The 72089-nt window shown below is 44.6% G+C and overlaps 1 protein-coding gene across 2 annotated transcripts; it reads right to left on the bottom strand.

The window, feature by feature from the left end:
* Positions 1-21629: 21629 nt before the first annotated feature.
* Positions 21630-64623, bottom strand: loxl1 (lysyl oxidase-like 1). 2 transcript variants are annotated; one of them, XM_088333505.1, is made up of 7 exons: positions 63405-64623; positions 47270-47378; positions 42825-42962; positions 30162-30318; positions 28484-28579; positions 28298-28413; positions 21630-23593 (listed from the first exon to the last, which is right to left on the bottom strand). In XM_088333505.1, the coding sequence occupies exons 1-7, from the start codon at positions 64420-64422 to the stop codon at positions 23587-23589; spliced, it is 1641 nt and encodes a 546-aa protein (XP_088189631.1). In that variant the 5' UTR covers positions 64423-64623; the 3' UTR covers positions 21630-23586. The 2 variants fall into 2 exon arrangements, with proteins under 2 accessions (XP_088189631.1, XP_088189632.1); XM_088333506.1 differs by lacking the exon at positions 21630-23593 and having other exon boundaries at positions 28294-28413.
* Between the last annotated feature and the right edge of the window lie 7466 nt (positions 64624-72089).

Raw genomic sequence — 72089 nt, 5'->3', positions numbered from 1 at the left:
GTGTGGGTTCAAATCCAGCTACCGGACTTCCTGTGCGGAGTTTGTATGTTCTCCCCGTGCTTGCGTGGGTTTCTTCCGGGCACTCCGGTTTCCTCCCACATTCCAAAGACATGCATTTCAGGTGGATTGGCCGGTCCAAATTGTCCCTAGGTGTGAATGAGCGAGCAAGTTGCCTGTCCCTGTGTGCCCTGCGATTGGCTGGCGACCAGTTCAGGGTGTCCCCTGCCCACTGCCCGATGATTGCTGGGATGGGCTCCAGCACCCCCCGCGACCCTACTGAGGATAAGCGGTGCAGCTGATGAGATTAGCTGAGATATTCACTGACTGGGAAGTGGTGCGAGGTCAGGGCACCCTGGTGGAAAATGTTGTTTATAGGAACGGCGAGAACGGGACGTATTGCTGATAAGATAATCAGCACATCCAGACGCTGGTGACCCTGATGACGCAGAAACGCTCGGTGTTGTATCGAGTACCCCAGACATCGGGACTCTTCTACGAGATGGTGAAGCCCAGGGGGCTTCCTTGGCACGCCCATGGGAGGAGTCGGCACGCCATTATGTGGGGAGAAGATGGCCAATAGGAGAAAGCTAAAGGACTTTTACGATGAAGTTCACTTAGTTCTTTGGTTAGGGAAATTAAATCTGCCCCGTGTGAAAATGTTGGCTTCCTGTTCATCTTTTCCCTCAAGAAACGAGTGTGCATAAATTGTTAGGTGAATGTAGGTTGTGTTTTGTTAATGGAGTCAGATAACTCATTCGAACAAATTGGTAAACGGTACATTTTGATGATTAATTCCCAACAAAATGAATGTTAATATTTGGTACAGTAGCCTTTGGTTGCTATTACAGATGTCAAACGTTTCCTGTAGTCTTTCACCAGGTTTGCACACACTGCAGGAGGGATTTTGGCCCATTCCTCCACACAGATCTTCTCAGATCAGTCAGGTTTTTGGGCTTGAGAAACACAGAGTTTGACCTCCCACCAAAGATTTTCGATTGGATTCTGGTCCGGAGACTGGCTGGGCCATGCCAGACCCTTGATATGCTTCTTACGGAGCAAAATACCAGGGTGTTCAAAGACTAATTTTCTTTACTGTAAGTGTCTTGCATGTTAGGCTCTTTCACCAAAACAGCAACTACCATAATTTGGGTGTATAATTATCCCAAGATGATTTAGACCACTGACAAGTTGGCCGTTTTGGATGTAAATCTCTCAGAATTCAGTCTAATGAAAATAATTAGTTTTTATATTCCTAAATACAAAAACAATCTTTCTCACACACACACACATAAAACAACGTTTCAATAATCAGTCTAATTATATCTCTTGTACGTTTATCAATCTTATATTCTTTTATTGTGAAGTCGTGCTCATGTGTGTACTGTTTTCACTGACGTATAATAAACCACGCCCGCCGTTTGGGCTCCCTCTTTCCTTCTTTTCAAGCAACTTGGAGCCTCGTGAGTACCTTGCAGATGCTATCACGATGTAGTTTTTAACAATATATGTATTTTATCTGTGTAAATACAGCCACCAAAGAGTCTTAATAATAACTATCTTTGACAACCACAAAAATTGACACGCAGACCTTGATTTCTACAATGTAGCGTCATCAATTTGGTTGGCTTCTTTTGAATATTTCTTTTGGGGCTGAGGTTTTGGCTTGAATCCTAACCACTTATCCGTTTTTTTCTGTGGAAAATTATATGCAAATGTATGACCTTATAAGGCATATATAGGGCAGCACGGCGGCGCAGTGGTTAGCGCGTGTGCGGCACAGTTCTGAGGTTGTGCGTGGGTTCAAATCCAGCTTCCGGCCTTACTGTGCGGAGTTTGTATGTTCTCCCCGTGCTTGCGTGGGTTTCCTCCCACATTCCAAAAACATGCATTTCAGGTGAATTGGCCGGTCCAAATTGCCCCTAGGTGTGAATGAGCGAGTTTTCTGTACCTGTGTGCCCTGCGATTGGCTGGCAACCAGTTCAGGGTGTCCCCTGTCCACTGCCCGAAGATAGCTGGGATGGGCTCCAGCACCCTCACGACCCTACTGAGGATAAGCGGTGCAGCTAATGGATGGATGGATGGATGGATGGATGTATGACCTTATAAGGCTCGGGAAAATCCGGAAGGTTATTCGATGCAGGCTTCTCATTGGCTGCAGATTATGCGAATTGCCAAACGAACCGAAATTTCCAAAGCGAACGAAGATTTCGAAATCAGAGTAAACAAGTTAGCGTTCCACCCTGCTTAAAAAACAAAAACAAAAACCCGACCAGACGTTTAGTAAGTCTTACGCCCGACTTAAAAATGCACGCCCCGGGCGTCCGGGCAGACGTTATTTCAGACACTGATACTGCATCCTTTTTTGCATTCATGGTTAGATTGAGTGTGCATATGAAGTGATTTATTTAATAAGCAGTGTTCTGGTTTGCCCGCGTCCCTGCGTCCTACACGCATTATTTTTGCTGGGGACGCATCGTCTCAAATAAACGTGCGTCCCCGGGACGCAACTTTTTTGACACGAAATTGTCATAATCATTTTTTAAAAAAGATTTACCGTACTCCAAACTTTTCGTGAGGCAGATCCGCCATTGTTGTTTTGGTCTCACAGTTCGAGTTGTGTAGTGAAAGTCCGTTTCTTTTTAGAGAACCGGCTTTTTCGGCTCAACTCATTAAAGAGAGCCGGTTCTCAAACGGCTCACTTGCTTTGATGCGTTATATGATGAAGATTATGTTGTATAATGAAGTGAAGAAAAAAAAGAAGTATAAAAGGAGAAAATAAAAAATGACAGGTTTGTGGGGATCACTTTAAATCAGTATATTACCAACAATAATTTAATGCAGAAAATCAATTCATAATTTGAATAAGAAAATGTATTATTCTACTTCAGGGGTGTCAAACTAATTTTAACTCAGGGGCCACACGATAGAACAAACATTCTGTCGGGGGCCGGACTAGTAGATTAAAGAGAAAGAAAAAGAGAGATAAAGAAATAAGAGAAAGAGGGAGGGAAAAGAAGAGAGAGAGGGAGAGAGCGTGACAAACAAGAGATAAAAAGAGAAGTCGTGAGAGAGGGGGAAAGAAAGGGAGCGGAAAAAAGAAATCCAAAGTGAAATAGAATGACAGAAGAAGAGAAAAGAGAAATGAAAGCACGAATGGTAGGAAGAGAGAAAGAGAAAAGAGAGAAAAGGGAAAAAGGAAGTTAGAACAAAAGAAGTTAAAAAGATACAGAGAGAGAAAGAGACAAAGAGCAACAAAGGAAGAGAAAAAGAGAGACACAGAGAGTGAAAGAGAAAGAGACAGAGAGTGGGAGAAATGGCGTGGAAGAGAGAGAGAGAGAGAGAGAGAGAGAGAGAGAGAGAGAGAGAGAGAGAGAGAGAGAGAGAGAGAAATACAAGTACAGTGTCTTTGTGAGAGGCACCTGGCTTTGGCAACATCAAGTTGACATATTTCAACCTGCAGCTTGTTTTTCTCTTGCGCTTCTCCGAGTCTCTTCTCGCGGGCCGGATTCAATCCCTTAGCGGGCCTGATCTGGCCCGCGGGCCGCCTGTTTGACACCTGTGTTCTACTTAAATGTATTTGCATGTATTTTTCCCTTCTACAGTGAACTTCATTTTTGAACTTTTTTTTCTAATAAACCTCATTCATGTCGAGCAACTCAGTGTCTCACAACAAAATGTTCATTAACAATATATATGATATAAGGAAACACATGTAGAATATAACATGATAAACTACATAAATAAACATGTTTGAAAAAAAAGAGATGTTATTGGTATTTTGTAAGGGAAAATTGAGTGACTTGGCAGTTAAATTACTGGAGTCTGCCCAAAAAAATCAACCGCGGTTGTCAAACACGCTCTTAATCGTGTTTCCGTGCTAGTTCTGGGATTAGATCATCCTAGACATTCTACAATTCCACAAATCTCTCAAAGGTCTGTGCCAGAGTGTCTTTAGTGTGGAGCAGGGGTGTCAAATATGCGGCCCCGGGGGCCAGATCGGGCCCGCTAAGGGATTGAATCCGGCCCACGAGACAACGCTCAGAGAAGCGCAAGAGAAAAACGAGCTGCAGGTCTAAATGTGTCCACTTAATGTTGCCAAAGCCAGGTGGCTCTTACAAAGAAGGTCTCTCTCTCTCTCTCTCTGTCGATCTCTCTCTCTCTCTCTCTCTCTCTCTCTCTCTCTCTCTCTCTCTCTCTCTCTCTCTCTCTCTCTCTCTCTCTCTCTCTCTCTCTCTCTCTCTCTCTCTTTCTCTCTCATTCTTTTTCAACCTCTTTTTCTCTTCCTTTGTTGCTCTTTGTCTCTTTCTCTGTCTGTGTCTTTTAACCTCCTTTCACTCTAACCTTTTTTCCTTTTCTCTCTTTTCTCCTTTTCTCTTCATACCCTTCGTGCTTTCTTTTCTCTTTTCTCTCCTTCTGTCTTTCTATATCCCTTTGGATTTCTTTTTTCCTCTCCCTTAGCGGGCCAGATCGGGCCCGCTAAGGGATTGAATCCGGCCTGCGAGACAACATACAGAGAAGCGCAAGAGAAAAACAAGCTGGAGGTTGAAATATGTCAACTTGATGTTTCCAAAGCCAGGTGCATCTCACAAAGACACTGTACTTGTATTTCTCTCTCTCTCTCTCTCTCTCTCTCTCTCTCTCTCTCTCTCTCTCTCTCTCTCTCTCTCTCTCTCTCTCTCTCTCTCTCTCTCTCTCTCTCTCCTTCTTTTCCTCCTTTTTTCTCTCACTCTCTGTGTCTCTCTCTCTTTCACTTTCTGTGTCTCTTTCTCTTTGTCTCTTTCCCTCTCTGTGTCTTTTTACCTTCTTTTGCTCTCTCTTCCACTTTTCCTTTTCTCTCTTTTGCTCTCTCCTGCTTTCCCCTTCTCTCCTTCTCCCATTCTCTTTTTCTCTCCTTGTCTTTTCTCTCCTTCCCTCTTTCTCTCTTTCTATTTCTCTTTGGATATGAAATTTTCTCTTTCTTTCCCCCTCTCTCACTATTTGTCTTTATATATTTTTTGTTTCTGACATTCTCTCTCCCTCTCTCTTCTCTCTCTCTCTTTCTCCTTTTCTCTCTTTCATCGTCCCACCCTCTCTCTTGTTCTCTCCTTCGCTTCGTCTTATTTCTTTCTCTCTTTTTATTTCTCTTTAATCTACTAGTCCGGCCCTCGAGAGAATGTTTGTTGTACCGTGTGGCCCCCGAGGTAAAAGGAGTTTGACACCCCTGCTGCGGAGTATCAATGGTGGGGGGGATCTCTGCACGCCGACTGATGCTGAAGAAGGGCTGACCCGGTGGTCTGGAAGGAGGCCATCTTCGTCAGGGGTGCCGCCGTCACCCTGTGTAATCACCGATATCGCGATGAGAGTCATACGCCTTTGACAGCAAATGGTGCTTGTGAAATAGTGGATGTCACTGCCAGAGGGAGAGCTCGGGGTTGGGGGTAATGCTCCCCGTGAATGACTCCATCATCGGCATCCCCCTGAGGACCTGTGGGTTGCAGTTCATGGTTTTGCCCTCTAAGGATCAGTGCAACCTGGTCATCCTTGAATTACCACTAGGGTGCAGGGCGAAGACTAGGAACCTTCCCGTGGTGTCCTGCGATGATGGGCTCTCTCCCGGGGGAGCCTTACGAATCCAACTCAATCCACTCAGACTCGCTCTCTCTTTCTTTCTTGGTCCTCTCTCCTTCTTTGTCTCTCCTTTTCTCTCTTCCCCCTTTACACTCTTGTCTCTCATTTTCTCTATCCCTCTCTTTCCTACTCTCTCCTGATAGGGTGGTCGTTTTGGTTGTAACATTTCTCAGAATTCACTGTGTGAATATAACTTGTTTTTATATTCCTAAATATAAAAACAATCTTTCTCACACACACACACACACACACACACACACACACACACACACACACACACACACACACACCCACACACACACACACACACACACACACATGAAGTAACGTTTCAATAATCAGTCTAATTGCATCTCTTGTACGTTTATCAGTTTTGTACTCTTTTATTTTGAAGTTGTATTTCTGGTGTATATCTGTTTCCTGTGTGACTAAAGTTAACTAGACACACGGGGGCGCGCAGTGTGTGGCCAGGAGCCCAGCCAGGGCGAGTGGCGTTTGGGCCATCACCAATGCTAATACATTTTATTTACCTTAATGCTTGTTTTTATTTGTTTAATTCTGCCAACATAGAGTTCATATAAGTTTTAACTTTAACACTCCCCAGCTCTCTCACTCTCTGTTCCCCCTTCTTGCGTTTTACTCTGTCTGTCTTTCTCTCTTTCTATCTGTCCCTCTTTCTCTCTCTTCTACTCTCCTCTCTCTGTTCTTCTTAGGGCGGGCGACTTTGAGAGCAACCCTGGCCCCCAGTTCAAATGCCATAGGTGCTTTCGAACCATTCTCTGCGACCACACCCCAATCACCTGTACTACCTGCCCACGGGGCTTCCATAAATCATGCACCGGCTTGTCCGAACGTACTAAGGACTTTAGAGGCTTCGTCTGCTTGGTTTGCTTGGGTCACACCCCGTCAGGCCTGGCGGCACAGGACAGTCGCAGCCCCCTCTCCTTCGGAGAACTTTGTAGCCTCCCACGAGCGAGTCTGGCTACTATGGATTACCTTAGGCGCCTTGAGTGACTCAACGACGACGACGACCACTAGGGTGGCGCCTTCTCAATGTCACGATTACCAATTGGAATCACCTGTGCCCGATCATTTGACGCCAACCGTCGCAGGTTCTGATTGGCTCCCTGTCACGATTTGAACCCAGTCCTGTCAATCCCCTGTTGACAGTCCGTCAGCGAATCTCTGTTCTCGTTAGGAAAGCCTTTTTCAACCCTGACTCCCGCCTGTCCCGTTCTTGCTCCCGTTTGTCCCTGGCTACAACCTGTTTTGATCCCGACCACGTCTGCTCTCCCATCCCGACTTACGACCCGTTTTTGATCTCGACCACGCCTGCTCCCCCGTCCCGGCTTACGCCCCGTTTCCCACCCCAACCACGTTTTTGCTCTCCCAGTCCCGGCTACCGACCAGTTTATCCGTCCCTGACACCGCCATCGCTCGCTAAAGAAGATCCACTTCCGTGTTTGGATCACAATCCGAGTACGAGAGCGACTTTCTACCCGCGCCCATCGGATCGCGGGCGCTGCCCTTCCTCTTTCTTTCAAAAAAAATTTGGGAAATCGTTACGCGATTGGGTCTCCCCTGTGTGCTGGTCTTGACACTCAACATTTTTTACTTTCCTCATGCTGAAGTTTTTTTGAGTTTTCCTTGCCTGCATGTCTGTTTCAGATCAGGGGATGCTTTTTGTGGCTTGTGCAATCCCTTGAGACATTTTATGACTCAGGGCTATGCAAACAAATGTGAATTGACTTGATCAAGCAGGGCATTATCACCATCTACTGTTAAGGAGTGGAATCAACCCTTCATTGTTTTCTTCTTCTTGAATTATAATGCCAAGGCAAATTCCTGCAACCCACTGACCCATATGTTGGTCCCAACCCACTACTTGAGAAATACTAAACTCAGTGTTCTCGTTTGCCCGCCTTCCTAGGTCCTAGACACATCATTTTTGCTGGGGACGCAACCTTTTTGACACAAAATTTTCATTATTATTTTTTTTAACAAAGATTTACCGCACTCCAAACTTTTCGTCGGGCAGATCCGCCATTGTTGTTTTGGTCTCGCTGTTCGAGTTTTCGTCTGCACCCCGGTCTCGGCCAACGAGATCTCGTTGCTCCGAGATGACGTCATTGTTGTGGTGGTTGTCGTCGAGCGAAGGTTAAGTATGCCTCCAAAAAAACAGTTAGTATTAGGTGAAAATCTACACAAAATTTATGATTTCTTCAGTGTCAGTAATAAGTCGAAACATAATGCAGAAAGTGATAACAACGCCAATAATTCCGGCTTGAAAAAACTGCGGAGAAATTCTTCGGAAGAACGCGGAGGCAAGGAAAACACTTGTGTTGAAGCGAACGATTCGACGAAAGAAAATAAACAAAAGAACGTGCGCAAGGCAATCCGTGATTCATTTTATACACCGTTACCACGCACAATTCCGCAAGTGAGCACAATCATTGAATTGACTTCTTGAACAAGAGGTCAAACATTTACAACTGTTTCACAATGTTGGAAAAAAATGGCCGATGTAAAATACACATTTGCAAAGGTTTTAGTTTTGTAAACTGTGAGTCTTTTGGATATGCCTAACGTACCCTTGGAAAAATATGAAAAACGTTTACTTTTTCAGATTGTGATCAAATTTGACAGAGTACCAGGTCAGGTTTAAAGCTATCACTGGTTTCCCATCTAAGATACCCCTGCTACACTCATTTAACTGCAAAAACCTTCCATTTCTGTTTGTTCCAACACAGATAATTCAAATTTAGTCGCACTACTTTTTAGAGTGATACCTTTCAAAAGAGACTAAAACTGTCCATATTCTCCAAATGGTTCAATGACAGCCTTCATTTTACTCTGGGTACGTCTTGGATTGGGATATTAGGTGAATGCTACTCCGGACTAAATGGTCTTTTGCACGTGACCCTTCAGGTTTATAGCTAAAGGAATAATTTAAAAGTTTCCCGGAAGCACAATGAAACAAACAGGCGTCATATTGTGTTGTGGTGCCGTACTAAATATTTTTTAAAAAGTGAAGGTTTGTAAACAAACCTAAATTTCCAGCTTGATCAGGTGTCTGGATACCTCAAGCCTGGATGACAGGGAAAACTGATATCCAAATACATTTTTATGAGTTTGTAAAGCTGAGACATTGACAACTAATGTTATAGGACAGTCAAATAGTGTCAAGACCAGAACAGAGACAGGACCCACTTGCGTATGTTTCTCTCAGTTTTATTGGGAAGAAGGGAAAGGATTGCACAAACGATCCGGTGATCGCTGGTCGCGGGGAGCAGGTTGCCCTGAACACGTAAGCGGTGTTTCCGTGACGAGCGATGGCGGTGTTGGGAGCGGAAAAACAGGTCAGTAGCCAGGACAGGGGAGCAAAAACGTGGTCGAGATCAGAAAACGGGTCGAACCCGGGAAACAGAAGCTTGCCTAGCGTAAACTGAGGTTCTAAGACTGCCAGAGATATACAGGATATAAACTCTCTGTTGGCAGAATTATTCAGATTAAAACACTTATTGAGGTTTTAAATCTGCATCGTGGATATCCCAGCCCAGCCTGACCGGCCATGCTCGCTGGCCGCCCAGGCTAAAACTGGAAACATCCGGTCAGTAGGCGTGGTTTATTGACGTCTCACATAAACAGGAAATGAAGTCACACATGAGTGCGACTTCACGAGAAAAGGAAATAAAATTAAAAAACGTATTTACAAATAATGGAATTAGACTGATCTTTAAAACGTGACTGTGTGTGTGCGTATGTGTGATGATCGATTTTATATTTAGGAATATAAAAACAGGTTAATGGGCAGCACGGCGGCGCAGTGGTTAGCGCTTGTGCGGCACAGTTCATGTCATGGGAACCTCCTGCGTGGGTTCAAATCCAGCTCCAGACTTCCTGTGCGGAGTTTGTATGTTCTCCCCGTGCTTGCGTGGGTTTCCTCCGGGCACTCCGGTTTCCTCCCACATTCCAAAAACATGCATTTCAGGTGAATTGGCCGGTTCAAATTGTCCCTAGGTGCGAATGAGCGAGTGAGTTGTCTGTCCCCGTGTGCCCTGCGATTGGCTGGCAACCAGTTCAGGGTGTCCCCTGCCCACTGCCCGGAGATGGCTGGGATGGGCTCCAGCCTCCCCCCGCGACCCTAATGAGGATAAGCGGTACGGCTGATGAGATGAGATGAGAAACAGGTTAATTTCATAGCATGGAAGTCTGAGAAATACACAACCAAAAACAGCCAACTTTACAGAAGACGGACTGACAACAGGTGACAGGAAGACGGGGGTTTGAATAGTGACAGGGAGCCGAGACAGTTGGCGCCAAAGGAGCAGGCACAGGGGCCTCGCATCAGTAATCTTGACAATGAATGATTCAGTGGTCACGATATTAAGAAACAAAGGGATTTCAGTACACTGAATATAACATGAAACACAGTGAAAAGAAAATACAAGACCCATAATGCATAGTAACTGCCTTAAAGAAATAGTCTTAAATTCCTAGAATTTATGGCATCAGGAGGATATAGTCAATAAAACTGGCGAAGGAGCTACAAATGAGGGAATTTTTTGTTGTTATGAGGCCCACCGACTGTCTGGCTGAAGGCAGACATACGCTAAGGGTTGGGTAGGGTTACTTTAACTGGATTACTTTCAATTACTTTTGGATTACTCCAATACCTAATATGCTAATAAAAGACAAAATAAACTAAATATGAATACAATTACTAACTTTTGTGCAGGCTTGGGGAGTAACGGAATACATGGAACGGCAAAAATGATGTTAGCAAGCTGTTTGGATTTATTTTCATTTTGTTTCTGTCGCATTTGATGTTAGTTTTGCCGGAGATCAGAGAGATCAAAGCCAGGAGTGAAAGCTTACCACGTGTTGTGAGTCATCATTTTATTCATATTTAGTTTCTTTTGTCTTTAATTAAAGATTAATTACCGGTACTTGCGGCCTTGGTGCATTCTTGCCGCCTATAAGTGCTAAAGTAGCCTTTATGTTGCTATGTGGATTTTGGGCAACGTCGAACAGAAACCATAGTTCCCTGTAGAACTGGTAAATTTAGCACTGATATGTTTCTAGTCTTTCTCCATGATCTGCTCCCTTACAATAGTGGATGAGTTTGTGTGTCCTGTTGGGAATTAAATATCAAAATGCACCGTTCACCAAATTGTTCGAATTAGCTGTCCGACTCCATTTCTTGAGGGAAAAGATGAACAGGAAAGCTGACATTTCCACACGGGGGCAGATTTAATATCTTTAACAATTCAACTAAGTGTAATCCATCAAAAACGGCCAAATTAGTGTCGTTGGAGTCTCTGGGAAGCCCTCTTCTGAAGTCCGTTAGCTCTCTCCTATTGGCCATCTTCTCCCCGCACAATGGTGTGCTGACTCCTCCCATGGGCGTGCCAACAAAGCCCCCCTGGGCTTCACCATCAAGAGTGTCGCGATGTCTGGAATGCTCAAAACAACACAGAGCGTTTTTACGTCATCAGGACCTTGTTCTCAAAACAACGCCTGCCATCCTCCGTCAGGATGTGGTGATTGTCTTATCAGCAGTACATCCCGTTCTGTAAACAACATCTTCCACCACTCATGCCTGCCCTGAACTTTCACTGCTCATTGAATAAAGGCACAGTCAGTAATTAACTACAGCATTAAACTTAATAGATGTAACTTGTATTCAATCATACAAAATCCTTTATGGTCAAATGTATAAAATCCTTCAGTCCCAATAATCGTAGGAACTCACCCATGATGAACAGTTTCGAGGTGAGGGGCCAAACAAGACGCAGGTCAAAAGACCTCTTACAATGACACTAAGCGTTGGTCCATGATTTCCCTCGCCTGGACGTGGGTTACCGGGAACCCTCTGGGTAATGGCCAAAGGGGTTATTGGCGCACCGATCCCTGGCTATAGAAACTGTTTTTTGGGACACGGAATGTTACCTCTCTGGCGGGGAAGGAGCCTGTGTTGGTGTGTGAGGTTAAGCAGTTCCGACTAGATATAGTCAGACTCACCTCCCTACATAGCTTGAGCTCTGGTCTCAGTCCTCTTGAGAGGGGTTGGACTCTCTTCCACTCTGGAGTTGCCCATGGTGAGAGTTTCAGAGTCGGTGTGGGCATATAAATTGGGCCACGGCTCAGTGCCTGTATGTTGGGGTTCAACCCAATAGACAAGAGGGTAGCCTCCCTCTGCCATCGGGTGAGGGAACAGGTCCTGACTGTTGTTTGTGCTTATGCACCAAATAGCAGTACCCACCCTTCTTGGAGTCTTTGGAGAGAGTGCTTGAGAGCACGCCCCGAGTGGTGTATCATTGTACTCACGGGAGGTGTTCCGGGCATGTCACACCGGCAGGAGGCCCCAGGGATGATCCAGGACATGCTGGAGAGACTACGTCTCCAGGCTGGCCTGGGAACATCTAGATGCTAGATGGCAGCGTGTTGAACAACAAACTTGTACAACTGTACCCGTTCAACCATCCATCTATTCATCATCTTCACCGCTTATCCTCAGTAGGGTCACGGGGGTGCTGGAGTCCATTTCATCTGTCCTAGAGGGAGTGGGCACGGGGACACCCTGGACTGGTTGCCAGTCAGTCGCAGGGCACACAGAGACAAGTTACTTGCTCATTCACACCTAGAGACAATTTGGAACAGCCTATTAACCTGAAATGCATGTTTTTGGAAAAAGGAGGAAGCTGGAGTGCCCGGAGCAAACCCACACAAGCACGGGGAGAACATGCAAACTCCACACAGGAAGGTTTGATCCCATGAGCTCAGAACTACTCATCCGCCGTGCCACCTACATACCCGTTTTATATTGCCTCGGACTCTGATTGGCTCACTGTCCCTATTTGAACCCACTCCTATCCGTCCCCTGTTGTCAGTCCGTCTGCCAACCTCAGTTTACTCTAGGCAAGCTTTTCGACCCTGCTCCTGTCTGTTTCCCGGCTTCAACCCGTTTTTGATCTAGACCACGTCTACTCTCCTCTCCTGGCTTTCGACTCTTTGCTGATCCCGACCAGGTTTGTTGCTCTCCTGTCTCGGCTACTGACCCGTTTTGTGCGTCCTGTCTCCGTTCTGGTCCTTATAACCGCCCCAAAAAATCGATGATCCTTACAAATTGCAAAATTCACATTATTTCTAATGGGCATTGTATGTTATCTTTGTATATTTTCTTTTAGATTCTGTTCGCTCACAAACATTAGCTACAAGAATGGAGTACCCAACTCTTGAGGCTTCATCTAATCTGCATCTTCTCGTGGGCCACTTGATACGTATGAGCATCTGTTCCACTTCTGCTTTATTACGCTATTGAAGACCGAAACAGATGCAGCGTGCCAAATGTTAGGTTACTGATGGCAATCGCATGAAAATAGTCAGCTGTTTCCAAACAGTTGAACAAAAAATGAGGATTGCACCTGGAAAAGTCTCTCAATCAGACACCAAAGCCATTGCAACGCGGCAACACGATTCTAGGTCACCGAATTGATTGACAGGCTAGAGTTGTAAGTAAAAGGTGCTCCCTCGTTTCTACGTTTTTCTTTGTATTCCCTCGCTAACACAATTCCCCGGCAGTTTGCGTCTTCTGTGACATACTTTTGCTGGCGAGATTTAATCATCATCGCTTCGCCGCTTCTGATCGTCTTTTGGAATAACGGTTGCAGCTTCGAACACTTCTGACTTTCTATAGGTTGTGGTGGGAATTATATATTAAAATGTATAGTTTACCAAATTGTTCGAATTAGTTATTAACCAAACACTACATACATTCACCCAACAATGCGAGCTCGTTTTTGATGGAAAAGATGAACAAGAATTGCCGACATTTTCACACGAGGGCAGATTTAATTTCATTAACAATTTAACTTAGTGTACTTCACCGAAAATGGCAGAATTAGTCGAATTAGTGTCGTTGGAGTCTCTGGGAAGCCTTCTCTCTCAAGTTCTCTCGCTTCTCCTCTCGGCCCACGTCTTTCCGCAAGATAGAATAGAATAGAATATACCTTTATTGTCATTTTACAGTGAGGATAAGGAAAACAAAGAGATAAAGGAACAAAGATGTTTGTACTGTCCTTGTTGTATAGGCTTTGTTTTCTTCCGGAGGGGGGTATGAGGGGGTGAGGGACAGACAGAGCTGGGCGGATCCAACTAGATGTTTGATCTTACTGTACACACGGTCCAGTTTTTTTTCCCCTAATTGCTCAGTCCACGTATTGAATGGATTTTGGAAGTACAGTCCTTAAACATGCCTTATTAAAGTCGCCGGCGACGATGAAAGCTCCGTCAGGGTGCGTAAGCTGCTGGTGTGTCGGCTCCTACCATGGGCGTGCCAATGAAGCCCAACCAACGTGAGCTCCACCACCTCGCCGCGATGTCCGGAAAACTCAAAACAACAGACCGTTTCTCAAAACATTGCCTGCCGTCTTCCGTCATACGGGCCCCTCCCTGTCTGGATGCGCGGATTATCTTTTCAGCCTCACTTCCCGTTCCCGCCATTCCTGTAAACAATATTTTCCACTATGTTGCACTGACCTCGCACCACAGCCCCGCCAGTGAATATCCTTTGCACTAAATGTAATTTGTATTCGATCGTACAAACTCCTTTATAGTCAAATGAATAAAATGTATAAAATCCTTCAGTTGTCAGTTTTTTTAACCAAAGCCAAGATTATCAAAGTTTGGATTTTTGTACTAGGGCAGGAATCGGCAACCGAAAATAAAAGCCATGCTGGACTAAAAAAACAAAAATCTAATTTGTCTGGAGTCGCAAAAAGCCTTTGTTGGATTATCAAAAGAGTTCCCTGAGTATGTTGTCACCATAACTGTCAGGCCCAGAACGGAAACAGGACCCAATTGTGTTACGTTTCTCACAAGTTTTATTGAAGAGAAGAGGAAGGGCTGCCCCCACGATCCGGTGTTCGCTGGACGCGTGAAGGAAGTCGCTCTCGTACTCGGATTGTGATCCGAACATGGAAATGGATCTTCCGTAGCAAGCGATGGCGGTGTCAGGGACGGAAAAACTGGTCGATAGCTGTAAGACTTGTAAGAGCAAGGCGTGGTCGGGGTTGTAAACGAGTCCTAAGCCAAAACGGGAGAGTAGACGTAGTCGGGGAACAAAAAGAGGTCGTAAGCCGGGGCGGGAGAACAGACGTGGTCAGGAGCAAAACAGGTCGTAGCCGGAGACTGACGGGAGCAAAAACGGGACAGGTGGGAGTTATTGTCGATAAAGGCTTGCCTAGTGTTCACTGAGGTTAGCAGACGGACTGACACCAGGTGACACACAGGACTGGGTTCAAATATTGACAGGTAGCCATTCAGAACCCACGGCAGTTGGCGCCAAAAGAGCAGGCACAGCTGAGTCACACCAGTAATCATGACAACGTTTTTGCCTGTGTTTTGCTCCTGTTTTGTTCTTGCCCCGATCTGATTGATTTTGACCACTTCCTCGTTCCGATCAATCTACATCCGCGACCAACTATCCCCAGATCGAGTGTGCGCTCATTCCTCTTCTCCCCAATAAACAGTGAATAAAGTTACGCAAATAGGTTCTGCTTCCTGTTCCCTGTCCTGGTCCTGAGAAGACTGGTTAAAGAAGCATCGTATTTTGTCAAGTTTCACTCAGGGGCAAAAATTTGACTTAAAATCGGAAAGGAAATGGAAATCAATGGTCTGCCCCCCACAAAACATGATATTTATAGCGATAATTATTGACATTTTGTCATATAGTCCTGATCTGGATTCACGTACTTTTCTGTCACGGACCAGGAACGGAGACGGGACCCAATTGCGGTCGTTTTACTCAGCTTTATTTAAAAATGAAGAAGGGACTTGCATCCACGATTCGATGATCGTCGGAAGTGGCGCCTCCTTGTCGAGCGAAGTTGTTGAAAGCGAGAAGAACCGGTCGAGGGCCGGGGCGGAGGAGCAAAACATAAACGTGTCCAGTATAGAAGTCGGCAAAGGGAATCAGACAGAACGCAGGACAGATTAGAGTCGGATAAACAGGTCCAGAAAAGAGGTCGGCAACGGGAATCAGACAGAACTGTCAAGAACCGGGTCGGGAAACAGAAAGTAGGAACTCATTTGCGTAGACGTCCTCACACTTTAATTGAGAAAGAAAAGTTGTCCAAAACACAAGCGGACCAGACCAAAAACCAAAACGGGTCAAACACAGGCAAAACTACAAACTCGGCATTTCCAGAATTAAACAGAACTTGCAGGAATCTCTCAGAATGTTTTTCAACAACGATCTGGCAAAGCGCAGTTCAAAAGAGTACCGTATTTTCCGCACTATAAGGCGCACCTAAAAGCCTTTATTTTTTTCAAAAGCTGACCATGCGCCTTATAATACAGTGCGCCTTATATATGGATCAATATTAAATCGCAAAGTTTTCCAACTAACTTGCACCCGCCGACTAGATTTTCCCCGAACGCCAAGTAGTACGCGGTGTAGGCTGGGATTTATTTACCGGCGTTTCATTGGCTAACCAATGTGTCAATCATCATTTGAATCGATTGGCTTAAGTTATTCGGAGGTCAAGGGGCGGATCCTTTTTATCATTTACAGGCTGGCATTGGCTTAAACGGCAAAACAAAGCCTGCAATTGGCCGAAAAAGATGAATGTGTATAGCACGTGGCTGACGGGATAGAGAAAGCATTTTTTTCTATTCTGTATTTGTAAATATTTTATTCTCCTGGATTTACTACCCTCACGGATATGAGAGGACATTGGCTGCACATTATTATGAACACAACGACTTCGGTGAGCTACTCCGGGTTTTATATTGTCCCTGTATCTTGTTTCAGACTGAACTCGATGTTTCTGTGATGAGCGGTGCAGATAATGAATGGAATGGAGTGTCTATTTTTAAATTAAACTCAATTCCAAGTGTTTATTGTCATATGCACAGTAAAGTTGCGAGCGAAAAAGAAAATAGAAACTAAGGAATGGTTGGAATTTCTTGAATCCCAAGACTTTAACCTTCCGAATGATGGAACGATGCATTTGAGTGACATCGTACGGACACGTATTTGCGTCTTTGCAAGCTTGTAGCGCCTTATAATCCGGTGCGTCTTATGTATGTCAAAAATAGGACCAAAAACTATTTTTTCGGGGTGCGCCCTATAACCCGGTGCGCCTTATAGTGCGGAAAATACGGTACCCACAGGAGTACCGTATTTTCCGCACTATAAGGCGCACCGTGTTATAAGGCGCACCTTCAATGAATGATATATTTTTAAACTTTTTCCATACACAAGGCGCACCGCATTTTAACGCGCTAGAGTAGAGGCTGTAGTTACGTTGTGCAACCATTAGATGGAGCCGCGCTAAAGGGAATTTCAACAAAACAGTCAGATAGGTCAGTCAAACTTTATTAATAGATAACAAACAAGCTTTCCACAACTCCATTCACTCCCAAAATGAATAAACAGCTGTTTTATTATTTTCTCTGAGGTAAAGCATTTTCGTGACACATTTTTAACATCTTTGAACAACAGCAAGGCATAACATTTTACTTTTCCTCCATTTAGTCAACACGCAAAAAAACGTCTGATACTGTCATGGTAAATTAAACGTTAGTGCAATCGCAATATAGTGACACTCGTAATGTGCAAAAACAATAACAAGTGCAAAACAATAACCATAAAGCAATAACATAAGAACTGTAAAATGTAAAACGTAAACACACAAAAGAAAAACATAAAGCTCACTCTGTCAGCTCATCATCTACGAATCCCTCAAATTCTTCTTCTGCAGTGTCCGAATTGACCATCTCAGTGAATGGGCCATCCAACACGTCCGGCTCCGTCTCACCAGGGTCGTCATTAATCGAGTCAGTGTCGCTGTTGTTGTCTGGCAGTTCGGGGACAATTCCCGTCTTCCTGAAAGCTCGGACCACAGTTAGGACTGATATATCAGCCCAGGGATTTATGAGCCACTGACAGATGATGGCCTATGAAATGAAATGATCTGCAGTTATATAGCGCTTTTCAAGTCAAGACTTCCCAAAGCGCTTTACAGTGTGCTTCACATTTCCCAATAGCGGCCGTGCAGCCATGTAAGGCACTAACCTGCATATTGGGGGTATTAGGGGTTCAGTGTCTTACCCAAGGACACTTCGACATGTAACACGGAGGAGCCGGGATTCGAACTGCGATCTCTTGATCCCAAGACGAGCGCTCTACCTCCTGAGCCAATGCCGTATGTCATCCGCACATATAAAAGAGAATCGTTGTTTAATATTTCCCAGTATGCACAGCGCACTTCTTCTTCTACGCGAAAAATGTCGGTGGCTGCTTACCGTAAGTTGCGAGACCTGTCAATTCAATATTTATCCATATATAAGGCGCACAGGATTATAAGGCGCAGAGTCAGATTTAAAAAAAAAATCAACAGATTTCAGGTGCGCCTTATAGTGCGGAAAATACGGTAATCAGAAAATGCGAGTGGCAGCACGGCAGCGCAGTGGTTAGCGCATGTGCGGCACAGTTCATGTCATGGGAACCTCCTGTGTGGGTTCAAATCCAGCTCCAGACTTCCTGTGCGGAGTTTGTATGTTCTCCCCGTGCTTGCGTGGGTTTTCCTCCGGGCACTCCGGTTTCCTCCCACATTCCAAAAACATGCATTTAAGGTGAATTGGCCGGTCCAAATTGTCCCTAGGTGTGAATGAGCGAGCGAGTTGTCTGTCCCCGTGTGCCCTGCGATTGGCTGGCAACCAGTTCAGGGTGTCCCCTGCCCACTGCCCGATGATTGCTGGGATGGGCTCCAGCACCCCCGCGACCCTACTGAGGATAAGCGGTGCAGCTGATGAGATGAGATGAGAAAATGCGAGTCAGCCGGTGTCAAGGGGCGGTGCCAGCTGGGCGCCATGGCAACCGTTCAGAACCTGACAAGAACATAGGGCAGGATAGAGTCGGAGAGTCACAAAAGCTTGCCTAGCGGGTAGCATTGGTTCGCAGACGATCCGACGAGTGTTTTTAGGAAGGCGGGAGTTTAAAAAGACTCGAACGGGGCAGACTCAGGTGCCCCGCATCAGTAATCACGACACTTTTCAATGTCAACATGTTGCTCTGTCCTAAATCCAGGCTTCAAATGCTGGTTGAAGGAAGCCGATATGAAAAGGTCCTCTGCGTAATCCTCTGGTCCGTCACAGATTGCGATAGTGATTCCTACTTCAAGTCTCCCGCTGCTGCACTTTTCCCAGAGAGCAAGCTGGCGCTAGCATTCCTCGGCAGAATGCATAATGTATATCGCGTCTCTTTGTAACACAGCGGGGGTCTGCTGGGTTTTGGCTCTGTACACGCCCGGGGCAAATTTCTCTTTTGCGCTTTGCTAAAACACATGCTGTCCCCCCCCTTACTCTGGGCTTTTGTTGCAGGAGTTCATTTTGATATATTTTTTGTATGTTTCAAACCTAAAGGAGATACAGCGGAACCTCGGTTCTCGACCATAATCCGTTCCAGAACCCTGTTCGAAAACCGATTTGCTCGATCACCGAAATCGTTTTTCCCATTAAAAATAATGCGAATCGTTTTAATCCGTTCCAACACCCTGAATGTTTACCTCGAATGTTTAACGTAAACAAAGCTAACCCAGGCTAATCGTATGTTTGCGTTATCGTAATTTTCCGTACGAAAGATTACGCTAACATGAACGTATAAAAATAAAAAAATCAGGTCGTTTACGAGTCATTTAGCACCCGGGTCTCCACAACAAGTGGTGAGCGGTTCATTGGAAAGGGAGCTCCGTTCCAACATCCTGAAAGTTGGGCTCCGTTCCAACACCCTGAATGTTTACCTTGAATGTTTAACGTAAACATAAAGCTAACCCAGGCTAATCGTACATTCGCATTATCGTAATCTTCCGTATGAAAGATTACGCAAACCTGAACGTGCTAAAATAAAAAAAAAGGATAAAGAAAAGAATTATGAATAGGATTTTTTTACCTTTGTGGCGGTCAGCAGAAGGCGCTCGCACAACACCTTCATATTTCGCTATTAATTCTTTCTTAAATGCAATAGTTGTACGCACTACTTTTCTTTTTTCACCTGTAGCAACCTTTCTGCTTGCACTGACTTTCTTCGGAGGCATAATAAGGGGCTAAAACACCCGTACGCCGCTCAGCATCGCACCCTAGCGTACGCACTCACGCATTACCGACGTACGAACTCCGATTTTTTTGACCGAACAGCGAAGCAAGAATTTTTCGAAATTTTTGGTCGGACTCCGATTTGTTCGAACTGAGAGGCATTCGAAAACCGAGGTTCCACTGTATGTTATTCAAAAGAGTTAGCAGATAAAATTGATTTTATTTAAAAAGTAAAACACTCAAAATGTCACGATTGCTAATACAGTACCCAGTGTTCATGGTTAGCAAAACTATGCTTTAAATCGGGCGTGTCAAACTCATTTTAACCCGGGGGCCACGCGATAGAACAAACATTCTGTCGGGGGCTGGACTAGTAGATTAAAGGGAAAGAAATAAGATAAAGAGGGAGGGAATGGAGAAAGGGCGGGACAAAGAAAGAAAAAGAGAGAGAAGGAGGGGGAAAAGAAAGGGAGAGGAAGAAAGAAATCCAAAGAGAAATGGAAAGACAGAAGGAGAGAAAAGAGAAAATAAAGCGTGAAGGGTATGAAGAGAGAAAGAGAAAAGAGAGAATAGGAAAAAAGGAAGTTAGAGCAAAAGAGGTTAAAAGACACAGAGAGAGAAAGAGACAAAGAGCAACAAAGGAAGAGGAAAAGAGAGACACAGAGAGTGAGAGACAGAGACAAAGTGGGAGAAAAGGGGTGGAAAAGAAAGAAAGAGAGAGAGATAGAGAGAAAGAGAGAGAAAGAGAGAGATAGAGAGAGAGAGAGAGAGAGAGAGAGAGAGAGAGAGAGAGAGAAATATATACAAGTACAGTGTGTTCGAGGCACCTGGCTTTGGCAACATCAAGTTGACAAATTACCACCTGCAGCTTGTTTTTCTCTTGCGCTTCTCTGAGTGTTGTCTCGCGGGCCGGATATAGCCCGCGGGCCGCCTGTTTGGCACCTGTGGTTTAAGGTCTTTGTCTGAATTTTGGTACTACTCTTGCATGTCTATGCATTTGAATAATTTGATCTGGTTGTTAGCCCGCAGTTTCCCTTTCTGGGATATTCTTATGCCGCAAAGCATTGTGGGACTAATAGCACAGAGAGGAATGATTGTAGGAGTTTTTCATGTACAACCTTTTGTCACAGAACACCCTCCTAGTATAAAAGTGATTGTCAGCCATTTTGACTGACCATAAAATCTTGCTCTAACATATTCTGGAATATTCTGTTCCTGTTTTTATCAAAATCTTAGTGTAACTGCTCAACTCCTTGTTTTACCCAACTCACAACCTGGATGTTAATTGAGCCAAGGGAAGGGAAAAACAGTCATTCTTCACCAAGTAGTCACAATTTTTTTATTACATTTAACTTACTAGTATAGAAACTTAACTTGAGGACCTTGGAATTGTTTGGGAATGCTGCAATGCCAGTTGAGGTCATACCCAAAACAGAATTTATTGTCATGATTACCGATTTAAATCACCTTTGCCCCCTCATTTGATTGGCTCCTTCTCCCTATTTAAACCCAGTCCTGTCACTCTCCTGTTGTCAGTCCGTCTGCAAACCTCTGTTTATACAAGGCAAGCCTTTTTCAACCCTGAAACCCGCCTTTCCCGTTTTTGCTCCAGTCTGTCTCCGGCTACGACCTGATTTTTCCCCGACCACGTCTGCTCTCCCGTCCCAGCTTATGACCCATTTTTGATCCCGGCTAAGTCTACTCTCCCGTCCTGGCTTACGACTCGTTTCCGACAAGTTTTTCTGTCCCTGACACCGCCATCGCTCGCAATCTGAGAGCAAGAACGACTTGGCTCCCGCGTCCAGCTTTCAGTAAAAACTTGTGGTAAACGTTACGTGATTGGGTCCTGATTCCGTTCTGGTCCTGACTTTTATATCTAAATATGATAAAGAAAAAAGAAGAATAACTCCAACACATGTATCTCAATTAATCCCAAATCCAAGGTTGTAGCATTTTATTTCACCCCACTGTAGCACAATTTTTTAATAATGCATCGACTGAACAAATGTCAGTGGAATATTTTCTTATACATTCTTCCAAAAAAAACAAAGAAACAAAAGAGGGAAAGGCGTAGATGACCGTATGTGCCATCTGACCAGTGTTGGGAATTAAGTATGACAGTGTAAACATACAACTTACATACAATAAGCACGGGCCTTGCTTTTGAGAGAGCACCTTCTTCAAATTGAAAAGCAGGAAAAAAAACAACAATAACAAATTAATACAGTACTCACAAAGGTTCCACATTCGAACAATAGCATGCTTGTACTAAAGGAATACTTTCTTTCAAGTATAACACATCCGTCAAATTATAGTCTATATTTTGAAGGATATGTTTTGATCTTTCACTTTTTCTGAAATTGGATATTTTTACTATGTCGATTGAAGTTATATACTATTTTATCTTACGTAAGGTCAAATATACTTGTTCTAAAATATGACTCCAGTGTTTGAGGGCAAACTATGAGAGAAGGTTTGTCGTGAACCACCTTGAAATGTGACTTTCCTTCTATTCTGTGCAGATGGCGGTGATTTGTCACTTCCTAGGGGGGTTAGAATGTTTGTGTCATGCCTCATGATGACCTATCACCCCTCCTCTCATTCTTCAACCATGGGATATTTGCATCGACGACGGCGCGGACCAATCAGCCAGAGGCTTGGTCATTGGGCGTGAACAGTGGGCAACCCGGGAGCCCCCGCCGTCGCTCTCTCCTACACACGTTTGTAATTGGCAAGGAAGAAAAATGCGTTCAACTCTTTGATTCGGCTAAATAAATTAATATGTGGACTATACTCGGCTCAATAACTTTTGGGCATGCTCCAACTGTAAGGGTTTGGACAAGACACGTGAAGTGTCTTCGGAGTCAGAGTTCAGTTTAGGAAATATTAAAACCTTACACATAGGATAGAACAAATCTCTGCATTGACACTGATGAGCGAAATCAAGTCCTGCCACAAATTGAGGCCAGTTTTATTCTAACGCTCTCTTTATGTTTCAGTCAACAATTTTTCACATCATTGTTATTTTCCGTCACTCGCGCTATTCATTTTTTTTTCATAGTTCCAAAAGAAACTCTGTAGGGAGTGTGACCTGACGGCACACACCATTTAAAATCAATACAACAAGCTTCTACAGAGTCTGAAAGCAAAATGCCGGGATGATATTGGTAGGAGGAGTCTCCTGGGATGTGGAAGTTGATATATAGCATACAGTAATAGAAAATAACCAATAGACGATATTGTCATGTCCTGCATGGTTGTCATGGCGCCCAGCTGGCCCCGCCCCTTGACACCGGCTAAGACGCATTGGACTGATTGCTTGTGGAGTACTTAAACGTTGCCAGACCATTGCTTTACCTTGTTGAAGACCTGTTCATACCTGTTTGATCTGAGTAATGCCTAGTTTGTAATTTTGATTGCCTTTAAACCTGTTTTGTTTTGTCTTTGGTCCGTTTGAGTGTTGGACAACTTTTATTTCCTAATTAAAGTGACAGATCGTCTACGCATATGAGTTCCGACTTCCTGCTTCCTGGTCCGCTTCCTGACAGATATAAACACTTGGAACAAGGGTGATGGCCCTGTTATTTGTTGTTTTCCATGGTATACCCACTATACTACTGTGAAAATGTCCTTTTTTATTCAATTTAATCCAAGATGGGGTCCAAAAATCCACACCCACTAATTGAATAAGTGCCAAAAAACGGATGTCTTCTGCCACATGGGTCGGCCAAAAGCTAAGACAGCGCAAAAACACACAAACTAAAGACACCAGAAAAAACTAAACAACTAAAGCGAGCCCACGAGTGCCATTCACATTCCAATAGATGAGCAGTCAGGGTCGCTTGAGTGCGGTGGGTCATTTGGTGTTCCAGTGCCTGATCAAGACCTGAAACGCAGCAGCAAGACAGTGGTTAACCTCAATTCTGGGATGGGGACTCATTTGATAAAAACAGAAAACAATATAAATAGATATATAGATAGATAGGGATCTGATTGGCTCCCTGTCCCTATTTAAACCCAGTCCTGTCAATCCCCTGTTGTCAGTCCGTCTGCGAACTTCTGTCTAAACAAGGCAAGCCTTTTTTCAACACTGACTCCCGCCTGTCCTGTTTCTGCTCCCGTTGACCTGTTTTGATCCCGACCACGTCTGCTCTCCCGTCCTGACTAACGACCCATTTTTGATCCCGACAACGTCAACTCTCCTGTCCCGGCTTACGACTCGTTTCCGACCACGACCACGCTTTGCTCTCCCAGTCCCGGCTACTGACCAGTTTTTCCTTCCCTGACACCGCCATAGCTCGCTACGGAAGATCCATTTCCGTGTTCGGATCACAGCCTGAGCGCGAGAGCGACTTGCTTTCCGCCTCCAGCGAACACCGGATCGTGGCCGCAGCCCAGCCCTTCTACTTTCTTTCAATAAAACTTTACGTTACGCAATTGGGTCCTGTTTCCGTTCTGCTCCTGACATTTATAGTCCATACAAATGCAAGTCAAAGACTTTTGTGGTAAAAACAGACATTTTTCTGTAACATTAATGAGAATGACTGTAGATAGGATGAATACAGGGATGAGATCAATTTAAACGTGTCATGGTTGCCATGGGGCCCAATTGGCCACGCCCGTGCGGCCTCAGCTGTGGCTCATTGACAGATTGGCTTTCCGTCTGTTTAAGCTCAGCACTGTCACTCTTCCTTTGTCAGGGGCGGCAGTAGCTCACGAGGTAGAGCGATCGTTTTAGGATTAAGGGATCCCAGTTCGAATCCCGGCTTGTCCATGTTACATGTCGAAGTGTCCTTGGGTAAGACACTGAACCCCCAATACCCCCAATAAGCAGGTTAGCGCCTTACATGGCTGCACAGATCACGGCCGCTATTGGGAAATGTGGAGCACAATGTAAAGCGCTTTGGGAAGTCATTGACTTGAAAAGCGCTATATAAATGCAGATCATTTCATTTCATTTCATTTCATTGTCAGTCCGTCAACGAACCTCTGCCCCCGCAAGACGTGGGTTCTGACTCGGTCCTGTTTTCCTGTTGGTATTCCCTGTCCGGTATTGTTCCTGTTTATTTTATCCTGTTAAATATCAGTTTCCTGTTTTGATCCCTTCTATTATTGTCCTGTATATTATTCTCTCAAGTTTTCATTCCCGTCTAGTTTCTCCTGTTTATTTTCGATATCCTGATTCGTTATCTATCTTGTCTGTCCCGTCCTGTCGACTCCATCTGTCCGGTATCACCTCGGGCAATTGGAATCGATCTCGTCGGTCTCTTGCTTCCTGTCTTTCCACACCAGACTGGCTGCCTAACGTGCATGACTCCCCATTTCCCGCAAAATAAAGGCTTGAGTGAGAACGTCACGCTTTTGGGTCCTCTTCCTGTTCCGGATCTTGACAAAATGAACTTATTTCCATGAAGAAACCATCTTTCGTTTCCATATAATGAAGGTCACACTTCCCACATCTGCTTCATTTTCGGTACAAAGTCAACCATTACCTCGACTTTTCTTTCATCAAAGACGGGAAATGCTTTTGTGAGCGTATTTCTAAGTTTGCCACTTTACGCATCTTCTGTACTGCTAATTGAGCCGGAAAATGGTTCGCCACCCCGGTATCTTTTCTTCCAAGTAAGAAAAGAACGTGAAAAGTTTCAGAGCCCATTAATCTTAATTGAAGAATGAGAACATCATTTGTTAAATCATCAAATAGTTTGGCCGGGGAGGCCATTAAGTCCACTAATAAGTCGTAAGTAATTTGATACACTTTGATGCTCCTCATTGAGCTGCTGGAAAGGCTTATTATACAGTCAATTCTACGAGGACAAAACATTAGGTACACCTGGATGAGTTATTATATAGGTAATGACAAAGCAGAGTAATCCATTTACCGTATTTTCCGCACTATAAGGCGCACCTAAAAGCCTTTGTTTTTTTCAAAAGCTGACCATGCGCCTTATAATACAGTGCGCCTTATATGTGGATCAATATTAAGTCTTGCAACTAAGGCAAGCAGCCGCCGACGAGATTTTCCCCCGAAGGCGAAGTAGTCCGCGGTGTATGCTGGGATTTATATACCGGCGTTTTATTTCCTAACCAAGGTGTCAATCATCATTTGAATCAGTCACTATTGGCTAAAGTTATTCGGAGGTAAAGGGGGCGGATCCTTTTTATCATTTACAGGCTCGCATAGGCTAAAGGGGCGAAACAAAGCCTGCAATTGGCCGAAAAAGATGAATGTGAATCACACGTTGGGTTGCACTACGGCATAGAGAAAACATTTTTTACTAGTCTGTATTTGTAAATATTTTACTCTCCCTGATTTACTACACTCACGGTTGTAAAAGGACCATGGTTACGTATCATTATTGAACGTGATGGCTGCAAGAGAACTTAGGTGAGTTATGCGGCTTTATATTTTCCCGGTATCTTGTTTTAGAACCATCTTGATGTTTCTGTGATGAATCTATTTTTAAACTAAATTCAATTCAAAGTGTTTATTGTCATATGCAGAGTAAAGAACCCCGTTTCCCTGCACAATAAAATTCTTACTTTGCTGTCCACACAGTGGCCAGCAAAAAATAAAATGGAAACTAAGAAATGTTTGGCATTTGTTGAATCCCAAGACTTTAACCTTCCAATGATATTTGGAACGATGCATTTGAGTGATTGGTGACAACGTACTGACACTGTTTCCGTACGTGTCTGAGACACGTATTTGCTTCTTTGCGAGCTTTCGGAATGTTAAGGGGGTAATAAGTTGGACTGAACTATCTGACTGTTTTGTCGACGTTCCCATTGTAGCGCCTTATAATCCGGTGCGCCTTATGTATGGAAAATATACGACCAAAAACTATTTTTGGGGGGTGCGCCCTATAACACAATGCGCCTTATAGTGTGGAAAATACGGTAATGGTATTCCTTTTGACTTTGCTTTCTTTGGGTACTTGCTGTCATGATTGACAAAATGAAGACACCTTGGGCAATCGTTTGGCGTGCAGGAGCGCGCACTCTGATTGGCTGGCACTCTCTTAAGCTGTCAGCGCCCAGAGAAGAGTGTCAGACCGTACCTGTGTCTCACTGTGTGTTTCGCCAGATTACCAGTCCCAAAGACTTCTCCTGCTTGATTCCTGTCTGCCTTCTGTTTTTGATCTGTTCCTGCCCCACGTTTACGACCTGCTCTCCTGCCCTGGCCATCGACCTACCCGCTCAGCTGTACCGATTCTGCCTACCTGTCAGCGGCTGGTGACCGACAAACGCCGGCGTCCAAAACAAACTCTGACAACTCATTCCAATAAAGGTTCCTTTAAAACAAACGCAATTGGGTCCGAGATTCCGTCCTGGTTCACGATACTTGCATCAGTCCTGTTGTTTTTTCAGGGACAGATATTGCTATTTTTTTCGTCAAGATGAAAATTTAGGTCTCAAATATGACTTCTCAAATCAAACTACCATGTGTTTTCGAGTACAGTGCGTAATAGTTGTTATAATTCAGAAAAATTATATATTTTTCTAAATTTTGTCCATGTTACATTATTATTGGGAATATATCCAACCAAAACTAGTCTGCTTTTCTTTTTTTCTTCTTCTTTTCTTGCTTTGTTTTCGCTTTTCTCTTTTGCCCCTTTTTTATTAATTTTTTCTTCTTTTGTTTCTGTTCTTTAAGCTTTAAACTTATTTTTTTTCTTGCCTGTCAGGCCCAGAACGGAAACAGGACCCAATTGTGTTACGTTTCTCACAAGTTTTATTAAAGGAAACACGGAAGTGGATCCTCCGTAGCAAGCAATGGCGGTGTCAAGGACAGAAAAAACGGTCGATTGCTGGGAAAGGAGAGCAAAAACATGGTCGGGATCAGAAACGGGTCGTAAGCCAGGACGGGAAGGCGGATGTGGTTGGGATCAAAAATTGGTCGTAAGTCGGGACGGGAGAGCAGACGTGGTCAGGATCAAAAACAGGTTGTAGCCGGAGACAGACGGGAGCAAAAACGGGACAGGTGGGAGTCAGGGTCGAAAATAGGCTTGCCTAGTATACACTGATGTTCGCAGACGGACTGACAACATGGAACAGACAGGACTGGGTTCAAATAGTGACAGGGAGCCAATCAGAACCCACGGTTGTTGGCGCCAAATGAGCGGGCACAGCTGAGTCACATCAGTAATCATGACATTGCTCTCTATTTCAATAAAACTGAGTTTAACGAACGCTACTGGGACCCGTCTCCGTTTCTGGATCGTGACAATAGCACTGAAGCAATTTACGAACAACTTCAACTTACAAACTAAATACAAACTAACTACAAACTCTCGTTCGTAAGTAGGGCAGCGTCTGTAATTTGTTTTTTGCCCCCTTGTTCGTTTTCTACTTTGTTCCTGGTTTTGTTTATAAATACCAAGCTTATTTTAAGCGCCCCTGTCTCAGTTCTTGCCTCACCCTTCCAGAGAAACTTAACAACTTCACAAATTGTGATGTACCATTGACTTTGCCTTGCCTCTCTCGTGTATTTGCTAATTAAAAACGTATTAAAAACACATTTTTTTATGAGTCAGTGGATCTTTTAAAAGAAGGTTCATTATCTGAATTCTGATTCATTCGGACTTACTGCGCAAGCTGGCATTTGGTTGTCGTAACAAATCGTCCCGTGTAGTGGATGTTACACCTGACCACATTGTTGGTAAAATCTGATTCCATTACCAGAAATTTAGGGTTCACGGTGAGCTACAAGAAAAAAAAAACATGATTTGGTTTAAAGACAATACAAATCTATCTGAGTTCTTACTTAGCTTACCTTGAGTATATAGTTTCCTGGTTGGATATCTGTGATGTCGATCCATTGACAGTCGATGTCGGCGTTGTAAGTATCATAGCAACCTGGGCTCAAACCCTGGAATGACAAATACGTAAAAGTCATCAAAATAGACATTCCTGCCATATTTACTTCTTGTATTACTTTAAATAATGACTATTTTTCATGATTGCTGATTCAGGGTACCTGTGACTGCCCAATTGGCTGATTGGTTCAAAGACTCTTTTTAAACCCCCGGCTTCCAAGAGGAAGCTGTCAGACCGTTTGTGAACCTATGCTCCCAGCTAGGCAAGCTCATACCTTCCGACAATCTCCTGCTTTGTTTTCTCATGCCTGATTACCTGTTGCCGACCTGTTTCTGGACCTGTTTCTGCCCTGCTCTTCCGTCCTGACCATCGACCTGTTTTGCCCTGGTTCCTGCCGGATACTTGTTGCCGACCTTTTTTCTGGACTCGATTACCGCCCTTGCTCCCCTCTCTCGGCTACTGACCAGCTTTCCTGCCACCCACGACTATCCTCGCTCGACGCGGAAGTGCCACTCATCGGATCGTGGATGAAAGCACTGCTCTCTATTTCATTAAAAATGAGTTTAACGAACACTATTGGGTCCTGTCCCCGTCTCTGGCTGGGGACATTATTCAAAGATTGGAAAGAGGTAATGGGTAAAAAAAATCCGTCCAATCATGAACTAGGTATGCTAGGCTAATGCTAAGTGATGTTAAATACACTAAAAACTTGCAATTTTTTTCAGACAATCTTATTATCATTCTTAAGTCTTTATTACATGTTCATCCCGGAGTGAAACGGCTAATCTCATAAACAATGTTGACAAAGTTGTTATCAATGAAGACAATCGCCATTCTAATGTAACCCGAATTTTTGCTGTTGTCAAGTCGCCCAAGTTTCCTTTAATCCTCCAGGAACGATAACAAGCGAATGCAATTTGGTTTATTACTGTGGCAACCAGTTACGACAACACAAAAAGAAATGTCTCTGTTGCAATCTGGTACTACTCTCCACAGTATGGTTTCCCTGGCTTGGTCCTGGTCTGGCGCTCGTTTCTTGAGGGAAACATGAACAGGAAAGCGACAATTTCACACGGGGGCAGATTTATTTTCCTTAACAATTTAACTAAGTGTACTACATCGAAGACTGCTGAAGAAAAGACATTGGAGTCTCTGGGAAGCCTTTTTCTGAAGTCCTTTAGCTTTCTCCTATTGGACATCTTCTCCCCGCATAATGGTGTGTCGGCTCCTCCCATGGGCGTGCCAAGGAAGCCCAACGTGGCCTTCGCAATCTCATAGACGAGCGTTTTGATGTCTTGCTTCCTCAAAACAACACCGGGCCTTTCTGCGTCAACAGCATCTGGGTGTGCTGATGATCTTATCAGCTGTACGTCCCGTTCCTGTAAACAACCTCTTCCACCACTTATGCCTGCCCTGAACCTTCACTGCTCATTGAATAAAGGCACAGTCAGTAAATAACTATAGCATTAAACTCAATAAATGTAACTTGTATTCAATTGTATAAAATCCTTTATAGTCAAATGTATAAAATGAGACGGGTGGACATTTTAAAAGAAAAAAAAAAGAAAAAAGTCAGGAAGAGAGAAGCCTGGCTCACACCTTTCGGCTAGATCCATTCCTGATTTACGTTTTACCTGAGTGTGCGAAGTGCAAGCGTAGCGCTTCAGGTGTCCGAAGTCGCAAGTCGTGTCCTCCAGACAGAAGCTAGCTTTGTGTCCTTCGGCCACTTTGCGACCCGAGGAGACCTCCAACAGGTCGTAGTGGCTGAATTCGTCCATGCTGTGATAGTGCCTGAAGGGGAAAACAAAAACAAATATCAGTCGCTAAGGAAGGAGCCAAACAAACAGCATGTGAGCTTAAGTTCCAAAAAAACTCTGTGATGGTTTGCGTGAGCTCATGTGTTAGCATTAGCGTGACGTTAGCACATTAACGAGATCTTCCACAGCCAGAGGGAGATTAATTAACGGCAAATCAACACGTTACGTACCTGGTAAATGAAAATAATTGTGCATGAGGAAAGCTGTTAAATCCTGCAAGCTGCACGTGTCATTTATATAACTTGTTTGCGCATTTTGTCACGGCTTCGGCGGATAACTGAGAGCATAGTGGACCAAAAACAGATTCATCGTGTGTCTCCAACCCTTTTCAAGCTACGTTTTGTTTTTAATTAGTGAAAATGGCACTTAGTTTGATACGCATTTCCAAAATAACAACTTATCATGTTATTACTATGTCGTTACTACCGTAAATTCCGGACTATAGAGCGCACCTAAATATAAGCCGCACCCACCACATTTTAAGAGGATAACCGCTTTTGTACTTACACAAGTCGTATATAAGCAGCCTGCGCCCAAATTAAAACATGTAACACAATCACAAAAGTAACAAAAGTAAAGCGATTGTAACTGAATATAAAGTACACAGTCCAAAAATTACAGCCGGCAAAATGAACGGAAAATGATACCGGTGCTTAAGGTTTGATGCAGACCTGCAGAGTCCGGGTCCCGTTGAAAGTAATCCAAGGAAAAAAGGGTATATTTCCAAAGGTAAGGGTGGGAAAAATATATATCCACTATTGTCCGCTGCGTCCAAAAACACGTCTCACCTTTACTCCACTTCCCGTCAGCCCCTGCTGTTTTCGCCCCTTCTTTTTGATTTGCCCGTGGAAAACATATCAGAATAAGTCTCTAAAATAAATACATTACAAAAATATACAGTTGCAAATACATGTTATACATGGTTACACATATTTACAAAGAAAGACGGTACACCGAGAGAGTTTTCAAAGCTTTAATAATAATAATAATAATATAACTTTCATCCCAAACCGTGACTGTGACAGGTACCAACACGCTACTAGCAACATGCTCGCAAAACAGTAAATGGGTCTGTTAAAAAAATATACCTTACTTGTAAAAATCACGGTAAACCATCCTTATCTTCCTCCTTATAACTGACGCCATCAAAGTCGTCTTCCTCAGTATCGGAAAGAAACTCTGTCATATAGACGTCGTCCCACGCTCCCTTATTCCAAAACACGCTAGCAACACGCTGCAAAGTAAAGTTAGCTCTGTTTCCTTCTTTATCGTATTGCTCGATTGCTTTTAGCTTGAAAGCTGCGTCATGTGCATTTGTTTTTGCAATTTGCATGATGAGGGTAAGTTTACGCAAATTTAATTTGTGCACAAGCTAAGAAGTTGCAGTCTTCTTCGGCGCATATATTCCAGCGGTCTAAATCTTACCTTTTGTACCCGAGCGCCGCTGGTGGCCGTTAGAAAAATGACATAAATTGGCCGCATCACTGAATAAGCCGCAGGGTTGAACGTTTGGGAAAAAAGTAGCGGCTTATAGTCCGGAATTAACGGTAAATTAATCCCAGGTTAATTATTGAAAGTAGTGTTAAATAGACTCGATCAACCCCTTAAATAATTCAATTCCTAGCAAATCACAATGACCCAGCAGAACAGGTCCGCGGGCACCTCAGCTCTCCTTAGAAGGCACCCAAGTGCCCTCGGTTGTCATGATTACTGATTCGGGGCACTTGCGGTTGCCCCGTTGGCGCCAACAGCCAATGGACCTGATTGCCTGTTGAACTCTTTTTAAATGAAAGGAACCCATCAGACCGTCTGCAAACCTATGCTCTCTGCTAGGCAAGCTTTTGTACTCTCCGACACTATCCTGCCCTGTTTCCTGCCTGATACCTGTTGCCGACCTCTTTTTGGACCTGTTTCTGCTTTTGCTCCTCTGTCCCAGCTATCGATCTGTTTTTCTCGCTGCCAACGACTACCCTCGCTCGTCACGGAAGTGCCACTTCTGCGTTCCTGCTATCTGCTACCGGTGACTACAATCATCGTGGATGCAAGCACTGTTCTCGTTCTTATTAAAAACTGAGTAAAACAAACGCTATTGGGTCCTGTCTCCGTTCCTGGTCTGTGACAACGGTAGAGCCTGCCCGAGGCAAAAGCGAGCTAAGCGGCTTCTTGGGTCCCTGCGACCACTAGGTGGCCCTCAAGAGTGGTTAACTTTTTTGGTGCCAACATTGTCACTTTGTGAGAACACTCAAAAATACTTCTACAGAAATACAGAAAACAAAAATATTACACAAAAACTACAAAACTAAACATCAAATATAGTGCTTAAAAACAGGGACCTCATATACGATATTGCTTTCATTCTGAAAATAAAAAAATAGTATAGAATTACTACAAAAATACACTTCTACAGTAATACTATATTACAAACTACTATTATAGAATCATATACTCCAAAATACTACTATGGGAATACTACAAAAACACTACTAAAACACTGCTTTGGAAATACAGCAATTATACTTCAACTGAAATACTAAAAAAATACCAATACGTAATACTATAGTATAAAAAACTACTAGAGAAATAATACTACAAAAATACTACTACAAAAGGTTTACAACAGAAATACTGCAAATAATGACTGTAGCGTTACTACAAAATTACCCTATGGAAATATCACAAACATACTACAAAATAAAACTACAGTAATACTGTACTACAAAAATACTACAGACATACAGCAGATATTGTCACAATCACCCGGATCGGGAACACATGTGTTTAGGATTTGGCGCCAACACCCAGGACAGCTGGATTACTTTCAATTACTTTCGGAATACTCCAATACCAAATATGCTAATAAAAGACAAAAGAAACTAAATATGAATAAAATTACTAAATTTTGTGCAGGCTTGGGGAGTAACGGAATACACGGAACGGCAAAAATTATGTTGGCAAGCTGTTTGGATTTATTTCTATTTTCTTTCTGTCGCATTTGATGTTAGTTTTGCCGGATAACAAAGAGATCAAAGCCAGGAGAGAAAGCTTTCCACGTGTTGTGAGTCATCATTTTATTCATCTCATTCTCATCTCATTAGCTGCACCGCTCATCCTCAGTAGGGTCGCGGGGGTGCTGGAGCCCATCCCAGCAATCATCGGGCAGTGGGCAGGGGACACCCTGAACTGGTTGCCAGCCAATCGCAGGGCACACGGGGACAGACAACTCAGTCGCTCATTCGCACCTAGGGACAATTTGGACCGGCCAATTTACCTGAAATGCATGTTTTTGGAATGTGGGAGGAAACCGGAGTGCCCGGAGGAAACCCACGCAAGCACGGGGAGAACATACAAATTCCGCTGGAGCTGGATTTGAACCCACGCAGGAGGTTCCCAAGACATGAACTGTGCCGCACATGCGCTAACCACTGCGCCGCTGTGCTACCCTCATTTTATTCATATTTAGTTTATTTTGTCTTTTATTAGCATATTTGGAATAGGAATAATCCAAAAGTAATTGAAAGTAATCCAGTTAAAGTAACCCTACCCAACCCTGACTATGATGTGCTTAAGTTCATTTAATGCGTAATAGTCTCTAATGAAACTTCCTTATAATGAAAAATCAAAGGGACTACATACATTCCACCAATGACGTTAAATTTTTCGCCCTAAACTTCTATCCAAAGGACATCATGGCATACACTACTTCAATAAACACGATGCATTATAAAACTGACATTTATTTCCAGTAGGTATAATTACAGTGAGCTCAGCGCTCAGGACTCTTAAAGTCACACCGACCGAGATTGTGCAAATATGACTTTATTATTATTACGCTGAATTTTGCAACAACATTTTTACGAGAACGGGCGTTAATAGACCCGAAGGACGACTTGTGGAAAGCGAATCCGAGGGGTTTTACCGACGGTCACCAATCGCCTGACTGTGCGCTACAAACACCTCCTTTGTCGTCAACACACGTAATATTTAAATAAATGTTTTTAATTTTTGAATTGCCATTCCTAAGTAAGGGCCTCAATAAACAAACATTTATAGCATGTTAGATGCTATAATACGCGTGTTTGTGTGTCAAAATTAGGAAAAAAATGCATGTGGAAAAAGTGCGTTGCCTAAATAGGGTGTAGAGTATTCAATGTTTGGTCTGAAATTCCATTTTACAATGTCAGAAAATGATCAAACAAGACTTGAGAGGTGAATACTGTGTTTTAAGTAGATCACATAGATAAGTTATCTGACTGATAGTGGTAGAATGTGAGATTGGGGAGGGGGACATTATCAAAAGTTGCCGAGACAACTCCACCACAGGGGGTCCGCCCCTCCCAAGAGACCAGAACCGAGAGCTGGTACACCTCTCACCTTGCAAGGGCAGTCTGAATTTGGCCAGCAACAAGAGAAGAGAGCATATCCTAGCAAGAAGAACTGGATCCAAATCCTGGCCGGTCCTGACCATGTCTCAGGTCAACAAGCAGCCAGAAAATCTTGGCAAGTCGAAAGCTAAGCTTGATCAAGCTATCGGCCAACCGGTGGGACAAAGCCAGCGACCTCAGAGAACTCTTAAGCCACCAGCAGTCAACCTCTCCTTCAACACCCTGCATCCTGTGGTTCTCGTCCCAACTGGCTCTCAAGTCTGCCTACCAAGACTGTTTTAAGTAGATCACATAGATATGTTATCTGACTGATAGTGGTAGAATGTGAGATTGGGGAGGGGGACATTATCAAAGGTTGCCGAGACAACTCCACCACAGGGGGTCCGCCCCTCCCAAGAGATCAGAACCGAGAGCTGGTACACGTCTGACCTCGCAAGGGCAGTCTGAATTTGGCCAGCAAGAAAAACTGGATCAAAATCCTGGCGGGTCCTGACCATGTCTCAGGTCAACAAGCAGCCAGAAAGTCTTGCCAAGTCGAAAGCTAAGCTTGATCAAGCTATCGGCCAACCGGTGGGACAAAGCCAGCGACCTCAGAGAACTCTTAAGCCACCAGCAGTCAACCTCTCATTCAACACCCTGCATCCTGTGGTTCTTGTCCCAACTGGCTCTCAAGTCTACCAACCGAGACTGGGCTGGCATCTTCATGGACACAGAACTTCACAGAACATCTCGTTGTTGCTAGGTATTTGTCACAAGCCAGAAACGGAGAGAGGACCCAATAGCATTCGTTTTACTCAGTTTTATTGATAAAGAGAGGGCAGTGCTTGCTTCCATGATCCGATGATCGTCAGACACGGGTAGCTGGTGGCAGGAACGCGGAAGTGGCACTTCCATGTCTAGTGAGGGTAGTCGTAGGCAGCGGGAAAACAGGTCGATGGCCGGGACGGAGGAGCAAGGGTAGTAACGAGTCCAGAAAAGAGGTCGGCAACAGGTATCAGGCAGGAAACAGGACAAAACAGGTCGATGGCCGGGACGGGAGAGTAAGCCAGGGTCCAAAAACAGGTCGGCAATAGGTATCAGGCAGGAGAAAACAGGGCAGTAGAATGTCGGATAGTGCAGAGCTTGCCTAGCTGAAAGCATAAGTTCGCAGACGGTCTGACCGCTTCCTCTTGGAAGTCGGGGGTTTAAAAAGAGTCAGCGAACCAATCAGCGATCAGGGCTGTTGGCGCCAACAGGTGCCCCGAATAGGTATTGGTATAGGTATTGGTATTGGTGTGACGTAAAATGGGGAACTCTATCAAAATACAATAACGTAATAATCAAGCCAATGTTGTCTATCCAAATGCTGTCAGTTTATGTTCTCAACTTCTAGTTTTCTTTTGTTTTATTTCCTTATTATTGTTTTTAGATCTATTCAAGCTTCTTCAGTAGATGATTAGTGAAAGAAAAGTACATAAATCCAAGAGTGAGTGTTTCTTGATTAAAGTATATTGATCTATCAAAAAATAATTATCCTAAAGTGTGTGTAGCCACCTTTCAGAATAACTAAACAAGGTTTTTCATCACTTTTCCTGACATAATAATCTAAAAATGTATGTCTTGCTCCAAAAAGGTTAGACGGGTTTTGAAAAAGAATAAACTTGACTCTACAATTGGTCTCATCTCATCAGCTGCACCGCTTATCCTCAGTAGGGTCACGGGGGTGCTGGAGCCCATCCCAGCAATCATCGGGCAGTGGGCAGGGGACACCCTGAACTGGTTGCCAGCCAATCGCTGGGCACACAGGGACAGACAACTCGCTCGCTCATTCACACCTAGGGACAATTTGGAGCGGCCAATCCACCTGAAATGCATGTCTTTGGAATGTGGGAGGAAACCGGAGTGCCCGGAGGAAACCCACGCAAGCACGGGGAGAACATACAAACTCCGCACAGCAAGTCCGGTAGCTGAATTTGAACCCACACAGGAGGTTCCCAAGACTTTAGAACTGTGCCTGCACAAGCGCTAACCACCGCGCCGCCGTGCTGCCCCGTCAAAAATGTATTTGTTGGAATAATTTATTTACCACCCATATTCGCTGCAGGGGGTCCCACCCTTCTTTCCGATTCCACATAAGCTCTGGGGAATGCCAGCTTTGAAGGATACAAAGCATATAGCTTCTAATCATAATATACAAAACATTCAAAGGCCTTATTGTTAGTCATGAGGCGCTTTTCAGCACCCTGTTACAGCTCGGGGCTGTTGCTCTGACTATGTTTTCTAAGCAGCGACCTCACACTCCACGTAGCGTAACCGGGATATGGAGACATACTGTACGTACTAGCAGCCGTGAACTCTAAATGTCACATAGCTGCAGGACACCAGACGTTCGGAGGACCAAAGATGGATTCTGACAAGACTCATTGAGAAGGTCCTGGACTCTCTCTACCATGAAAAATGAACAGTGATATGCATATAAAGTCTCATCTCAACTCATTAGCTGCACCGCTTATCCTTTATGGGGCGGCATTCGCTCAGGAGGTAGAGCGCTCGTCTTGGGATCAAGAGATCGCAGGTTTGAATCCCGGCTGCTCCGAGTTACATGTCAAAGTGTCCTTGGGTAAGACACTGAACCCCTAATGCCCCCAATAAGCCGGTTGGCACCTCGCTATTGGTGTGTGAGTGTGTGTGAATGGGTAAATGTGAAGCACATTCTAAAGCGCTTCGGGAAGTCTTCACTGACTTGAAAAGCGCTATATAATGGTTCGCGCCCCGGCTGAGTCATTCCTAAGACTTAAAAAGTGGTCGGCGGCGCCCTCTGTTGGCTGCGGCTGCATCGGCTCGCTACAACGGGTCAGGTGCAATCGACATTTCGTTCTGTGTACATTGTTACACAGAATGACAATACAAGGAAATTATTATTTATTTATTATTATATAAATGCAGATATTTTCATTTCATATGTATTTGAGAAATCATGTGAAGGCCAAATGGAGAGGACCAGAAATACTGGAATAATATCGTGTTCAGTTTGTTTGGAGGAATTTCAGACGCCTATTACTTATCTATCAGAGCCAGTCGACGTGTACAGTGATTGGATAGACGCCTGTGAATCGGCCAATCAGTAGCCCCGGAGAAGGTGGTGGAGCAAAAGTATTTTTTAAAAATATATATACTCTAGTATATAGCGCTTTTCAAGTCAATATTTTCCCAAAGCTCTTTACAATGTGCTCCACATTTCCCAAGAGCGGCCTTGCAGCCATGTGAGGCGCTAACCTGCTTATTGGGGTTATTAGGGGTTCAGTGTCTTACCCAAGGACACTTCGACATGTAACACGGACGAGCCGGGATTCAAACTGGGATCCTTTGATCCCAAGACGAGCGCTCTACCTCCTGAGCTACTGCCGCCCCAATATTTAGAGCGCAGGCGATGAGGAAAAGAGCAGCTCGCTGTTTTCCTTAGTGTCGCCATGTTAAAAAAAAAAAAAAAGCCGCACTGTCTGTTGTAGCAAAGATGTAGCAGCTTGTATTCCGTAATTTACGGTAATTCTATCTCTTATCAAAAAAAAAACTAATCTGCCAAATGCATTCCGTCTTTTCAGTTTTGATTCCGTCTGGCCGCTTTAAAAAAAAAATCCCGTTTCGACAAGACTCCCAACGAGGTGAGGCGTGTACAATTTCGTGAGAACACAAAGGCGGATTCCTAAATGCCGTGTCCAATAAAGACATATTACTGGCGTCCTTAGCTCCCTCCGCAGATATGTTTGACTTGGCTCACCGAGGCCTCCGCTGAAACAAATTGAATGTCACTCAGGAATTCCGTGTGAATTCGTTTAGGAGCGGGTTGTTAGGGAGGGTCCGTGCTATTACCCTCGTTTTTATGAAGGTATTTGGGCAAACCTCTACCCAAAAAAACTGGTCTAGAGGGTATTAGGGGTTCAGTGTCTTTCCCAAGGACACTTCGACATGTAACACGGTCGAGCCGGGATTCAAACTGGGATCCCTTGATCCCAAGACGAACGCTCTACCTCCTGAGGGTCCGTGCTAATCCCCTCGTTTTTATGAAGGTATTTGGGCAAACCTCTACCCAAAAAAACTGGTCTAGAGGGTATTAGGGGTTCAGTGTCTTTCCCAAGGACACTTCGACATGTAACACGGTCGAGCCGGGATTCAAACTGGGATCCCTTGATCCCAAGACGAGCGCTCTACCTCCTGAGGGTCCGTGCTATTACCCTCGTTTTTATGAAGGTATTTGGGCAAACCTCTACCCAAAAAAACTGGTCTAGAGGGTATTAGGGGTTCAGTGTCTTTCCCAAGGACACTTCGACATGTAACACGGTCGAGCCGGGATTCAAACTGGGATCCCTTGATCCCAAGACGAGCGCTCTACCTCCTGAGGGTCCGTGCTATTACCCTCGTTTTTATGAAGGTATTTGGGCAAACCTCTACCCAAAAAAACTGGTCTAGAGGGTATGGGCGCCACCAGGCTTTACTTGCCCTGGCCACACCAAAGGGAGTGGTACTCTTACAACCAGGGAAGGGAGAGTTACTTTATGGTAAATGGTAGCATTTATAGGGCTTTTCAAGTCACTGAAGACTGTCGGGATTTAGCTATCTTTAACTTTAAAAATTGTTAGGATTGAAATATTCTTTACTGCAAACGGCAAACGAATTTGCCTCTAGGTGTTGCTGATGCTCCTGAAGGATACTAGATTTTCCTACACTGATGAACATTCGAATTACATTATTACTTTGAGTTTTTTGAGTTCTGATATGAATTAATAATCCCAGTAAAATTGAATCAATGAACCAGGCTGATTGAAATACTACACACACAATTTATTAACACAGAGAATTAATGATAGAAATAAAGGAGGGCGTGGGGGTTGGCGCCAGAGATTATGGGAATTTTTGACCTCTGAAAGTTACTAGCACAAAAAAGAAAGTTTCCAGTTATGATGCTAGTCAATTTGTGGGGATTCCCTTGTGCAGAAAAACATTCATTCCCAAGAACAAGTAACCATGGTGTTGAATTTGAAACCATCCTCTTACTTGTTGTTGCAAAAGGAGATTTGGTCTCGCGCTTCGGTTGGTCGCAAGGTATGGCCCACGTGCTAAATTCAAGTTACAGTGGAACCTGGGTTTTCGAACGCCTCTCAGTTCGAACAAACCGGAGTTCGAACAAAATTTTCTAGAAATTCTTGCTTCGCTGTTCGGTCAAAAATTCGGAGTTCGAACGCCGGTAATGCGTGAGTGCGTACGCTAGGGTGCGATGCTGAGCGGCTTACGGGTGTAGATCGCCCCACCCCTCGTGACCAACTGTTATCACGTGCGCACTTGCCTCTTTTTGCTTTCGCTATATATATCGGTGAACAGAGTGTTTTAGCCCCTAACTATGCCTCCGAAGAAGGTCGGTGCAAGCAGGACAGGTGAAAAAAGAAAAGTTGTTCGTACAGCTATTGCCTTTCTTAAAGACATAATAGCTAAATATGAAAGAGGTGTGCGAGTTTTCCGATCTTGCTAGGGAATACAGCATGCGCCTTCTGCTGACCACCACAAAGGTAAGAAATCCTGTTCATAATTCTTTTCTTTATCTTTTTTTTTTACACGTTCGTGTTAGCGTAATCTTTCGTACGGAAGATTACGAAAACGCAAACGTACGATTAGCCTAGGTTAGCTTTATGATTCGAGGTAAACATTCAGGGTGTTGGAACTGAGCCCAAAATTCAGGGTGTTGGAACGGAGCCCCATTTCCAATGAAGCGCTAGCCACTTGTTGTAGAGACCCGGGTGCTAAATGACTTGTAAACGACCTGATTATTTTATTTTTACACGTTCATGTTAGCGTAATCTTTCGGACAGAAGATTACGATAACGCGAACATACGATTAGCCTGGGTTAGCTTCATGTTTACGTTAAACATTCATGGTAAATATTCAGGGTGTTGGAACGGATTAAAACGATTTACAGTATTTTTAATGGGAAAATTGATTTCGGTGATAGAACAAATCGGTTCTCGAACAGGGTTCTGGAACGGATTATGGTCGAGAACCGGGGTTCCACTGTACTTGGAAGTCAATTTTGGGCTGGGCTTATTTGCTCTGCAAGACCTTTCAAAGCAGTTTACACTGTGCTTCACACTTGCCCGTTCACACACTCATTCACTCACACCGATAGCGGTGACAGACATTCAAGGCGCCAAAAACCTAGTACAAAGAAATCCCACTGTATTCCACATCGAAGGTCTCGCCAGGGCTCTGCCCGAGAGTCTTTCCCCATGGAGGAATGCCATTAGTAGATTGCTGCTGTTATTTATTTATTTCTTTATTTGTCATTTGACACTGACACATGGCGGCGGCTCCCAAGAGGAAGCAAGCCAAAGCAATCATTCCACTGACTGACTTGACAAATCAATCTTTTTTTTTTAAGGAAGAGAAAAATAAACTTTTTTTTTTTTTTTTTTTCCTGTCAATCCGATGACATAGCGGCTGGAGTGCCACAGCAGGAATTTGGGTTAGTGGGGCACGCTCTTTGCTTAGAGAAGGAATCTCTTTCACAATCTTACTTCAAACTCTGTTGGCCTACATTTGTATTTAATAATCAATTTCATATCCAACATTATTTTCACACATATTTCTTCAAGCGACATGGCGGATTATTTAGCTCCTCCTACTTGTGAAATAAATAGTTGTTTTTTTTCCCATTGTTATTGTCACGTAGCGGAGCGGGAAACAGGAAAGGACCCATTCGCGTAGACGAACTCACAATTTATTGGAAGAAGAGGACCGGACCAGATCTGAGGCAGGAGGCAGGAAGGGAGAACTCATTCGCGTTAACGATCAGATACTTTTATCAAGGAAATAAAAGTCGTCCAACACTCAGGGACAAAACAAAACAAAAACAGGCTTACAGACAAACAGGAACTAAGACTAGGGATACTCACAAAACAGGCTTTTACTCAAAACGTGCCAACACAGGTTTCCTCCAAATCAAACAAAACAGGACAGAGCAAAACAGAACAGAAAATGAAATGAACCAGCAAACCCGCAATACCCACAACCCACCCTTAAGACGCCCACACGGAAATTAAACGATCTGCTCCAGCCGGTGCCCAGGGGGCGGGGCCAGCCGGTCGCCACGGCGACCATGCTTGACATGACAGGATCGATGGTCGCGGAGTGGATTAGAAATCCAAATAAAAGAAAAGTTGTCCAAAACGGATCAGACCAAAAACAAAACAGGATCAAACGTGGGCAGATTTACAGACTAGGTATTTCTCAGAATTAAACAGAACTCTACCAGAAGTCTCACCAAAGTTTAACAGGTATAACAAACGTTCCAGCAAAGCACAGTTAGAAGGAACGCGTTTAAGTACTCTAAGAAGCAATCAGTCAGATACGTCTCAGCCGGTGTTCATGGGCGGGGCCAACTGGTCGCCGAGGTAATCGCGCCAGAATCCGGTGCCACCCGGCTGGAACCAGCTGGGCGCCATGGCAACCGCGCAAGACATGACAGTTATTATTCTCCTAAAATTTAAAAGATTGTTGAAAGTGACACGGCGGTAGGGTGGTTAGCGTACAGCACCATGGTGCAGAGGTTCAGGGTTCAAGTCCAGCTACCACAGCTACCCCGTGTGGAGTATTCCAAAAACATGCATGTCTGGTTAATTGGCCGGTCCAAATTGTCCCTAGATGTCAATGAGCGAGCGAGTTGTCTGTCCCTGTGTGGCTTGTGACTATCTGGTAACCAGTTCAGGGTGTCCCCCGCCCACTGCCTGAAGATGGCTGGGATGGGCTCCAGCACCCCCAGGACCCTACTGAAGATAAGCGATGCAGATAATGGATGGATGGATATGGTGCCGTTAGTATTTTTATTTTTTTCCTCCACTATGGATGGATAATGTCCAAAGAATATGGCAGAACTATTTAAACTCTTTAAACATCCATCCATGACCTCAGAACTGTGTTGCAGAGGCGATAACCACTCAGCTACTGTGCCGTCAGGCACCGGAAGAGTTACCTGTACCGGTTATTTTCTAAACGTATCTGCTCCAAAATCAAGAGTCCATGTTCCAACAAAAGGTGCAGAAACGCATATAGAGAGACAATAAAACCACTTACTGATGGCAACTGTGCCACTCCCAAGTATGATGCGGCCTGTTGGGCATGAAGTCAGCACGGCCCTTGTTCTTCACCCTCTGTGGGAAGCGTAGCAACACCCTCACGTCATAGTCGGTGGTCTCCGGGGCATACGCCGAGCTGAAAGATGAACAGATAATATGTTTGTGTCTCATGACGATGAAAGCATCACGACAACGTCGGTGAATAATTCATGCCGAGGGTTACGTGCATGCCATCGTCGCCATGGTATACGCTCTTGTTACTCGTTCACAATAGCACGAAAAACAATGAGGTGTCATGATTACTGACAACAGCCACGGACCCTGAAAGGAAGCCATCAGACCGTCTGCGAACCTATGCTCTCAGCTAGGCAAGCTTTTGTACTCACCGACATTATCTTGCCCTGTTTTCCTGCCTGATACCTGTTGCCGACCTTTTTCTGGACCCGTATTCTGGAATAAAAGTAGAGACGTCTGGAGGGTGCGTGACTGAGAGGACGACTCCAACTATTTGCTTAACTGATAAGAATTTGGACTCCAACTATTTGCTTAATTGATAAGTTTGTCTCGGTCAGGGCAACTCGAATCGAGCGCCCGGCTAGAGGAAAACACGTCATCGCTGACCGAACACAGTACACATACACAGCTCTCTTGTTTATGTTTTGGGGCGGGGCCGATATACGTCCTGCTCTGAAACCTGTTGCTGCTTTTGCTCCTCCGTCCTGACCATCGACCTGTTTTGGCCTGTTTCCTGCCTGATACCTGTTGCTGACCTTTTTCTGGACCCGTATTGTATAATTAAAGTAGAGACATCTGGAGGGAGCGTGACTGACAGGACTTTGTCCAGGTCAGGGTGACTCCAACTATTTGCTTAACTGCTTGTCTGGGTCAGGGCAACTCGAATCGAGCGCCAGGCTAGAGAAAAACAACACGTCATCGCTGACCGAACACAGTATAAAGGCCACTGTCGCCCTGTCGCCAGGACAACTGTGGAACACGACTGAATGTTTGGATGAAATAAACAACGTGTCCCCGCTCATTTCTGCTCTCTTGTGTATGTTTTGGGGCGGGGCCGATATACGTCCTGCTCTGAAACCTGTTTCTGCCTTTGCTCCTCCGTCCCAACCATCGACCTGTTTTGCCCTGTTTCCTTCCTGATACCTGTTGCCGACCTCTTTTCTGGACACGTTTCTGCTTTTGCTCCCCCGTCCCGGCCATTGACCTGTTTTCTCGCTGTCAACGACTACCCGGACGTGCCACTGCTACCCGTGATCGACGATCATCGGATCGTGGATGCAAGCACTGCTCTCTTACTTAATAAAAACTGAGTAAAAGGAACGCTATTGGGTCCTGTCTCCGTTCCTGGCTTGTCGACCGCGGGAGATCCCGGCCGTTCATCTCGTGTAGCCTTTTTCGTTTGGAGGGCGCGGAAAATTACCGCTTCCCATCTGCCGGCGATTGCCGCAAACTCCGACAGGATATGAAAAGGCTTTGAGGGAGGGCCGGGTGATTTTGGCTGTTGTCCTCTTGATGGTTGTCCTCGGAGCAGGACTGGCGAAAAGGCGGAGGCGCTAGGGGTTCACGCATGCCTTTGACTTAAGAGGTCAGAAAAATGGCCAAGGAGGACCACCCTAGGGTTCCCAGAATGAAACATACAGACGCTCCCTACTTACGAACATTCGACCTACGCAAACGATAGATGCGATCATTTTTTTCGGAATGTCGAAAAATAACCGGACATTGCTGTTAGTTAGATTTTGTATTGTGTGCAGGACATTACAGTAGTGCTTCTTTCCACCACTATCGGTGTGTAGCACTGTGAGAACTCACGCAGCATCCACCTCGAAGAAGAAATCGAGCTTCTACTTCCTGGTTCCTGGTACTGCTTTGCTAGCGCGCTAAGAACTTTGACGATTTCATTGTTTAATATCTCTTGCATCCATTTAATACGGTTGATTTAAAGTTCAAAGAAGAAGCGAGCCATTTCCTTTGAAACGGAAGTGGAATAAGAAAGCTTGATGTGGTGGAGAAAATGGTCGGAACGCTTTTTTTTGGCACTTTTGACCACGAAGGAGGACCTCTTGAGGCCCATCTCTCAAAAGTAAGTTAAACCTCATTTATTTTATCTTTATAGAGCATATTATTTTACACAAGCTGCCAATGTCCTGTAGACTGGGAATAGAGGAGCTGATGATGTTTCAGGCTGTGTTGATTACTCTCCGAATGTTTTTTCTTGTCTGCTGCAGTGTTATAATCTAATTTAATTTCATCTCATCTCATCTCATCTCATTTCATATCATACAGTCTGAAAATTATGACATATAGGGACTATTAGTGAACTGAAAGATGCTTTAGATAAAATATATTATTATTTTTAATAAATCCACATGTTTTTATCCATATTACATGACAGCCATTTTGTTACTTGCCTTCTGCTAGAATTGACCCTAAAACTGCCCAGGCATAACTAATGACCAATCACAATAACTTTTTTTAAATTGAGCTTGTCAGGACCAGAAGGGAAACAGGACCCAATTGCGTTACATTTCTCACAAGATTTATTAAAGGAAAGAGGAAGGGCTGCGCCCACGATCCGGTGTTCGCCAGGCATGGGAAACAAGTCGCTTTCGTACTCGGATTATGATCGGGATACGGAAGTGGCTCTTCCGTAGCGAGCGACAGAAAAACAGTTCGATAGCCGGGACAGGAGAGCAAAAGCGTGGTCGGGGTCAGAAACGGGTCTTACTCCGAAAAGGGAGACCAGACGTTGTCAGGGTCAACGGACCGTAGCCGGATACAGACGGGAGCGAAAACGTGACAGGTGGGAGTCAGGGTCGAAAAATGCTTGCCTAGTATACACTGAGGTTTGCAGGCGGACTGGCAAAAGGGGACAGACAGGACTGGGTTCAAATACTGATAGGGATCCAATCAGAACCCGCGGCAGTTGAGCGGGCACGTCTGAGTCACATCAGTAATCATGACAGAGCTAAAATTGGTTAGGTGCTGGACCTACTGAAAATTACATCAAATCTAATTAAAATATTTAATAATAATTGCAATATTAATGATAAACAATCAAGAGAGTAACAATATTATTTATAACAACATTAATGGTAATAAGCATGTTGGTATTATCATTTTGATCTGTTATATTAGTTTTACTCGTAGTACCAGTTGCATACTTTTGTATCACATTTAACATCGTGTTATGAATATTTTATCAAGAATTTTAGCATCCTAAAAACATTTCATATGAATAACCATATTCTGAAGCCATTTTCCATCGTGACTTCAGCTTCAAGAGTTGTTTGGATTTGCTGTTGAAAAAGGTCAATTAAAAGACGTTCCATTAACATTATTATCATTTTGAATCCGATGTTTTGACTTTGCTGCCTTGCTAAAGGTCGCATGTCTATTAAAAGTAAATGTCAGGACGCCAGGCTGGTGCACCAGTCTTAATAGGACTACCAACAGAAATGTACTAAAACGTGCATATTTTCTGATTTCTGGAGTTTTCTTTTGTAAATTAACAAATAATTCTTAGTGTTGGATCACAAAGCATGCAATGCCCACCTGTGCAACAGATGGGGGGGGGCGTACTCACATCGACAGCAAGTTAAGACAGATTATTACAAATGGGATGTGGAAAGTCATTGAAGAAAAAGCATGGACCTAACCAGCCGGTTTTCAAAGATTATAGCAAATTAAAACTCTCCTTTCCTTCATAAAAGGCAGGAAATATCATGAACCGGAACATGGTCAGGACCCAAATGCGTGACGTTTCTCACACAAGCCTTTTATTTGACGGGAAATGGGGCAGTCATGCACGGTAGGCAGCAGTCTGGCGTGGAATGATAGGAAGCCAGAGGCCGACGAGATCGATACCGATTGCCCGAGCAGATATCGGACTGGATGTGGTCGATACAAGACAGGAAAGACAGGATATCAAAAATAAACAGGACAAACTAGACGGGAGCAAAACTGGAAACCGATATTAAACAACGGGACGGACAGGATTGATATCAAAACAGGATATCCAAAATAAACAGAACAAACTTGACGGGAACGAAACTGGAAACCGATATTAAACAGGACAAAATAAGCGGAACGATACCGGACAGGAAATACCAACAGGAAACAGGACCGAGTCAAAACTCACGTCTTGCGGGGCAGAGCTTCGTTGACGGACAGACAAAGGAAGAGTGAGAGTACTGAGCCCAAATAGTCAAAAAAAAGCCAGAGAATGAATCTGTCAATAAGCCGCACGGGTAGGGCCAATTGGGCGCCATGGCAACCGTGGCAGGATAGGCTCTTAATATGATGAAATGGACATGGCGTTGGAGACCTCATCTTTAAATGAAATTAACCAGCCAATCACCTCTGGAAGAAATTACCACTGAAACCAGTATGGGAGAAAATAAATCCGATTGTGATCATGAATTTTACCTGGATAGGCATTTTTCCTCAGCAGCACAGCGCAGTGAGTACATGCGAGCTCTCTGGATGTACGTGGAAGCCTGGACGTAGTTGGCATCTGGAACTAGGTCAGGCAAACCTGATGATTGAGCGGGGGGGGTGGGGTGGGGGTGGGGGGGTTGGGGGGGGGGGGGGTGCGGAAGAAACGACAACAATCAATCATTACAATGTCATGTTTCAAAACATTGTGTAACTATAAATACAAGCATGGAAGTGACTGCACATGACATCATCAATTTTCTCATTCACACCAACAAGTTGGTTTTGGCGAGGTGACACCAACAGGGAACATAATCAAGCTTTTTTGGATTAAAAAATAAAAGTTAAAAAAAAAGGCACCTTGTTTCAATGCAAAATATGGCCCGCCTGAGGGAAGGTTTTGGGTGGAGTGCAACCAAAAAGCACAAGGAAGAATACAAACTAGAAGGAAATGACCAAAGTGACCAAAACGCACCGTTAAATTTCTCATTGACAGTGTCTGAAACTCATGAGAAAAAATTAGCAGACACCAGGGCACACAACTCTGAAAAGTTGACTGCCCACTCATAAAGTTGCTTGCCCCATTTTTCACAACTTGAAACACAATAAGACAACTCATCGCAAAAAAAAAAACATTGTTGCAAAGTATTCAGGATTGATAATCAGAATATATAACAGAACAACACTTTAAAATGAAGTTTATTATAAATCTACTTATAACATTCATTGCATATATATATGATATATATGAATCTTTATTCGAGGAATGTTTGCGTTGCGTCGTCTGCTACAAGCTACATGAACCACACCACTTAAAAGGCATAAATTCAACAAGCGTACTAACCAGTCAATCATAGCTGTGCCACCTTTTTTCAAGCATTCAGCAGTACAGCCATCCAACCCAGGTTCCTTCCCCCCTTTCATTTATTTCACTGCCTCTTGCACCTCCCATGTTTCCACAGGCTTCACATTTAAATCACCCAACATGGGCATTCTCCCCATACCACCGATCACCTCGACTCTCACTTCTCTCCCATCCTCCACATATAGCAACTCCTCAAAATACTCTGCTCATGTCGTCCTGACTGCACTACCGCTAACCAGCAATCTACCATCCTTATATTATACTTTCTCTTCCTTTCCCGACTCGCTCTTTCTTACTCTTTTCACTTCTTTACAGAACACTTTTCTCCTTTCCTCAAAGTTCACTCCTATCTTTCGACACCAGTGTGTGTGTGAAGTGTGAAGCACTTTGTAAAGCACTTTGGGAGTTCTTCATTGACTTGAAAAGCGCTATATAAATGCAGACCATTTACCATTTGCCATTTCCTTTTCACTGCTTCGACTACCGCTTTTACCAAACTTTTTCTTCACTTTATACCTTTCATATGCATCACCACTCTTACCTTGCAGCCACTCCTCAAAGGCACGTCTCCTCTCTGTCACAGCCTCTGAGACCTCATCATTCCACCATTAACTTCATTTCCTAATACATAGACCAAACGTCACTGATAAGAACCCTAAAACTGTCATGTCCTGCACAGTTGTCATGGCGCCCAGCTGGCCCCGCCCCTTGACACTGGCTGAGACGCATTGGACTGATTGCTTGTGGAGTACTTAAACGTTGCCAGACCACTGCTTTACCTTGTTGAAGACCTGTTCATGCCTGTTTGATCTGAGTAATGCCTAATTTGTAATTTTGATTGCCATTAAACCTGTTTTTTTTTTTTTTTGGTCCGTTTGTGTGTCGGACAACTTTTCTTTCCTAATTAAAGTGACAGATCATCTACGCATATGAGTTCCGACTTCCTGCTTTCTGGTCCGCTTCGTGACAAAAACGTCTAAAACCCTAAAATATTATCTAAAATTTGCTTTTCACGTTCATAAATGTTTCACATCCATGACATTCACTCTTGAAAAAAGGTATTCAAATTCCGACACTTTCCATCGGAAAATTGTTTCGTAATCCTCCCCAATTGCAAGTCAGCCGTCTTGGAGGTTCAGGTGAAGAAATCAAAGTCCACCGTGACAAGCTATCTGACACGGATCATCTTTCCGCAATCAGGGCCTATCCTATATTTATCATTAATTTTTAATTCCCATCCATTTCTGAAAGCGCTGATAGAGGACACGAGGGGGCAACTGCAAGGGGGTCAGCAGTTCGCGGACGGGTCACGAAGAAAACAGCCCTAGGCGGCTAATTATGGAACATTCCAGATGATTATTACGCTATTCTAATGAAACTCTTGGTAGGCCTTTCCAGACCAGGGGTGAGTGTCGAGTGACTCAGCCAAATGTCGCATTTTGTAAAAGTGTTTTGTAAATATCTGGCCACAGAATATGTTATGTTGCCTCGGCTAATGTGACATAATCTTTCCTGACGCTCGTTTTTAATACCGTACCTGTCAAGCTCCAGGGCTCCATGCCCTTACAAAATGATGTATTTTCCCTTAAAAAATACAAAATAATCTTACACCATATTTTTTTTTCAAATGTGTTTATTTATGTAGTTTAACATGTTATATTGCACATGTTTTTAGTTATATCATATATATTATTATTTAACATTCGGTTGTGAGATACTGAGTTGCTCGACATGAATGAGGTTCTCATCTCATCTCATCAGCTACACCGCTTATCCTCAGTAGGGTCGCGGGGGTGCTGGAGCCCATCCCAGCAATCATCGGGCAGTGGGCAGGGGACACCCTGAACCGGTTGCCAGCCAATCGCAGGGCACACGGGGACAGACAACTCACTCGCTCATTCACACCTAGGGACAATTTGGACCGGCCAATTCACCTGAAATGCATGTTTTTGGAATGTGGGAGGAAACCGGAGTGCCCGGAGGAAACCCACGCAAGCACGGGGAGAACATACAAACTCCGCACAGGAAGTTTGGAGCTGGATTTAAACCCACGCAGGAGGTTCCCAAGACATGAACTGTGCCGCACATGCGCTAACCACTGCGCCGCCGTGCTGCCATGAATGAGGTTAAATATAAAAAAACCCAAAAATTAAGTAGCTTGGAAGTTCTGTCATGATTGCCGATTCAGCGCAGTTGCGACGCCTTAATTGGCGCCAAGAGCCCGGACATCTGATTGGCTGTTGCTCTCTTTTCAAACCAAGAGGAAGCCGTCAGATCGTTATGCGAACTGTTGCCTTCAGCTCAGTAAGCCTTTTCGTCCGACTACGTTTTTGCCGTGCTTTTTTCTGCCTGATCTTTGTTGCCAAACTGTTTCCAGACCTGACTATGCCCCGTTCTGCCTGCCTGTTACCTGACCTGTTTTGCCCTGTAACTTACCTGCCTCCTGCTACCGACTTGGCTTACGAACTCGACACCGCCATTGATCTCCAGTCCCGGCCAACGACTCGCTATTCCCGCCTGTCTCCGATCAGCCTCGCCAGACACAGAAGTGCCACTTCCGCACAGCTCACTCCATTAGTCCGTCAGTGATCTGATCGTGGAAGCAAGCCTTACTCTCCCTCTTATTCATTAAAAACTGAGAAAAAGAGCGCTATTGGGTCCTGTGTCCATTTCTGGTCTGTGACAGTTATATCATACATATTGTTAATGAACATTTTGTTGTGAGATCCTGAGTTGCTCGACATGAATGAGGTTTTTAAAAAATAAAAGTTAAAAAATGAGGTAGCTTGGACGTTCACTGAAGAAGGAAAAAAATACATGCAAATATAATTAAGTAGAATTTTCTTATTCAAATTATGAATTCATTTTCTGCATTAAATTATTGCTGGTAATATACTGATCAAAGGGATAACTGTCACAGACCAGAAACGGAGACAGGACCCAGTCACGTTCGTTTACTCGTTCTTATTGATAAGAGGAAGAGGACATGCGGAAGTGGCACTTCCGTGTCGAGCGAGGAGGATCGAAGACAAGCGGGAAGTCGCTGGCCGGGACTGGAGAGCAAAGGCGGTGTCAAGTTCGGAAACGAGGTCGGCAACAGGAGGCAGGCAGATAACGGGGCAAAACAGGTCAGGTAACAGGCAGGCAGAACGGGGCAAAGTCAGGTCCAGAAACAGGTTGACAACGAAGATCAGGCAGAGAAAAGCAGGGCAGGAACAGAGTCGGACGAAAAGGCTTACTGAGCTGGTATCAACAGTTCGCATAACGATCTCACGGCTTCCTCTTGGAAGCGGGGGGTTAAGAAGAGTGCATCAGCCAGCTGTCCAGGCTGTTGGCACCAATTAAGCCGTCGCAGGTGCTCTCAATCGGCAATCCTGACAATAACCACAAACCTGTCGTTTTTATTTTCTCCTTTTATACTTCCTTTTTTTCTTAAATTCTTTATACAACAATAATGATTCGTAATATAATACATCAAAGCAAGTGAGCCGTTTGAGAGCCGGCTCTCTTTAATGAGTTGAACCGAAAAAGCCGGTCCTCTAAAAAGAGACGGACTTCCTATCACTACACAACTACCACGGAATGATGCATGATGAGAAATCCCCAGGCGGCAGACGCATGCGCACAGTAGCATCAAACCGCTCACTTTGTTTGCAACAAGAAATAAACGATACCGAGATAGAGGCTACCGCGGCGAACTCGTTTGACTTGATTGATAAACCGTTTTGTCATAGTCGGTGTATACCGGATGGTACCCATAATTGACAAATTTGCGTTTTTCCGTACAGATTTTCTTGTACGTCGTACACGTCTTAAAATGCATAATGAACGTAAGGTTGACAGGTATGAGCTTTTGAGTTTTACTCTCTGGAGGAGGTGTTGGGTGAATCTCTACTTAGAGTCAGTTTACAAGAGAGCTTATTGCTATTCAACACAAGTTTGTCATTCCGAACTTTAAGGCTGCGGCATGAACATGTCGAAAACAAACAACAGTAATCTCAGAGTCCTGATGTCAGTTTTTTGTTTTGTTTTAAAATGGGGCACTGACAAGTTTGTGAGAATGTTACAACGGCAGAGTTTGATTTGTTTGTGTATCCGAAACTTCAGAGGAGAATAGGTACTTTTCTTTTTTGCTCATATAAGGAGACAAGTCATACAGAGAGAAAACTATGGAGTGTAAAAACGAAGAAAACGCAGCTAACCGAAACTTGTACTCTTATTGTTGTGGACTTAAGAAAGTTAATGTCAGGAACAGAACAGGAAACAGGACCCACTCGCGTAACGTTACTCACAGTTTTATTGGGGAGAAGGGAAAGGAGTGCACACACGATCCGGACATCGCTGGTCGCAGGGAGTAGGTTACTCAGGCGCGGACGTGGGACTTCCGTGGCGAACGAGGGCGGTGTCGGGAACGGAAAAAAGACGAAAACCACAGGAGAGGACAGTAGACAGATTGTAGCGGGAGAAAAACAGGAGCAATAACACAGGACTGGTGAAAAAGGGCATGCCGTGTAAAAACGGAAATTCGCAGACGGACCGACAAAATGGGACTGTCAGGACAGAGTTTAAATACTGAAAGGGAGCCAATCAGTCAAAAAGCTTCAGCTGGCGCCCACGGCCGGGACCAATTGGGCGCCATGGCAACCGTGACACACTGCTGGGACAAATGGGGCGCCGTGGCAACTGTAACAGTTTTTAAAATTTTGTATGGCTTACTTTTAACCACATTATCAATATTGATGCACATGATGAGACGAGTTGCTGTAATCAATTGGAATGAAAAATATTTCAAAATCGTATCGCATACATGCCAATCTGTTAACTTTACAAAGCAGTAGATGTCAGGGAAGACCAGAACAGAGCAGGAGACCCCAGAGCGTTCGTACAATTCTTTATTTGGGGAAGCGTAAGGGTTAGCGGGAAACACGGTGACCGTCGAACGTCAGCAGCAACGTCGTGGCGTAGCGTGGGACGGAAGCAGGTCGAGTTTACCAGGAATGAAGAGAAGATCGTTGCGTCGGACGGAAGCAGGTAGGCAGGCAGACAAACAGAATCAGGTAAACAAGGCACAGGTAATCGGGAGAGTCTTACGGGGTACAGAAGGAATCCTCCGACACAGAGTTCTCAGCGTAACGCGTTTAAATAGGGAGCATTGACCAATCAGGAAGCACATTCCAGCGCACCCCATGATTACCCCAGGTGGCTCCACTTGGGTAATCATGACAGAACCCCCCCCCTCAAGGAACGGCTCCAGAAGTTCCCCAGGAAAAAAATTAATAAATAAAAATAAACCCACAGCACGTCACAGAGTAACACAGGAAAATCAGGAGAGTCAACTCAGGACAGGAAGAATCAGACAGGACAGGCAGATTCAGAAGAGTCGGACTCAGGGGGGGATCAGATTCAGAAGAGTCGGACTCAGGGGGGGATCAGATTCAGAAGAGTCGGACTCAGGGGGGGATCAGATTCAGAAGAGTCGGACTCCGGGGAGCGGAAAGGGAACAGACAAGACAGGAGAGGAAAGACGGGACAAAATCAGTACAGGCAGACTCAGGGCAGGCATGGGAGTCGAGCAGGCAGGCATGGGAGTCGAGCAGGCAGGCATGAGAGTCGAGCAGGCAGGCATGAGAGTCGAGCAGGCAGGCATGAGAGTCGAGCAGGCAGGCATGAGAGTCGAGCAGGCAGGCATGGGAGTCGAACAGGCAGGCATGGGAGTCGAACAGGCAGGCTTGGGAGTCGAACAGGCAGGCTTGGGAGTCGAACAGGCAGGCTTGGGAGTCGAACAGGCAGGCTTGGGAGTCGAACAGGCAGGCATGGGAGTCGAACAGGCAGGCATGGGAGTCGAACAGGCAGGCATGGGAGTCGAACAGGCAGGCATGGGAGTCATTGCGCAGTCATTCGGCCGGAGGTGCCTTGGCCAATTTCGCCACGTCGGAAAGGACTTGCCGAACTGCACATTCTGAACAGGAATTGCGCTGCTGATTCAGGCTTTCATGGTGGTCAGGGGGCAAATGTACGAACGCGGGGTCCATTCTTGGTCGGAGGATTCTGTCAGGGAAGACCAGAACAGAGCAGGAGACCCCAGAGCGTTCGTACAATTCTTTATTTGGGGAAGCGTAAGGGTTAGCGGGAAACACGGTGACCGTCGAACGTCAGCAGCAACGTCGTGGCGTAGCGTGGGACGGAAGCAGGTCGAGTTTACCAGGAATGAAGAGAAGATCGTTGCGTCGGACGGAAGCAGGTAGGCAGGCAGACAAACAGAATCAGGTAAACAAGGCACAGGTAATCGGGAGAGTCTTACGGGGTACAGAAGGAATCCTCCGACACAGAGTTCTCAGCGTAACGCGTTTAAATAGGGAGCATTGACCAATCAGGAAGCACATTCCAGCGCACCCCATGATTACCCCAGGTGGCTCCACTTGGGTAATCATGACAGAACCCCCCCCCTCAAGGAACGGCTCCAGAAGTTCCCCAGGAAAAAAATTAATAAATAAAAATAAACCCACAGCACGTCACAGAGTAACACAGGAAAATCAGGAGAGTCAACTCAGGACAGGAAGAATCAGACAGGACAGGCAGATTCAGAAGAGTCGGACTCAGGGGGGGATCAGATTCAGAAGAGTCGGACTCAGGGGGGGATCAGATTCAGAAGAGTCGGACTCAGGGGGGGATCAGATTCAGAAGAGTCGGACTCCGGGGAGCGGAAAGGGAACAGACAAGACAGGAGAGGAAAGACGGGACAAAATCAGTACAGGCAGACTCAGGGCAGGCATGGGAGTCGAGCAGGCAGGCATGGGAGTCGAGCAGGCAGGCATGAGAGTCGAGCAGGCAGGCATGAGAGTCGAGCAGGCAGGCATGAGAGTCGAGCAGGCAGGCATGAGAGTCGAGCAGGCAGGCATGGGAGTCGAACAGGCAGGCATGGGAGTCGAACAGGCAGGCTTGGGAGTCGAACAGGCAGGCTTGGGAGTCGAACAGGCAGGCTTGGGAGTCGAACAGGCAGGCTTGGGAGTCGAACAGGCAGGCATGGGAGTCGAACAGGCAGGCATGGGAGTCGAACAGGCAGGCATGGGAGTCGAACAGGCAGGCATGGGAGTCATTGCGCAGTCATTCGGCCGGAGGTGCCTTGGCCAATTTCGCCACGTCGGAAAGGACTTGCCGAACTGCACATTCTGAACAGGAATTGCGCTGCTGATTCAGGCTTTCATGGTGGTCAGGGGGCAAATGTACGAACGCGGGGTCCATTCTTGGTCGGAGGATTCTGTCAGGGAAGACCAGAACAGAGCAGGAGACCCCAGAGCGTTCGTACAATTCTTTATTTGGGGAAGCGTAAGGGTTAGCGGGAAACACGGTGACCGTCGAACGTCAGCAGCAACGTCGTGGCGTAGCGTGGGACGGAAGCAGGTCGAGTTTACCAGGAATGAAGAGAAGATCGTTGCGTCGGACGGAAGCAGGTAGGCAGGCAGACAAACAGAATCAGGTAAACAAGGCACAGGTAATCGGGAGAGTCTTACGGGGTACAGAAGGAATCCTCCGACACAGAGTTCTCAGCGTAACGCGTTTAAATAGGGAGCATTGACCAATCAGGAAGCACATTCCAGCGCACCCCATGATTACCCCAGGTGGCTCCACTTGGGTAATCATGACAGTAGATCTATTTTTCATGCCCAAAACACAATCCATTTCCAGAATGTTATGTTAACTGAGGTTCGCAGACGGACTGACCAAAGGCGACAGACAGGAGTGGGTTTAAATAGGGAGAGGGAGCCAATCAGAGTCCGAGGCAGTTGGCGCCAAAGGGGCGGGTTCAAGTGATTCACATCGGTAATCATGACAATGTCCTTGTTTGAAAACTGAAAGTGCAAAACTTTGACTGAAACGGGAATCTTTCCCGATCATTTCCCGAAAAAATTGTAATCTTTCTTGAAAATAAAGCAGCCTTAAACTAAAGTACTAGTATTTAGTCACTATTTTGTTTTGTCTTTTTAAATTTGAAAGATCGGGAGATTTGGGGAGGGAAGGCATTTTTAGGGGGGAAAGCGGTAGTATAACGCATGACGTGGTAGTGTTGGTGAGTATAGTATTGTTCAAGGTCAATGTCACATTAGAGCTATATGCTAGCATGCTAAATGTTCATGTAACCGTCATTGTTTACGTACAGGAAAGATCCATTATATCAAAGGCGCCACCGTGAGCGGCAGCCTTTCCAGCAGCTCCGTGTTATTTCTCGCTTTTTGTGATTGATTGTTTTAATTGTCTGCTTCTATCTTTGGTGTTTTTCGTCCCGTTTGACAACTACTTTTTGGATTACTTTCTATCCTCGGGTTATGGGTTTTAACGCACAAAAATGTGTTTATTCGAGGAATCAACTCCTTGCCCTGAAGAATTCTCATGCCGGCGTGATGAAGGGGCCCTAAAGTGAAGGCTAAGCGGCTAGCAGCGATATAAGCCTTCGGTACAGTTCGTAATCATGGTTAATGTGAATTCTCTACCAAATAAGACCGACGAACTGGCTGTGCTGGTGAAAAACATCAAAGCGTGGGAGTGCAGTTTGCTGTGTTTTACGGAAACGTGGCTCACGTCTAGCATCCCGGACGCTAACGTGGAGCTACCCGGCTTCAGCGCTGTTAGGGCAGACATAGACACTAAAGCCTATGGGAAGCGGAGAGGAGGTGGAATAACTATCTACGTGAACATGAGGTGGTGTAACCCTGGGCACAAAGATTTCCATCTGCTGCAGGGAAGTCGAACTTTTGGCCTAGCGTGTGAGGTCATCCACTCCGCTGTTACTAAACTAAAACACAGTACCCCAAAGCCATCCTGTTAATACACAACAAAAGGATACTGCTGGAAGTGTAGATTTCCCCATGGGGATGAATAAAGTATCCATCTATCCATCTATCTATCTATCTATCTATCTATCTATCTATCTATCTATCTATCTATCTATCTATCTATCTATCTATCTATCTATCTATCTATCTATCTATCTATCTATCTATCTATCTATCTATCTATCTATCTATCTATCTATCTAGCTATCTATCTATCTATCTATCTATCTAGCTATCTAGCTATCTATCTACCTGGTCCGTCATTGTCAGACTACTTCTCATCTCATCTCATTAGCTGCACTGCTTATCCTCAGTAGGGTCGCGGGGGTGCTGGAGCCCATCCCAGCAATCATCGGGCAGTGGGCAGGTGACACCCTGAACTTGTTGCCAACCAATCGCAGGGCACACAGGGACAGACAACTCGCTCGCTCATTCACACCTAGGGACAATTTGGACCCGCCAATCCACCTGAAATGCATGTTTTTGGAATGTGGGAGGAAACCGGAGTGCCCGGAGGAAACCCACGCAACCACGGGGAGAACATACAAACTCCGCACAGTAAGTCCGGTAGCTGGATTTGAACCCACACAGGAAGTTCCCGGACCTTAGAACTGTGCCGCACACGTGCTAACCACTGCCCCGCCGTGCTGCCCTGCCAGACTACTTGTTCATGTTAATTCTTTAGGCTCATCCTTTGCTTCATTGCTTGCTTGATGTCTTCTTTGTTGGTGCTGCAAAGTCATACTCGACTTTACAGAATCGGGGCGGCAGTAGCTCAGGAGGTAGAGGGCTCATCTTGGGATCAAAAGATCGCAGTTCGAATCCCGGCTCCTCCGTGTTACATGTCAAAGTGTCCTTGGGTAAGACACTGAACCCCTAATACCCCCAATAAGCAGGTTAGCGCCTTACATGGTTGCACGGCCGCTTTTGGGAAATGTGAAGCACATTGTAAAGCGCTTTGGGAAGTCATTGACTTGAAAAGCGCTATATAAATGCAGATCATTTCATTTCATTTCAATCCATCTGTGCAATTTCTTTTATGATACTGTTTTAAAGCAGTCACTATCGCACTTGAAAATTGTTTGTGGTGTGTTTCTGGGAACCGCGTAAGAAGTTTTGACATGTTGTGTTTGCTGAGTGTTTAGCATGCAGGTGAGTTTAAAAAAAACGCTCCGGCTCACTGGCTTCTTACGCAAACATCCTTTTTTTTGCGCTCACTCGCCGTTTGAGGCCGATACAGAGGGACAGGACACACTTCCAGGGGCAGCCCATGGAAACATGGTACGATCCAAGTGAGACCATTGCGGTCTAGATTTTTTTTTTCAATCTCTCAAACTCTCTGCCACCCATGAAAAGACTTTGTTCTCTGCCCCCGCTAATCTTTCGAAATGAGAAATTGGGTTTCTTTTATAGCGATGAAGTGTTTGGGGGGGACCAAAAGCTGATCGGCTCTCAACAGCGTGTGACAATGCCACATATTAGCCGCTAAGTGGGCCACGCTTTGGAGACCTTGCCAGGCACATTATACATCGAAGACGTTGTAAAAAGGAATGCTCGGGCCAGGCTTTAAAATACTTTTAAGCTAAAGACGACGAGCTGCCGAGAAACGACACATCAGAGTACTTTGCATTTTTTAAGGTCAAATTAAAAACGAACAAGTGACTCATCGTTCAGCACGCCGAGTCTCCTTATAAACCACGGGAAGGAAAATGAGTTTTACAATTCTTGTAGGTCACATTGGACTGTTTCGTCCAAGTCTGGCAGCTGGGAATGACGTCATCTTGTTCTCTTAATTTGTACTCGACCACAAGAAATGATGAGCTAGCCTGTTAGCATGTCACCTCACAGAAAAAAAGTCTATGGCGTCAAAGCTCTATGTCGTTTGCTTGTAGTCAAGTCAAGTCAATGTCACATTTATTTATGACGCCCTTAATCACAAGAATGTCTCAAAGGACAGCACAGGATTACAATGACACAATTATCTGATCTTAAACCAACATGCAGGCAAGGAACAACTCAAAACATCAGCGTGAGGAAAAAGAGAAACCTTGAGAAGGGACCTCACAATGGTAATCCCCCTTTCAGGATGACCAGGGTGAATTAGATCTAGCATTACAGTACACAGATAGTAAACACTCGGTAACATGTTGAAAATTTGTCCAGAAACTGCATGACAGCAACAATGCCCCCAGCCTGTAAACTAGCCACATTAAAAGGAGTATCTTAAGTCCGAGCCTGACCTAAAATGTAGTCGGGGTGAAAGTTATTAATCATTGCGTTCCGGTTTTGGCCACGCTTCTCTCTTGCTGACTTTTTTTTTTAATTATCTGTAACTGCGGTGTACCCGTCCCACATACAGGATGAACTGGATAATGAGGCTTTTATTTCAGTTACGTTAGCAGCGCGCTGGAGACTGCAATGAGCGACACCACATACACACACCATGTGGTCAGCACCTCCGCTGGATTTCGACATCCATGAAGGAAATTAGCCTTTCATTACAGTGCAACGTACAGCAACTATCATAATAGCGACAGAAACAAAACGAAATTAAATCCAAACACCTCAACAACATCGATTATGTTACTGTGTATGTTGCAAGATTTGTCAGTTGTGGTTTTAATGTTGTCAATTAACTTTTCGCGGAGCACCAAAAAGTCGTGGCTTATCGTTAGCAGCGCGTTGGAGACTGCTAACAATATCCCCTGTTCCGGTCATAAAATCAGAGGCTGAACTAAACCCTACCCCATACCAGCAGATGGCGCTGTTGGACTCGTCATTGCAGGACACTTATACACAAACTGTACAAACCTATTTCAGCAGGAATTTCAACAAAAAAGAACAAAAGTTATTATTACATATATGTAACAGATGCAATACCCCGTAATCTACCCGTCTTCTCTTTGTTTTAAGGAGGTGATAACTGTTGAAGTTTATGGGCAGACGCAGATTTATAAAATTTTAAATGTTTATACAGTCTTGTTTAATGATTTTATTTCAAAAGACAGGCTTCAAGTGTCACACGGTAAATAATCTGCGCAATGGATTACGTTCTCCTCCCGAGCAGTGCAGCAGAACCATCGGACCCAGATAAGCGGGCTTGCGCAAGGGGGTAAAGTGGCCAAAATTACCCCGAGTCCTCTCAAAATATGAAAATTCAGGTTTGCAGAGACTCAGTCTCTCAAATCAAGTTAGTTCGTCAAGCTCGGGCTAGGTCTGGCTTTAATACCAACAAGTCTCGGTCCGGCTGTATTTTTTAGGCCTGATCTTACTTCTAAACCACAGGTACGATGGCAGACTGTAGGTTGTGCCTCTCTCCTATTATAACCTGTAAACTTGGATTTTCTTCAGTGATGGTGGTAAAATGTCCACTTGTCAAGATTACCAATTGAGAGCACCAGCGACTGCTTAATTGGCGCCAACAGCCTGGACAGCTGATTGGCTGATGTACTCTTTTTAAACCCCGTTATGCGAACTGTTGCCACCAGCTGAGTAAGCCTTTACGTCCGACTCTGTTCCTGCCCTGCTTTTCTCTGCCTGATCTTCTTTGCCAACCTGTTTCCAGACCTGACCTTGCCCCGTTCTGCCTGCCTGTTACCTGATCTGTTTTGCCCCGTTACCTGCCTGCCTCCTGTTGCCGACCTCGTTTCCGAACTTGACACCGCCTTTGCTCTCCAGTCCCAGCCATCGACTTGTAATTCCCGCCTGTTTTCGATCCCCCTCGCTAGACACGGAAGAGCCACTTCCGCAACGCCCGATCCTCTTGTCCGTCAGCCATCGGATCGTGGAAGCAAGCCCTGCTCTCCCGCTTTATTAAAAAAAACTGAGAAAACGAGCGCTATTGGGTCCTGTGTCCGTTTCTGGTCTGTGACACCACTGCAACGCTGTGACCTGGCACACCCCAACCTATTACATTTGCTTTAGGCTGCAGCGGGCTTTAGACATCATAAAACTAATAAAGTCTGTTGCACTCTATCATTAGTAGTCTTCTACTGTACTATCATGCTATAACTAATGAGGCAAATAACTTAGAATGCTTTGCAGCGGACTTAATGAATTAATCAGTGCCAATTATTGTCTCATTATTCTTTGTCATGATGGCCAGTGGCTTTGTTTATGAATATTTTATTTGAGGAAGAGTAAAGCCGGGTGCAATGAAGTGGAGACCAAGTGTCAAGTTTAAATACATAGCCCTGTTTGATGTCCCTCTGATAACTGTGTTGTAGTAATACGTTATTGTCTACTTGGCCCAAAGCCTACCCTAAACGCAAATGATAATTTTGTCTTTTAGTAAAGAAATATAAATCAAAAGCCTTCAGCTAGTACAAAATGCTACAGCAAGGCTTTTAACCAAGACAAGAAAGTTTGATAACATGACCCCGGTGATCCTGGTCCCTTGTGCCGCTCCCGGCGGGAACAAATTCGGACCCGCTGTTGAGCAGGCTGAACGTGCGACCGTTGTCCTCCCACTGGATCACCTGACGCCACGGGGCGGTCGAGCCGTCCTGTCTGGGGCTCTGACTCCGGCTCTGACTCTGGGTCTGCCCGAATCCCACGACGATAAACAGTAAACAAATGACAGGCAGCATTGTGACTTCCGACTCAAAACACCTGTAGCCTATGATGTGGTTTTAAGGTTCTGGTGGTAGTATACAATCATGCATGGACTTGCTCCCTCATATCTTTCAGATTTAAGTTCCCCCTATGTTATGGTCTGGAGCCTTCGCTATAAAAATGCTGGTCTACTAGTGATCCCAAGAGCCAAGAAGAAATCCGCAGGTTGGAGAGCGTTCTCCATTCGGGCCCTGGTGCTGTGGAATGCTCTTACCCCTGAGATTCGATCTGCAACCTCAGTGGAAATGTTTAAATCTAAGCTTAAAACACACTTCTATTATATAGCATATGAATAACCTATATTTTATGTTGACAATATCAGGGGATGGTGTCATAATAGTCTGTAGTTTTCAATAGTCTTTGATCCGTGCAGCCCTTTGAGACTCTTTGTGATTAAGGGCTATACAAATACACATGACTTGACTTGACTTGAAGTAACATGAGCCCATGTCTCATAAAGACACTGAAATTTGCTGTCTCCATTGGTTTCTATGTAAGAGATTGGCACAAGCAAAAGCAAATTGCTAAAGACATCTAGGAACTCTTTCGAATTGCAAAAAAAAAGCCCAAGGTCTCTTTGAATAGGTTCAAACAAACCAAGCGGACACTTGTTCCTGCCATGTTGGCTTCGGTTGACTCTTTTGAAATGTTTGCTTTGTCTTCTCATGCGTTTTCTTTCAATGTCTCAATTGTTAGGTTTTTATTACCATCTGTTCTCATCAGCTTGGTCTCTTGTGTAAACCTATTGGCTCTTTCAGCCATTCGTGTCTTGTCAATGTGTGTGTCCATTTGATTTCTGCTTTTTTTTCTTTTGTTTCCGAGTCATATCCTGTTTTATGGTTAAGTTAGTCCCAGTTTACCTTTTACCAAGGAACTGACAGTCCCATCATTCAAAGACCTCCCCTTGTTCTCTATGAAGCACGTGCAATACCTCTGTTGCTCCCATAACCTCACCAACTGTGCCGGAGTAACGACTGACGGCTGGCTAAGACATATGTTAGCATGATGTCACTTTCCGCCCTGAGTCTGTTGGGTGCTGAAGGAATGAATCTTTTGCAGGGATGAGGGTAGACCCAAAGACTTAAAACTGCTTTTTCTATGATTAGCAGTAACAGCAGTCGTCATTAGAAACATTGGAAGCTCACATCATTTGCCATAGGTAAACAATTCATCTTCGCTACTTCACGACTGCTAGTTGTTCTTTGTGCCATTTTAAGCATTTGCAAGGACTTTCTATGTCACCTTTCTTTCTGGGGAGAAGCGGTTCGTTGTATAAACCCCGGTCCACTCCTTTCAAGTCTTGTTTACCCTCTCTTGTCCCCAAGCCCACGAAGGAGCCCCACCTCTCACCAGACGCAATGAGGTCACCATCGCCATCCCCAGATTCAACGTGAAGAACAGAGAAACTCACTCAAATGCAAACAGTAAATCTTGTGTGCTGCTCTTTCATTGAAAAAAAACAAAAAAACGAAATACAAAAATAGGTCCGCCTGATTCGCCCCAGAACAAATGAGTCTGTCTCTTACAATGTTTCCTAAAGACATCAGATAAACATGCTCAAATGTGATTATTTATTTAGGAGGACAGGCGCTATACGTCTGTATCATACAAATTCCGATAACGAATTGCCACAAGAGAGGCAAAATCCCTATAGTTGCAGAGAGTGAGGTATTAGTCTGTCAGACTTAGAAATATTTAAAGAACTTAAGAGTCTTCTTCAAACCTCTAACCTTCACTGGAGAGCAAACTTCCAAAACCTAATGTCATTTTTGCAAACACCTCCCACATGCACCACAAATAAAGGAGTTTGTTTTACCTCTTTGTTCCTGTTGGTATATACCCCCGACGTTAGTTTGCTCAATGGCAGAGTTTGGGGAGATTCTGCCAGGTGCGACAGGCTGTAAAAAGGGAGGTTGTGGTCTTGCAAATGGTGGGAACTGTTCATATTGGGGACTCCGTACTGGTGCTTGGCCCCCTGGTCCTTCCTGGTCCACTCTGCTTTCAGGAACGGAGGCAGCAGGGTCCTCATTGTAGAGGCTGTGGGAATATCTGCGGTCCAGGCTGTCTGAAAACGGTGGCTGGGCAGCTTGTGGAGCGGCTGCGGGGTTGGACCCATAGCTATAGGACTGGTAGAAACTGTAGCCATCATCTGTGAATTCAGGTTGGGAGCCAGGAAGGACCGGGCCTACGGCGTACACCCCTCCAGTGTACCCCTGCGCTCCTGTGTACGATCCACCGGCATAACTCCCTCCGGGTACGGGTTGAAAGGGTGGCTCATAGCTCCTGTATGGTCCCTCGTAACTGGGCTCAAAGGGCACGGGTTGATATACAGGCTGTTGAGGAACAGGATATTGAGGATAGGATGGTATGTTATAAGGGGATGAAGGGTATGAAGACGACGACCCTGTAGATTGCCTGACTCGGGTACCAGAGGATCGTTGGAAAGGTACCCCACCCGTGGAGCCTGAAGTTTGCCTCCAGTTATCGGGCACTTGCCCAAATCCGAATGGATGCCTAGCCTGACCACGGGTCGTCTCAGAAGATCCCCGTGAAGGAGCTTGTCTGCGGACATTGCTACCTTGAGGTCGGCGGGGCGACCGACGGCGGGTGTCGGCAACCACTATTCGGTGATCCTGGTCCCTTGTGCCGCTCCCGGCGGGAACAAATTCGGACCCGCTGTTGAGCAGGCTGAACGTGCGACCGTTGTCCTCCCACTGGATCACCTGACGCCACGGGGCGGTCGAGCCGTCCTGTCTGGGGCTCTGACTCCGGCTCTGACTCTGGGTCTGCCCGAATCCCACGACGATAAACAGTAAACAAATGACAGGCAGCATTGTGACTTCCGACTCAAAACACCTGTAACACTGTCAAAAAAACATGAGTATCCTGGCTCCGGGGTTTTCTCTGTCGGTGACCTCGAGGTGTTGCAAGGCTTCTCCTCAGGCACATCTGTGGGTCTTCTCCTGACGAACGATCGGAAGGTGAAAAACACTGCCGTTTTACTTTACAGGCGCTCCTGCCTGCCTGCTCTACCAGTTTCTATTTGCCTGATTGCCTACTATGAGCTATGAAGAAAATCTCAAATGTTTTTTTTTCTCTTCTCTTTTTTTAAGGAGAGGTCCCACATGGCCCTAGTGCTAGTGATGTTTCCTGGCCTGGAGCGGGCCAGCCCTCTGCGAGGCCTCCAGAATCAACATTACCATCTGCAAAGGCATGTACTGTAAAATACACCTCACTTCTCACAACTTGTTGGAGTCCTAACACTGCAACGCTTTGGCACTTGTATAGCCGACATATGCAAGCGACAGGGGTTTATATGCCCGCTATTACACTATTGCTTATCCTTTTAAACTTCTACCGCTTTAATGACGAGCAGATGTGAGGGTTTAATTGGTAACAGTGAGCGGGTATACTTACACAATGAACACATGCTTGAAACACGTTGCTCAGGGAAAGGAAACAAGCAATGAGTTTCTCTGAGTCATACACGTGCAGAACGTTCTTCAAAATGCATGATTTACAGGTTTGAACGAGCTTTATCGGTGCTCGTGAAGGATCAGATAGACACAACTATTTGCCTCTTTTCATCTTGTTTTATTGAGAAAGAAAGGTCTTTGTGATTACATTTCTTTAAAATTCACTTCTAACAACCAATCTTTGTGAATCTTTCATTCCTTATATACTATACACACTTCTTTTGAACTAGGCTCTTTGGTGTTCATTGTAGGGGTTCACATACCTGAAATACCTTTTGTCATTTTTGGAACCCATCCATCCATTATCTGTACCGCTTATCCTCAGTAGGGTCGCGGAGCCCATTACAGCTATCTTCAGGCAGTGGGCAGGAGACACCCTGAATGGTCGCCATCCAGTCGCAGGGTACACAGAGACAGACAACCATCCACTCACATTCACACCTAGGGACCATTTGGACTGGCCAATTAACCTCAAATGCATGTTTTTGGAATGTGGGAGGAAACCGAAGTGCCCGCAGGAAACCCACGCATACCGACCACGTTTACTCTCTCTGTCATGTCCTGCATGGTCGCCATGACACCCAGGTGGTCCCGCCCCTTGACACCGGCTGACACAGATTGACTTAATTGCGTGTGGGGCTCTTAAGGGCTAGTTTTGGGACTGCCCGTTGCCATACCATTGTTTTGTTTGACTCAAGGAAAAACCTGTTCATGCCCGTTTTTTCTGAGTTACTGCCTTTCTTTCTTGAAGACCTGTTCGTGCCCGTTTGTTCTGAGTGATTGCCTGTAAGCCTGTTTTTGTTTTGTCTTTGGTCCCTGCGTGTTGGACAACTTTTATTTTCTGAATAAAAGTAACAGATCGTAACGCAAATGAGTTCACATTTCCTGCCTCCGGTCTGTTCCTTGACACTCTCGTCCCAGCTTACGAACTGTTTTTGATCCTGACCACGTTTATGCTCTCCTGTCCCGGTTATCGACCTGTTTTTCCCCTCCTTGACACCGCCATCTCCTGCTCCGGAAGATCCACATCCGTATTTGGATCTCGATCCGATTGTGTGAGCGGCCTGCTTCCCGCGTCCAACGAGCACCAGATCGCTATCCATCAATAAACTTATGGTTAACGCTACGCATTTGGGTCCTGGTTCCCTTCTGGTCGTGACATTTCCCCTGCATTTATCTTATTGTAAATACAAAAAAGACAAGAGTATGAGGTGAACATCATTCATAAGCTATTGAAAATAAGTGTGTTTTAAGCCTACATTTAAACACTTTCACTGATGTTGCAGATATTGAATGTCAGTAGCAGAGAATTCCACAGAACACTCTCGAACCAGCAGATTTCTTCTTGAGTCTTGGGATAACTAGTAGACCAGTGTTTGTGATGTGAAATGGTGGCTTCTCTGCCTAGAGAACTTAGATAAATGCAAAGTGTCACAGGCCAGGGACGGAGACAGGAACCAGTAGCGTTCGTTTACTCATTTTTTATTGATAATAGGGAGAGAAGGGCTTACTTCCACGATCTGAGGACCAACAGACACGGGTGGCAGGTGGCGGGAAACGCGAAAATGGCACTTCCGTGTTGAGCGAGGATGATCGTAGACTTGCAGGAATACTAGTCGTTAGCCGGGACGGGAGAGCAGGGCGGTATCGAGTTCGGAAACGAGGTTGGCAACAGGTGTCAGGCAGGCAGCGGGGCAAAACAGGTCGGATATCGGGAAGGCGGAACAGGGCAGTCAGGTCTGGAAACACGTTGGCAACGGGTATCAGGCAGAGAAAAACAGGGCAGGAAAAGTGTCTGAACGTGAGAGCTTGCCGAGCTGGGAGCATCGGTACGCAACGATCTGGCGGAAAGCCGGGGGTTTAGAAGGAGTCTTTTAGCCAACCAGCTCTCAGGGCTATTGGCGCCAATTGGGCAGTCACAGGTGCCTTGAATCGGCAATCATGACAAAAAAGCTTGTTTTTTTGTGGTCCAATATGGCTCTTTCAACATTTTGGGTTGCCTGCACTAAACTACCGTATTTTCCGCACTATAAGGCGCACCGGGTTATAGGCCGCACCCCCAAAAAATAGTTTTTGGTACTATATTTTCCATACATAAGGCGCACCGGATTATAAGGCGCTACAATGGGAACGTCGACAAAACAGTCAGATAGTTCAGTCAAACTTATTACCCCCTTAACATTCCGAAAGCTTGCAAAGAAGCAAATACGTGTCTCAGACACGTACGGAAACAGTGTCTGTACGATGTCACCAATCACTCAAATGCATCGTTCCAAATATCATTCGGAAGGTTAAAGTCTTGGGATTCAAGAAATGCCAAACATTTCTTAGTTTCCATTTTGTTTTTTGCTGGCAACTGTGTGGACAGCAATTTTATTGTGCAGGGAAACGGGGTTCTTGACTGTGCATATGACAATAAACACTTTGAATTGAATTTAGTTTAAAAATAGACTCATCACAGAAACATCAAGATCGTTGTAAAACAATATACCGGGAAAATATAAAGCCGCATAGCTCACCTAAGTTCTCTTGCAGCCATCACGTTCAATAATGGTACGTAACCATGGTCTTCTTACAACCGTGAGTGTAGTAAATCCAGGAGAGTAAAATATTTACAAATACAGAATAGTAAAAAATGTTTTCTCTATGTCGTAGTGCAACCCAACGTGTGATTCACATTCATCTTTTTTGGCCAATTGCAGGCTTTGTTATGCCCCTTTAGCCTATGCGAGCCTGTAAATGATAAAAAGGATCCGCCCCCTTTACCTCCTAATAACTTTAGCCTAGGGTGACTGATTCAAATAATGATTGACACATTGGTTAGGAAATGAAACGCCGGTATATAAATCCCAGCATACACCGCGGACGACTTCGCCTTCGGGGGAAAATCTAGTCGGCGGCTGCTTGCCTTAGTTGCAAGACTTTGCGACTTAATATTGATCCATATATAAGGCGCACTGTATTATAAGGCGCATGGTCAGTTTTAGAAAAAATAAAGGCTTTTAGGTCCGCCTTATAGTGCAGAAAATACTGTACTTGCGTCATTTATTTTTTATTTTTTATTTGCCCCTTTATGTTTGTTCCACTATAACACCGCTTTTGTAGTGGTTGGCCCGTGTTCTAGTAGGAAATGTGTTCTCCCCTCCCATATCCTGACACCCACAGCAGCTCCACAAACATTCCCACTTTCCTGCAGCCCCCAATAACCCCCGATCACAAACACGCAAAAGACCCCCTGGGCACGTTAGCTGAGTCTCAGTCGAGCGCTATCAAAGCTTTTTGGCATGCTATGGAACCTTCATTTGCACAAATGTTCCGAGACGAGTCATTAGTCGACATGCTCACGTGGGACTAGAAACATGCAGGCAGGCAAAATTCGAGAAATCAAAACAATCCAGCCCTCTGTTATCAAAGTCAGCAGTTTAGAAGGTGTTTTCCTTGGAAGCCTCTGGCAACACAGCCATGTCACATCCAAGAAAGGACAACATTCCTCTAGGCCAGTGGTCCCCAAACTACGGCCCGTGGGCCACATTTAGTCCGGCCACCTGAACAGTACCAGAAAGCATTTAGATTTTTTTTTCATATATGTGTATTTGTATTTGATAATAAAGTTGGACTTTTGCAATAAAATGTTTCTTAGTTATGAACTATTTCCATAATTAACTATTAGTTAGTAACTATTTTATACGGCGCAACAAGGGTCGTTGACTAGTTAAAATGTTATATTTTGGGATTTTGGTGTTGTTTTGTAAAGTAGAAAAAGTGAAGTACCAGTATATCACCACTAGATGGCATAGTCTCACAGGTCAGGGAAGGGTGTTTGGGGCCTCACGTGATTTCATGAGACGTGATCAATAAATCACTCTTAATGTCAACAAGTAAATGGTGTCGTGTGAGACTGACATTTACCATCTATTTTGCAGGTGAGATATTTTTACTGGTAACATACTTACTGTGAGGAGGATTATGTGTGAAAATATGTTCGTAAAGGTTGTTTGTGATGTCTGTAGTTTTCAAAAAAGTGAAATAGTACGAGTGAGTCGTCCGTTAGCATAAGCAACAGAGTGAGGTACGCTACGTCATGCGGGACTGGGTTAAGAGTGTACTGGGATGTTAATATGTATATTTGGTTACCATATAAACACAAAGTGAGTTGTTTTGGAAGGTACAGTTATGGTGTTTTTGTTAAATGATTCTTGAAAAGTACCAATTGATGGCAATGTTATTTTGCATGTATTTGTTGCAGGGGATCTCACGTAATTTAATGAGATGTGTTCAATGAATCACTCTTAATGTCAACAAGTAAATGGTGTTGTGTGAGACTGACATTTACCATCTATTTTGCAGGTAAAACAACAAGAACAAAAAAAAATATATACCGGTTTTTCCGCACTATAAGGCGCACCTAAAAGCCTTTATTTTTTTTCAAAAGCTGACCATGCGCCTTATAATACAGTGCACCTTATATATGGCTCAATATTAAGTCGCAAGGTCTCGCAACTTACGCAACAGCCGCCGACTCGATTTTCCCCCGAACGTGGAGTAGTCTGCGGTGTATGCTGGGATTTATATACCGGCGTTTCATTGGCTATCCAATGTGTCAATCATCATTTGAATCGATCGCTATTGGCTGAAGTTATTCGGAGCCTCGGATAGGCTAGAGGGCCAAAACAAACCCTGCAATTGGCCGAAAAAGATGTGTCAATCGTCAGTTAAATCGATGGCTATTGGCTGAAGTTATTCGGAGCCTCGGATAGGCTAGAGGGCCAAAACAAACCCTGCAATTGGCCGAAAAAGATGACTCTGAATAGTCAGCTTGCTAAAGTACGCCATAAGGAAACATGTTTTATTAGTCTGTATTTGTAAATATTTTACTCTCCTGGATTTACTTCACTCACGGTTGTAAGAAGACCATGGTTGCGTATCATTATTGAACGTGAGAACTTAAATGAGCTATGCGGCTTTAAATTTTCCCGGTATCTTGTTTCAGAACGATCTTGATGTTGCTGTGATGAGTTGAGTGAATTCAACTCAATTCCAAGTGTTTATTGTCATATGCACAGTAAAGTTGCGAGCGAAAAAGAAAATAGAAACTAAGGAATGGTTGGCATTTCTTGAATCCCAAGACTTTAACCTTCCGAATGATATTTGAAATGATGCATTTGAGTGACATCGTACGGACACCGCATCCGCACGTGTCTACGACACGTATTTGCTTCTTTGCAAGCTTTGGGAATGTTAAGGGGGTAATCAGTTGGACTGAACCATCTGACTGTTTTGTCGACGTTCCCATTGTAGCGCCTTATAATCCGGTGCGCCTTATCTATGGAAGATATAGGACCAAAAACTATTTTTGGGGGTTGCGCCCTATAACCCGGTGCGCCCTATAGTGCGGAAAATACGGTATATATAAAACAAACGAACCCAGAGAGGGTTATTTGGTTATTATTTATTTCATAAATAATGTTATTTATATCCTGGCTTTTTTTCTGTGAAGAGCCTAGAGAGGGTTATTTGTTTATTTTTTATTTCATTAATTGTGTTATTTATTTTCTGACTTTTGTTATGTGAAGAATCCAGAAAGGGTTATTTAAATGTGGCTTTCTGGAAAACAATCATCACACTTTTTCTGTTACAAACTGACCCCGGCCCCTCATCAGAGAAGGGACAAGTTATGTGGCCCTCACGGGAAAAAGTTTGGGGACTACTGCTCTAGGCTTTAACATTCGCACCGTGTCCCATAGAAACATGCTTTTTTAGTACTAGTCACGAGGAAAAAATACGTACACGATATAAATCGACTCAATTTATTTCCAATCAGGCAAACAACAATGGAATGAAAACAATACCTTTGGCAAACTTGTAAGCTGAAATAGTCTGATGTTTGTAATAATGAATACAAGTAGTTCTTGAGCTGAATGTGGTCTATCGTAATTAGTAGTATTTTTTAAATCCCTATAACATTTTAGTAAGGTTGGGCGATACTGGGAATTTTAGTATCAATCCCATCCAAGTTAATACATTATCGATCGATATGGATTTGATACTTTTTTAGGCACTAACTTGAATTATTGTCCTTGGTTCAGGGGATCCCATTCCGAATCCCTGCTCGTCCGTGTTACATGTCAAAGTGTCCTTGGGTAAGACACTGAACCCCTAATACCCCCAATAAGCAGGTTAGCGCCTTACATGGCTGCAAAGCCGCTATTGGGAAATGTGGAGCACATTGTAAAGCGCTTTGGGAAGTCATTGACTTGAAAAGCGCTATATGAATGCAGATCGTTTCATTTTCATTTCATTTCATTTCATTGAAAAGCTACAATTTAAGCTTTAACAGTATAATACAGCCCTGTGATTGGCTGGCAACCAGTTTAGGGTGTCCCCTGCCCACTGCCCGATGATTGCTGGGATGGGCTCCAGCACCCCCGCGACCCTACTGAGGATAAACGGTGCAGATAAGAAAATGAGATGAGAACAGTATAATAGATTTACTGGAAATATTTCTATCAAAGATGTTTCAGAATAAAAGCCCAAAATGTCAGAACCAGAACAAATGGTAGACCCAAACGCACACCTGTCAAGCTGTACGTTTTTGCCGTGCAAAGTACGTTTATTGTGCATTTTAAGACATGTACCTCGTACAAGAATATTTGTACGGAAAAACGCAAATTTGTCAATAATGGGTACCATCCGGTATACACCGACTATCACGAAACAGGAAATCAATCAAGTCAAACGAGTTCGCCGCGATAGCCTCTATCTCGGTATGTTTTTTTTCATTGCAAACGAAGCGAGCAGTTTGATGATACTATGCGTCTGCCGCCTGGGGATTTCCCATCATGCATCATTCCGTGGAGGTTGTGTAGTGAAAGGAAGTCCGTCTCTTTTTAGAGAACCGACTTTTTCGGCTCAACTCATTAAAGAGAGCCGGCTCTCAAACGGCTCACTTGCTTTGATGCATTATATTACGAATTATTATGTTGTATAAAGAAGTTAAGAAAAAAAGGAGAAAATGAAAAAAGACA

This window comes from Urocampus carinirostris, chromosome 4 (genome assembly GCF_059441175.1).
Source record: "Urocampus carinirostris isolate Australia breed hairy pipefish chromosome 4, RoL_Ucar_1.0, whole genome shotgun sequence".
Taxonomy (NCBI): Eukaryota; Metazoa; Chordata; class Actinopteri; order Syngnathiformes; family Syngnathidae; genus Urocampus; species Urocampus carinirostris.
The sequence above is the reverse complement of the archived record's forward strand: the minus strand, read 5'-3'. Positions and strand labels throughout refer to the sequence as shown.

Coding starts and splice junctions, on each gene's coding strand:
- loxl1 (XM_088333505.1), bottom strand. CDS start 64,422: ATGCTGCCTGTCATTTGTTTACTGTTTATCGTCGTGGGATTCGGGCAG. Junction 47,379..63,404: donor ATACCAACAGGAACAAAGAG/GTAAAACAAACT, acceptor CTCAATCATCAG/GTTTGCCTGACCTAGTTCCA. Junction 30,319..42,824: donor GAGTGGCACAGTTGCCATCA/GTAAGTGGTTTT, acceptor TTTCCCCTTCAG/GCACTATCACAGCATGGACG.